The sequence below is a fragment of the Tiliqua scincoides genome, chromosome 1 (assembly GCF_035046505.1).
Source record: "Tiliqua scincoides isolate rTilSci1 chromosome 1, rTilSci1.hap2, whole genome shotgun sequence".
NCBI lineage: Eukaryota > Metazoa > Chordata > Lepidosauria > Squamata > Scincidae > Tiliqua > Tiliqua scincoides.
Genome location: NC_089821.1, coordinates 188,785,534 through 188,857,622, shown reverse-complemented (window position 1 = coordinate 188,857,622; position 72,089 = coordinate 188,785,534).

The window sequence follows — 72,089 nt, the reverse complement described above, 5'->3', positions numbered from 1 at the left end:
GTTTAGAGCTAACCCCTTGTCTTAATGACTGACAGACCAATTCGAACCAGCACAAGCACAGTGAAGCTGCACGGCCCACACTGTATCCCAAGCCGGCTCAGAGCAGGTTGGAGGTCTCTTTGGGGGAAGGGGACATCTGTTCCCTGAGCCTATGCAATGGGGCTACTCAGATCTGCACCAACAAAATCATAGGTGCAAGTCCAAGAAGCCCCGTGTGTGCTTTCAGGCGCCAGAGGGGGAATAGGATGCCATGTGTGCTGCTGCTGTTGCTGATACTGCACCCTCCTGGGCCTGATTCAACCCCTCCTGCCCTCCCACTCTCTTCCTACCCTTCCCCCCCCCCCACTCCTGCACCACTCCTCAGGAGCTTACCTGCTCCATCAAGTGCTCTTTTCAAATCCAGAACGGGTGGGATGGTGCAGGCTTTCCCATCAGTACTCTCTGAGTGCTGCAAACTTGCTTTACCTCACATTTGTGACATCATAGGCCAGCACAGTGCAAGATTAGGATTGCGGTGTAAGGTTGCAATCCTATACACACTGACCAAGGAGTTCTCATTGAACTTAATGGGACTTACTTCCAGGAATGCATTCAGATGGTTGGGCTGCTACTCTAGGGTAAAACACTGAGCAACTCTGTTTTCACGTATGCATGTATTATTTTTAGCAATGCTCTCTGGTCCAGAATGGAGTATCCTCTTACATGTTCTTAGTTAAACTAAGTCCTTTCTGTCAGGAAAAAAATGTACACAGAAAAAGAAAAAAAAAATTTCAAAATGGAGAAAAAAAATAGCCTCAAAAATTATATGGGACAAGGATGGGGGAAGTGTGCTCTTTTCCATGTTTTCAAACACACTTGGGGAATATGTCCTCAGAGAACACACAGTGCTGGTGGGCTCCCACTTTAAAGAACTTCAGATTGCTGAAGGTGGTGTTCCCCTTTGAAGAATGCTGCATTTTTAAAGACATCCTCCTTTGAAGATATGAATATCTGTGGGGTTTCCCTCCAAAATTCTCATTGTTGAAGTACAGTCCTCTCTTGAAGACATTTTCCAGGTCAGGATGAAAAAGTCTGGGAAAAGATTCTCACCCCACTTCTTTTTGCAGATCAAAAGAGCAGAAGTCAAACTGTAGAGTGCTCGCTGTTGGAATGCAAGGATGAACAAACTGTTGTGATCATGGACTATACCTTAACGCAGTTAGAGAGGTGGATCAGAAGGTTAAGAAACCTTACCCATAGGAGGAATCATCATATTTATCAGATAAAATTCCTGTACAGTCTTCATGTTTCCTTCCTCTGATTTCATTTCTTTCCATTTCACCTGGCAATGTGGATGTCAGAAATTGCTTTAACATGATAGGACCACATCAATAAAGGATATGAGGCTAGTTTATTCATTACCTGTGCACTGCAGTGGTCACCATAGGAGAACATAGAAGACCAATTCCATGCTTGGGAAATTAAGAAGGGGCTTGAGTAAATATATATATATATATATATATATATATATATATATATATATATATATATATATATATATATATATATATTATTATTATTATTATTATTATTATTATTATTATTATTATTATACCATTGTACAAATTTATGGTAAGCCCACATTGGGAGTACTGCATCAAGTTCTGGTTGACACATCTCAAACATGACAGTGGAACTAGAAAAGGTGCAGAAAAGAGAGAACAAAATGAATACAGGGCTTGAGCACCTCCCTTATAAGGAAAGGCTATGACATTTGGGGCTCTTTAGTCTAAAGGCTAGCAATAAGGAATAATTGAAACTAGTTGTTCAACCACTGTTGACACACAAGCTACTTACACAAATGTTTGAACACTATGTAGCTGTAGTGCACAATGCATGGCTAAAAAATCAAGACTACAGAAGCAAGCTGCTGCTGGAAACAATGCCATGATCAATATCTTGTATTACAGAAGAAATCCTCATGGGCTTAAAACTTTATTTTCTTGTATTTGGTGAAAAGCCCTAGAGAGCAACCCTGAGGGTGAATTACAGCAAGAGAAACAAACACTGTGTTTCAGTACAAGGTAGTCCCTGTTAAAGACATTAGGAGACATAACATACAGAAAGGGGGGGTACCTTACATTTAGGCAATGCAAAAGCAATACGTTTCCGATTCTGCACACTAAAAATAAGTCTAAGTCTAAACAGATTGATACAATCAAAAGAATTCCCTCCCCCACAAAAAAAGCATTTTCATTTTTTGTGGTATCAGAACTGTTCTGAAATCAACCTAGAAACTGTAACTATACACATGTAATTCAAGGCAGCTTCATTAATACAACAGTCTGAAAATGGGACATTTTATATGTAGTCTTCCAAATAAGCATTGCCAAAACTGCTTCATAATAGTGGCCAGGACTCCAGCCAAGAGTAAGCAAAGACAGAGATGAACCATAATTGAGGGCATTGGACATACCTCTTCACACACTTGAACCAGTTTCAGATTGGCAGGATTGGTGTGATCTGTAGTGGCAGCCAGAAATGTAAGTCTGAAAGCAAGATAGGTTCAAATGTAAGTCTGAAAGCAAGATAGGACATAGGTTCAGCAGAATGGACAATGTGTGAGATTTCTCTCTCCACATTCTTTGAATGGCTGGGATCTCCACTACGTGCCTTCCAGATAACTTTGCTTTTCCCAACACTGCACAGCTGCTCTTTAAAAAAAGGACAACACTGGGAAATCCAGTTACAGGTCTTTCACATCATATCTGGTTGGAGAGCCAGTGTGATGTGCTCAGCATGTTGGGCTAGGCCAGTGATTTTCAACCTTTTTCATCTCATGGCACACTGACAAGGCACTAAAATGGTCAAGGCACACTGCCAGATTTTTGACAATTGCTGCCAGTGGGGGTTCACATCTCCCATTGGCCCTATTCATAAATGACCTTCCACCAACTTCCTGTGGCACACCTGCAGACCATCCATGACACTCCAGTGTGCCACAGCACAGTGGTTGAAAATGGCTACACTATGACTATAAAGTGAAAAAATTCACTTTAGAGTTATCCATTAGAGTGCGTTCTTTTCCTGCCAGTTATTCATACTTTGAAACTGATTATACTGGTGGGGCCTTGGTATCCCAGAGGAATTTGTTCTTCAACCCACTGCACTAAACTCAGCAAATGTGCCTGAGGTAAGCCACTGCTCAGAGCTCAGTACTGGGCTCTAAGGCATCTGGCACCTGGGAGCACAAAAATGTTTTAAATCTCCCCATATTACAAAATTCAGAAATAACTGTAGTGCTTGATAACATAACTGCAATTACTTCCATGTTACTGTATGCTCAGAGCAGTTGTGCACAGCTCTTTGCGACCAGCAGCCTTTTTCACTTTTAAAAAGCACTGGTCATCAAATAAATTAGTAACCAACAAAAAATCAGTGGCCAACTTGATGACACTCACACAACTGAATAGTTCTAGTATTAGCTCTGATTATTATTATTAAAAATATTTATGTACTGCCAGGGCCTCTGAGAGGACTTTTATCAGTGGGTACAAAGTTTCTTTTGGGCCCCTTTGCAAAGGGGGAAGGGTGAAACAGAGCATGGAAGGGTGGTGACAGGGGGGCAGGGAGGGGCAAAACAGGGTGGGGGAAGGGGGAGGGTAGAGCCAGCTGGAAAAGCTGGAAAAGTCTTTGGAGCCCAGGTCTGCCAACCCATGTGTCATCAATAGTGTCCCCAGCATCCCTGGTTGTGGTAGTGTTGCCAGCATCCCGTGTGGGCAACAAGTCTGAGTAGATAGGAAATTGTAAGATCCCAGGAAATTTCTGGGCCCCCTCCTTGGCTCCTGGGCCCCCCTTTTGACCCTGGGCCCAGGTACAAATTACCCCCTTTACCCCCCTCTCCTAGGCCCTGTGTACCGCTATTCAACAAAAAATGTTCACAAAGCGGTTTACAGGCAAAATCAAATAACTAAATGGCTCCCTGTCTTAAAGGGCTCACAATCTAAAAAGATGCAAAAGAACACCAGCAAGCAACCACTAGAAAGGACACTGTGCTGTGCTATGTTTTGGCCCAATGTTTCTTGTTTTTCTGTATATTTACAGGGTATAAAATTTAATACAAACTTAGCCTCAAACTTATCCATGTAATTCTTAACAACTCATCCACATACAACCTCACAGGTTCAGAAAACAAGTTACAGAGGTTTCCCCAGAGAGTGGAGCTCCATTGCCCCTTAAGCTTTGGATACTTTCCCAATTAATTTGCAGTTAATGCATTGGTTTATCTGGCTTTATCAACAGGGTGGAATACAGAATAGCTTCAAACTACTTATCCAAAATGCTTCTGCTTAGTTCAGCCAAGGTTATTGCTCTGCAGCAGAAATAACATGCCACCTTCCAACCTTGCCAGAGCTGCCGAGTCCTCTGTATGATGATAAATCAGTGAAGGTGGCAGTAGATATGGAAATATTACAACATACAGTTAACAAGAGTTGATAAAGCCATTCAAAGGTAATTGAAAAAACATGCCAGATGAAGCAAGATTTGAGGACATTTATAAGTTAAGAATGAACAACCACAACCAGATAAACAGAAAGCAACTGAACCTCCTTCTGTGGCTTTCTCTTTCTAAACATCACCATTTCAGATTGTCTAGGCAGACTTATGTATGCTTTGTGCATAATGATTCTGTCCCTCCACCTCCTACCTGAACAGTTTTGCCTTCTTGACTAGTTACTGTTACCACCATTTAATAAGGCAGCTTTCCTTGGCTTTCTAATCGAAAACTTGCTTTTATCTTTCTTCATAAAAGAATTGAAATGGCTTCTTTCAGGTTTCTGTAGCCTCTGGGGAGATAAGGACCCTGCGGTTAACAGGATGAGAGATTTTTGTTTAGAAATTTTTATTTAGACAATGAAAAATGACCTCTGTAAACTCAAAGCTATCTTATTTTGGGGCTTTAGGCTTCTGGCAGATAAATCAATTGGGCCCTTGGGACAGCAAAGGAAAAACCTTTGCAGTAACCATGTCAGGGCAACGCAATAGATTTGTTGTGAGGATGCAGTTGTGCTGAAGGTGGAATGCACTTAAAAATAAATATCATTTTATTTTCTATTAAATATTCAGGATTTGGGTACTGTGCCTTCCAATGGCTGGAAGTAAATATTTCCTTTTTGTGATACAGATTCAAACTGTGGGGGAGAGGAGGAGAATGTTCCTGTGTAGAAGAGACAGGAAAAAGAGGGCCCAGGTCTAAATGTATTTTCATAGAAGAGAGTCTTACAAATCAGTGCACTCAGGAGCACAGTCTGCATTGGTACATGCACAAGTCTTCAAAACAATTATATAAGTGTGCACAAATGTACATGCACCTATAACTAGCTGTAATGCAGTCCTTTTAGCAATTTGATATTAATACAACTCCAGCATTCACTTAGAAACTTTTCTGCTCCTGGCTGTTCTTTGGATTAAACTGCATCAGATGCACCTTCTTCTTTTTGTCTTCCTAGAGGGAGACTAAGCACCATTTTCAGAAGCTGCTCATTTTTCCACAAATGGTTTTAATTATGGGCCTAGCTAATACAGCAATTGTCTAAAGCATGCTTTCGCAGGATACCACAACAATTTTCACACCTGTGCATAAGCCTAAGAAGCTTTGCGAGTCCTCGCAGCATGAATTTACACTGCATGTTTGCTCTCGGGAAGAACAAGTGTGGCACTTTGCTGTATGTTTTTTCTACCTGCATCATGCAGATTCAAAGTGAAAAGTTATGCAGAAAAAGACTTTGCTGTTTTGACTAGAAAACAAATGAGGAGACAGGCGCCTCACGAAAAGGTACTGATGTACTATTGTGTGTGATACGAACTAGGGAGAAGCACACATTGTTTAAGCCCCAGCAAGGCCTTGTTTCATTACAATTAACATTAAATTACAAATACGATGCAGTTCAGTGGGTGCTTTGCCCTTAACAGTCCCAGGTAGCAAGTCACAATCTTATCAGCAAAGAAGGTAAGACTTATTTTTGTGATCTAGCCATTCTGTGGTCCGGTCTAGTATCTGGAGTGCCCTGGGTTGGCCACAGGCTAATAGTCTATTAATAGTCTAAGAGTGGAGCATAGTAGGTTTCTGGGGCAGAGCGTCAATCTGGAAGAAAGAGGAAGCCAGTTCCATTGCCAGAAAGTGACCCATGATGATAGCCAAGGCACAGGGAGGCTGTTAGCTCAGCACTATGCAGGTACTCAGCTGTTGAGTCATCACACGCACCTAATGCTGACCACTGACACTGTGGCCTTAACTAGGCATTGCCTGTCACTCAGCAGCCTCATGCTTGCACAATGGTGAGCTAACAGCCCATGGGCCTATGTTCCTGTGGCACAACTGGAATAGAGCGGCAGGCTTCTGCAGCTCCCCATGAGTCATACAGCTGCCGGCAGGTTTGGTTCGGCTTAAAGGTAACATGCTTTTTGCAAAACAGAAGGAAAGAAGACTTTGAACATGGAAGAATGGAAGCTGAAGTGGGAAAGACACAAGAGCTATTCCCTTGGACTTCCCAATATTTCACAGGAAATAATGTGGTATTCTGTTCTTTTTTATATATCAATTTTTTTTGTCATTAAAATTCATGTATGCCATCCTTTGGTCTAACAACTTTCACATAAAACAATATTTAACAATAAAATTCAGTTTATAAGAATAAAAGTGCAACAGAGTATTGGAAACAGTTTTGAGTGATGAAAACAACAGAGAACAGTTTTTAAAAACCCACCAAATTAAAACTAGCTGAAATATTTAACACAGTGATTTTCAGTCTTTTACAGCTCATGGCACACTGACAAGGCATTAAAATTCTCAAGGCACACCATCAGGTTTTTGACAATTGACAAGGCACACCATGCTGCTAGTAGGGGGCTCACATCTCCATTGATCCTACTAATAAATGACCTTCTCCCAAATTTTTGTGGCACACTTGTAGACCACTCATGGCACACCAATGACCCACAGTACAGTGGTTGAAAATGGCTGATTTAACATGTATCTAGCACTTGGACGTGCAAAGCACTTCAAGTGTATTATCTTGATGTTGTCCTTACAACAACATTGTGAAACGTATTATTATCCCCCTATTACAGCTGAGAAGCTGAGGCTGAAGGGGAGTGACCTGTCCAAGTCTGCCAGTGACAATTCTGGCACGATGATTTGCATTGGACAGTCCAATCGTAACCTGTACCAGCACAACCAGGCTGCATGGCCTGCGCTGTACCTAGCACAGGTCAAGAAGTGGCTGGAGGTCTCCTAGGAATATATTTTCCCTTACCCTCTCTTTCAGGGAGAGTTTGAGAGCCTGTAAGTTCTTGTGGGGGCAGGGGGGGCAGCAATGCGTTCCCCAGGATCTTGTCACTAAAGGAGTTGCAGGGACTGAGAGGTACTCACCAGTCCCTGCAGCAGCCTCCCTGGGATGCGGGGAGCCCTGCACGCGCATCTGCAGGGCTCCCAGGTCTTCAAAAGTGAAAGCGCAGTGATTGCACTGCACTTGCGGTTTTGCCTCCCCCCCGCCCCGCCCTTAAGGGGTCACAGGCCAGGGCCCTAGGCAGGGGCATCACAGTGCCCCAGTTTGAAAAGCGCTGCCCTAAGTAATGCCCCATCCTACCATATGGGGCTTCAAGTCCTCAGACCCATGCCAGCAATATAGCTGGGGCAAATCTGGGAAGTTCACAGTAAATACCACGTGGCCCAGGAATGGGGTTAGGATATGGTAGAGGAGGCCTCTGCTGATCCTGTCCCCTCCTGGGCCCAATCCACCCCTTTTCTACCCTTCTCCACCCCCAAAATGCCCCCTTCCCACCTCCCCACCACCCTCCCCTTGCCCCATGCTGCCCAGCATCCAGTATTGTCCCTGAATGCAGCACCAGCAGGCCAGTGCAGGCCTTTGCAGCAGTGCTGTTGGCTCACAAGCAGTCTCAAACATGCTTTACAGCGCATTTGCGGCACTCTGAGCCAGCTGTGACAGCTCAGGCAGCCATTTATATTGCACTGTCAGTGGCTTACACACTGTGTTTACTCCAGTTGTTTATAAAAGGCCTCAACAAATTAAAAGGTATTCACCGGATGTAGGAAATGTCAAATTTGGCAAGTATATCTCCTCAGGAAGGACTTTCCTCTTACAGGGCACAATGCCAGAAAACGCACTTTTGCTAGTCCAACCTGCTGGACTTGGGAGATGTTGAGGTGGCCTTGAAGAAGGACCTTGGATGATGAATAGAACATTCAGGCAGGGTGACAAATGTTGCAAGTGGCCCTTGAGAGACTTAGGTCCCTGAATATGGTCCTTAAGCTACCAAGGTCTCTGTTTGGCCTTGGTTTAGTTCCATCTAACAGCCCAATCCTAAGCTGCCTGGGGTGCCCAGGCTTGGCGGGACCAAGAAGGGCTGCCGTCAGATCCTGCGTGCCCCGAGCTACTGTGGGAGGCACCTCAGGAGAAGGGAACTTTTGTTCCCTTCTCCTGGGTAAGAAAAGCAGCCCCGTAATGGGAGATCGCTGAGCCCGGCGGAATGGGAGATCACTGAGACACTGGGCTAGCACGGGCGGGAACCCAGCAATGAGGCTCGCAAACGTTCCTTATGGCACGTTTGGGACAGTGCTCGGCGTCACGGAGCTGTGCCGCCGAGCACAGGATTGGGCTCTAAGTCAGGAGATCCAGTTCTGGCATGGGCAGAGAAGAAGCAGCATAAGTAGTTCAGGATGAGTAGTGGTCAAGTATCCAATAAGGTAGACGAAGGTCAAAGAGCCAGAGCCAAAAGTCGTGGTAAAGGATGGGTTGAAGATCAGATAACAGATGAGGCAAGGTGACATATTACTTCTTCAGATAAAGAACCAAGCCTGTAGTGATAGCTATATAGAACCAGCCAGGAGCCTAGTGGTTCCTCAGATCACTGAAGCTGAACACATGTGACTGGCAGCAACCCTGCCATAGCCCAGCCTTTACCCTCTGTCCCAGATGATTGCTTTAACAGCGGCCTTGACTGTTAGGCAGGAGTCAAGAAGCAGGGGGCTGCTGAAAGGAAGAGAGACACCTCACATGTGAAAATCTGTCCCAACTCCACTTAGCCTCTCTTCATTATAAATGGGATCAGAGATAGTCTTAGGAGCTGCGGGGCCCAATTGGAAACATTTTTGGCAAGGCCCCAGGTTCACAGCCAAGGAGAGATATAAATAAAATTGTTTATAGACTTTATATCTCTATGGCAGAATGAAAAGCAAACAAAATGTGCGCTTAAAAAGTGCATGTGAGTTAATGGACCAAATGGATCTAAGCACATTTTCAAATAAAATTGCATACAAGACTAGATTATCCTAGCACAGGGCCCCCTTAGGTGTGAGACCCAATTGAGAGCAATTAGCTCAACTGGCTTAAATCTGGTCCTGAATGGAATTTGAAATGGTAAGTCTGTCTGAAGTAGAGACAATTGGGCAGTATATGACAAGTCATATAAAATATTCAACAAAATGATTTTATGACTTTGCATTTGCACAAGTACTTTCTGTCATATCATTTCACTCAAATGGCACGCTTTATTTTCTGAGGCATTTCTATTTTATAGTAGCCTATATGAATGTTATTGTTTTGTTGGTTGTAAGTGGTTTACAGGCTCGTAAAGTAAAAAAGCAGCACACATATGCAAATAAAATAAATCTAATATTTTTAATTGCACATGAGGAGGTGATTACAATATCCCCAACTAAGGTCCCAATGCTATCCAACTTTCCTGCGCAGCTGCAGCTGCAATGAAGCCTTGAGATAAGGGAACAAATGTTACTTTACTTTGAGGAGGCCTCCATGACTACTCCCTTACTACAAGCTACAGTGCACGCTCTGTTGGCATGACTGCATCAGCGCTGGAAAGTTGGATAGGATTGGGACCTAAAGCATCTTACAGCACAGTCCTGTTCATGCTTGTTTCAGGGGACGTTTTAACAATCTGAGACAGGGTGAAATTATTCAGAGGGGGGAAACTGGAAGAGAAGTGCTTTCCAGTGTGAGAATAGAATTTTTTTTTAATGGCAGCCACCAGTTTTTCCACAGATTTCCTAGGAATAACACTGCCACATTGTTAGTTAAAAACAAAAAATACACACCAAAGAACTGAGCCACAGCCACTTCAAAGGAAGCCCTTCCCTATTCTTATTTTTTTAAATAGTTTTGCTCTTTTAAAATTGTTCCCAATCATTTTTGTTGCCTCCCCCATGTTATCCACCCCACCCCCCAGTGTTGGCTAAAATTGAAGTTTTGTGAATGGCTTCCAAGACCTAGCCAGCAATAAGTTCTAGTGATACTAGAAGCAAATTTGGGAAGTTCCTCCTAAATCAATACACCTGAAAAGTGTTGGGGGAAATCAGGAGAGTTTTAATAAGATCAATAACATTTATCAAAGGCAATCTGCATATCCTTACTTTTAACCAAGAGAAATGCTCTTAGACTAGTGTAAATTTGTATTTAAAAGAATGCTCTCTCTCTCTCTCTCTCTCTCTCAGGATTTGGAAGACCTATCTCTTTACTTTGAAAGGTTTACAAACCCTCAGAATGCTTGGTTAGAATGAAGATTCTGAGAATGATGGCTGCCAAAAGGAACGAAAGATACCTAATTCATTTCTGCAAGACACTGGATTATAGGTTTCATTAAATAAAAGACAGTCTTACTTGAATAAGCCAAAAGCATATAATTTGTCTAGCATAATTAGCATGTTACATGTTGATATTTATTTTTCTAACACAACCAATCTCTACCCCCCCCCCCCCAATCAATGTTTGGTGTTGGTATAAAATGTTGTATTTGCCTGTAGTGGGCCCATATGCTGGTTCATGTCCACATAACTCATCCTTTAGTCACAGACTGATGTGACATGGGGTAATAGAAAGTGATACATTGCTTGAATTTAAAGGAACATGGACTATTTCTGGATCTGCTGTGCCGTATGAGATCTGTATCAGATTTGAAACAAAGCTAACCAAGCAAACAGAGCAATGAGATATCTACAGCATCCATTAATCAGTATATAGTATGTTTTCTCTTACCATCTACTTCTATTTGCTCTGTGAAATTTGAAGCAAAGACGTACATCCAGGGTAGCCATTCAGAGGGATCTTTACTGCAGTGCTCTTTCATACAGCACCAGGATCCATCTTCCTTCAGTTAGGAATATTCCACTTCAGCTTTCTACTGTTGTTGCTAACATTAACTACACATAAAACATTAAAAGATGCAGGTTGCAATCCTGTACACACTTTTCTGGAAACGCATAGGATTGTGCCCTCAGTGTTTGTAATAACTATTCCCAACTTTGCATTTTTATTAACTTTTGCAAATGGAGAAAACAGGCAACATGAACAACTGTGGACATTTGGTGAATTAATAAGAATTCCATTTTTGGATTTCATAGTAGTTCAGCTTGTTTTCTTACCAGATCATTTCAACTGAAATCAAATAGGCTGCAATCCTATAAACACTGTCTTGGGAATAAGCCCCACTGAATTCAAGGGAACTTATTTCTGAGGCTTGGGGGTCGAGTCTCAAAATACAACATAAGAACATAAGAACATAAGAACAGCCCCACTGGATCAGGCCATAGGCCCATCTAGTCCAGCTTCCTGTATCTCACAGCGGCCCACCAAATGCCCCAGGGAGCACACCAGATCACAAGAGACCTCATCCTGGTGCTCTCCCCTACATCTGGCATTCTGACTTAACCCATTCCTAAAATCAGGAGGTTGCGCATACATCATGGCTTGTACCCCATAATGGATTTTTCCTCCAGAAACTCATCCAATCCCCTTTTAAAGGCGTCTAGGCTAGACGCCAGCACCACATCCTGTGGCAAGGAGTTCCACAGACCGACCACACGCTGAGTAAAGAAATATTTTCTTTTGTCTGTCCTAACCCGCCCAACACTCAATTTTAGTGGATGTCCCCTGGTTCTGGTATTATGTACATACAAAAGAATGTATGTATATACAAAAGAATTCTCTCTCTCTCTCTCTCTCTCTCTCTCTCTCTCTCTCTGTGTGTGTGTGTGTGCGTGTGTGTGTGTGTGTGTGTGTGTGTTGGAAAATATCAGAAGTTTGCAGGTCATCACTGTATTTACATACACCATACTAACAGCCAGGAAACACTGCTGTCCCTTGTGGCAACACTCCCAAAATGGAGTGCATGCTCCATCGGCAGACATTTTGTGACATTGGAACTCAGTTCTGCTGTTATACTGAATGTGCATGACAGCCCAACCATAGGCAGAATTGGCTCTGTCCCTCACAGTTCTAGATCAGTGGTTCCCATACTCTCTAGGAGTTTGCGAACTGGGGTAAGTTGCTGCAGAGGGACAATGACGAAGGCAGCAATGTGATCAACCAGGATCATGCCACTGCCGGGGACCAAGGGGGGCTTTTTTCAACTTACGATAAGTAGTACTGGCCTCTCAGGGGGTGCAAGGAGCCTGTTGATGCCCCTGCAGGACTCCCCAAGGCTTGCAATATCGAAAAATAGCAATCATGACCCACTTCTGGATTGTGATCACTGACAAATGATTTTAACTAAGGGTACAATCCTAATCAACTTTCCAGCACCGATATAAGGGCAATGCAGCTCTGAGGTAAGGGAACAAACATTTCCTTACCTTGAGGAGGCTTCCATGACTGCCCCCCAGCTGCAGGATGCAGCTCATGCCCCATTGGCAGAGCTATGTCAGAGCTGGAAAATTAGTTAGGATTTGAGCCTAAATGTATCGCCAATGCTCTGTGGTATCTAAACAAAAGCCAAGCATGTTGCAAACCATCATCAAACTGAACATTTATGATTTTTACATACATTAGAAGGTAATATCTGTTATAGAAAGAATACGTAAATATGCCCTGCTGCCCTAGAAATAGTGACAAGAAATTACATCTTGGTAGATTTATCCTTGCAAATACCTGGGAACAGGTTACCAAGTACCCAAACCCTAATTTTGTAGTTTTTAAACAAAACCTCTGAAATGACTCTTTCCATATATAAAGTAGTACACCCTCTTATGTGACAAGGACTTAAGAATGTGTATGTCAATTCATACAGTGAAGTATGTAGGAAAACATGAACCCAGTTTCTTAAGCGTGCTACAATGCTCACTAAAGTTAACAAGCAACTCTACATTACAATTATCTTAAGAGTGCTAGTTCTTTACTCAGAAGTATCTCAGTGTCTTTACAATGGAAATATTCTGTGATCTGCATATTAATGGAATTCTTCCATAGTACGATATGTTTTTTTAAAAGAGCTCCTACTATATCTTTCAGGGCGCAATCCTAACCCCTTATGTCAGTGCTTTCCAGCACTGGCATAGCGGTGCCAATGGGATGTGTGCTGCATCCTGCAGTTGGGTGTCACTCACGGACGCCTTCTCAAAGTTAGGGAATGTTTGTTCCCTTACCTCAGAGCTGCATTTCCCTTATGTCAGTGCTGTTAAGCACTGACATAAGGGGTAAGCATTGCGCCCTTAAAATCATATTATTTAATGCCTTCCTGCTCCAGGAGCTGTGCCTTAGAAGCAAGTGAACTATGAAATCTCTGACTATGGCAAGCTCAGGGAAACTCTCTGACAAGGAACCTGAAATCACATGGACTGGGAGAAGAGTATTCTACAACAACAGTGCAATACATTGCATGTCTACTCAGAAATCAGTCCCATTATATTCAATAGGGTTTATTCCCAGGGAGGTGCGTATAGGATTGCAGCCTAACAGTGCAATCCTAAGCGATGGTTCTGCTGGCTCAGTGGCTGCTGTACTGGCCTAGAGTGTTGCAAATGTACCACAAAACACATTTGTGACTGCATGTGAACCAGCAGCATCTGCTGGAAGGCCTGCTCTAGCCCGCCAGTGCTGAATCCAAGCTCCCGGCCACTGACAGAGGTGTATAAAGTGCCGAGTGGCGCAGAGACTGGAAAAGGGTGGGGGGAGGGCCTTCCAGAGTTGGGATGGACTATAATGGGGGTGAGACAAGGCCAGGAAAGATGGGATCAGCAGATTCCTCTGCTGTACGCTAACCCCCTTCCCAGGCCTGCCGGTGTTACACAGGTCTTCCTTGTTTTGCGTCAGAGGTATTGATCTGAGAAGCCCTACTGGACAGTCTGAGGTTTTGCCTGGCATAACGGGACAAATGTCCCCGTAGTCTGTATTAAGAGACAGAAAGAGGAAAAAAAGTCAGTTCATATGCACCTAGTGATGGATGAATTATATTAATGTTTTCCCTGTTTTAAAAAATGAGATTTGGGGATAGTGAATATTAATTATATTGTAATACTGGACAAAATATCACTGTTGTGGCTATTTGACTTTTTAAAAACTATGTAAAACAAACCTCAAAAGTGCAACTAAGGACATCTCTAGTAATCATTTCACATTCTCTAAAAAAAATGCAGAAATCTATACTGTCAAAACAATAAATACAAAATGCAATATGATCTGTGAATGGGAAGTGTGAAAAAGAGATAAACAAAAGAAAGAATGAGTGAAACGCATATCTAGAGACATAGGCATCCAAATATATGTATATCTGGAAGCATATATCTGTCTACATCAAGACAGTCCTGAGAATAATAATGTGCTAGTTTTTCCAGTCCAAGTAGCAACTGAAGAGTGTAATGATTTCAGCCTAAAAGCAAGCTGGAAAGCCATTTAGAGACTGCCAGCTTCCAGAAACACGGCGCTGTTCCCTGCTGGTGTAATGGAGACAGACGAAAGAAATACTTCGAGAGAAGGATGACTCGGTTGTACATTTTGTCCAGAAACCCAGTGTCGGAAAAGGGGAATTGCTCAGAATTTGTCACTAGAAGAAGTTATAGAGAGCATCTCATAGGCAAGTTTGCATAAACATCACCCCAACGTGACATCCATCAGCAGCCCTCTTTAGATGGCCAGGCTGCTGGAGAAATGGGAATGTGCTGGCTAGACATAGATCCTGTGCCAAGTCACTCACTCGCCATGTTCCTCTGTGGGTTCAGTCCCTAACTGATGAGAGGAGCCACATGCAGATAATCACATGCAATTTCTCTGAAGATAACCACCAACTCATTGAGGGTAAGAAGCATGGCCCGAGAATGCATAAGTGGTGGTGGGGAGAGGCATGACTAGCTGGCACACTCCCAATTGTCCCCATTACGCATTGGTGCTCCTGGCAGCCACAGCATTTGAAGAGTGTTAAATGATTTCTCTCCCCTCCTATGTCTTAGATCTTGCAATGATCAACTCTGTTAAGGACTTCTGCAATGGCCCAGGTTCACAGCCTGAACTGTGGAAGATATGTCACCACCTCTTGCTTTTGTCTGCTTTGGCTTCTTTTCTAGAGGCTACAAAAAACGAATCAATCCCCGCCCGCCCCCCCCAAAAAAATCAATCTGGTTTGTTCAAGAGACCACACGCTTGCTAATTATAAACGGAAACTTAACCAGCTATATTGTGTAAATAATAATAATAATAATAATAATAATAATAATAATAATAATAATAATAATAACTTTATTTTTACCCCGCCTTTCTCCCCGAAGGGACTCAAGGCGGCTTACAACATATTAAAAACATAATTTAAAAACAAATAAAAACATATTAACACATCATAAAAAACAGCAGTCAGAGTAAAAAATAGGTAAAAAGAGCATAGAGCAGCAGCAAGTCATAAAAGAATCAGGCCTGTAAAAAATATTAAAAGATGTTAAAAAGATGTTAAAAGGCCGAGAACTCAGAAGGCTAGTTTAAACAGAAGGGTCTTCAGGCCTCGCCGAAAGGTCTCAAGAGAGGGAGCCATTCTTAAGTCAAGGGGAAGGGAGTTCCATAGCGTTGGTGCCACTTCTGAGAAGGCCCTATTTCTTGCAGCCACCCCACGTACCTCCCTAGGCGGCGGCACTTGTAAAAAGGCCTTCTCTGATGACCTAAGAGGACGAGCCGGATTGTATGGGAGTAGGCGATCTCTAAGATACCCTGGTCCAGAGCAGTATAGGGCTTTAAAGGTCAATACCAGCACCTTGAATTGGGCCCGGAAACGAATGGGCAGCCAATGCAGCCGCTGGAGAAGCGGACTGACAGAGTTGAACCGCCTACCTCCAGTAACCACACGGGCCGCCGTATTCTGCAATATACAGAATAATCTGTAAATAAATATTGCAATATACAGAATAATCTGAACGAGATTTATCATTTCTATCTGTACAAAAGTCTAAATATCCATACTAATGTGCTTTACTCAAACTCATACTTTACTCAAAACATGATGAGATCAAAAGACCAAATTATACATTATACATTGTTTGTTCAATGTTTTGAAAATCAGGCACTGAAACAGGCACTGAAAACTACCATCAGGTCTAGAGAAAGGGTGAGTGGAAAGGATGTACAGTATAAGCCAGGGCTTTTCAGACTGGGGCGTCGCAGGGCCCAGCCTGTGGGCCCTGGCCTGTTTCCCCTTAAGGGGTGGGAGCAGCCAGGAGGCAGGAAGGAGGCAGATGTGTGATCCTCAGGATCGCGCCACTCAGGGGGGCTGTAGGGGCTTGGGTACACTTACCAGAGCCTCCTGCAGCCTGCTGAGGGTGCAGGGAGCCCTGCGTAGCTGTCCACAGGGCTCCCCAAAACTTCACAAGTGAAAGTGGAGCGATCACGTTCCACATCCGCTAAACCAGAAGGGGAGTGTGATCACTCCACTTTCACTTTTGAAGCTTTGGGGAGTCCTGCGGACAGCTGCGCAGGGTTCCCCGCACCCCTGGGAAGCTGTAGGAGGCTCGGGTAAGTGTACCTAAGCCCCTGCAGCCCCCCTGAGCAGTGCAAGCCTGGAGATTGTGCCGCTGCCTTCCCCCCACCCCCATGGCCTCCCCCCACCCCTGCAAGAACTTACTGCAGCTTTCAAACTCCTTGGGAGTTTGAAAATTGCAGGTATAACCCTTTAACTGCTTGCTGCTTTCCTATCAAAATCACCCTAAGGTACTTCTCCATCACAGTGCATGGAGGAAAAGACACATTGACTCAGCACTCATCCCCATGCATGCAGACTCAAGTCTGTTTGTGTCTGGGTGTGCTTGCTTACCATTACCTGGGTGTGCAGCGTGAAAGACCTTGTGGGACCATCATGCGAGCAGCAGGGAAGTTCCAGACAGGAGGCAGGGAAGGGTTAATGTTTTGCTTTTGCAACGAATAGAAGGCCGGAGCAGGCACTCTTGCCCATCTCTGAAAGAACTGATGATCGTTGGACAAAGGATGGGCAGTCTCACATTTTCTTTGGCTGAGATAGCACTGAAGGAGGAGCCCAAGGGGGTTCTTTCCTTAGGATTGACTGAAGAAGCCCAGGGAGGATGAGAAGGTGGTTCATAGCGATTATGCTTTCCAAATGCATGGCTCCATTGTTACTGGGGAGGAGGAAGTCTCCTTGAACAACTGGCACAAATGGGACTACTTCTGAGTAGTTCTGCAAAGGATTGGCTTGTCCTAGTAAGCCTCGCAGCTGCTGCTTACCGTGCTGAGTGACCCTCCTCCCTCTTGCCACTTCTCTCCCAGCTCTCCACCCCTCCCATCTTGTTTATAGATTGGTGGGGACATTAGGGGAGTGTTTAAAGAGGACTCTGACACACACATGCATGCACAGACAGACAGACAGACAGACACACACACACACACACAACCCAGTAGCAGCCCAATTTTTTCCATTTCTGGCCTTTTAAAGGTAAGGACTCAAAACTTAAGTCCTTTTGCATTGCGAAAACACTCTGGGCAACTTAGAAAGTGGATTATAATAATGGGATTATGACTTGTTTTTGAGTCCAGTCATGGCAGCAGAGACTTGTGACTTGACTTGAGTCAAGCCACGCTGGACTTGCCCATCCCTGGCTGAAAATCCCCCATGAGATGTGGTGGAAGCTGCACCAGCACCACTGCATCACTGCACAGGGATTTAGGTAGATTGGGTTGTGAGTTATGTATAGGGCAGACCAATCTTATCTGACTCCCCCTGCGCTGATGCAATGGCTCCAATGGGGCATGTACTGTGCTATCAGGAACAGGCAGGGGGTGTACTAAGGAGTCATTACAGTCAGATCTCTGATGGGCCAGGACTCTAGCCAGGACCCAACCTGGCTGATCCTTTATACCACTCTTGCTGTGCCTCTACAGGGATTGGCCCATAGTGACAAACCATGGTTTGACATTGTATGGGAACCAACCCCTGTGATGGATTCCCTACTCTTTACACCACAGGCCTGACTGAAATGAGTGAAATTTCAACAGAAACATGATGAGGCTTTTGTATGGCTCCTGTTTGTTTCCATGAGGTCTGTACAAGACAGGTTACCAGTGGATTGAATCCATGGAGATGGAAGGTGCATACATATAGTGTAGCAATACTAAAAGGACATTACCTATGGAAGAAAAATGTTCTGAAGATAAACTTCCCAAGCAGAGTCTTCAAAAATGCAGGCTAGGTTTGTCTTTGTTTACTCTGTCAGAATTCAAACGGAGGCACAAGGATTATATTTTTATTTTACTACATAAGGGGACTGGAGAACTCTTGATGCTGACAGAACACTTTGTGTATTATTTACCACCAACAAGGGAGACTCTGTCAAACCAGAATCCACAAGAGCAGGAGCTGACTGAATTCATGGCATGGTGTGGGAAAATTACCTCAGCACCGTCGACAGTGCTGATTGTTCCTTCTGTTGACATTTCTGATGCCCTGAAAGTTGCTGCGTTCACATCCTCTGCTCCTAGTGTCAAAAAACACTCTCAATCTTTACATGCCAAGATGAGGGAAACCTCCTGCAATGCCCAAAAGATCCAACTCCTGTCAAATATATTCATTTAACACCAGCAGCCCGGGTTGTGGAACTGGAGGAGCTTTAAAGAGAGTGTGAGGAGGGAAGGACAAGGCAACAGCTTTGGAACAAAAGCCTCAGCTATCACTTTCCAAGCGCTGATTATATTTAAAGAAATTATTTATTTTACTTCTTGCTGAGATTATGACAGTTTTTTTTTAAGGTTTGGTAATAGCACAGAATTAAAATGCTGTGTTTCTGGTGCCAAATAAAAATATGCGCGCTCATACCTTGGATAAACTGCTCATCTTTGCATACAGGCAGCTCTTGAGCAGATCAGTGTCATTTTCAGTTATCCTTCAAGTGTTAATTTGCTGCATTCAAGTTGTTATGTTTTACCAGCATAAGTATAAGAGGCAATATAGACTCGTTTTGAGTCAAGTCCTCTCAGTTCCCTCTCCTTGTACAGTATATGTTTAGACCAGTGCGTGTAGTCATGTTCTATGATCAACAGTAATAGTTTAATATTTTTTCGAGTATAGAAGTACAGCCTGATCTGTTAACTGCTGTGATGGACACAAAGAGCAGTTGTGCTACAACAGCTGAAAGCAGCATCGAAGACTCCAAAAGCCTTTTGTCATAAATGACCGGAGCAAAGAGCACGGGCTTCAGGGGACAAACAACTCCACATGCCAGAAATAGCTTCACATTCTTGACAGAAGTGACTCACAGATTGTGCCAAAAAGAACAAACAAATGCACTGAGGTTGCGAGTGATGCTTCTGTGAAGTTATCAAAAATATCGGATACGTCCAACACTTGCGGTGCAAAGGAAGGAAGGGCTTCAACACCTCTTTCCTTCTTATGGTCTACATGCGGATATTGTGACTGAAATAGTGTACAAATGGTCTCCCAAGCCTTTCTCAAACAAATGCTGTGAAACTTCTTCAGTCAGCTCTTTCTCATCCACTTGACTGAGTATCTTGTCCAGAGCCCAAACATTTTTGATGGAAATGATGGTTTTCATTTTGGAAAGTACTTTTCACATTGCTTTGCAAATGATTTGTAAGTGGCATGAAGGGCACTGTCAGAGCACTTTGGGGCCACTGGAAGCAGAGCCCAGGAGGTGAGCACTGCCTGCCTGCTGGAAGCATTGCTCACCTGTCATGGGTGCGGCTTCCAGTGGTCCCAAAACACTCCAATGGAGCCCTTCATGCCACTTAGAAGAAGCGCAGAAGGCTCCGGCAGGGCCTGGGTTGCCTTCTCCCTTCCCTCTTTTTTTCAAAGCGGGGGCAGCCACACGGAAGTAATTGCAATACTGATAACATCACCACAGCTACTTCTGGGTTGGGGGCAACAAAGACAGAGAAGACCCTGGGCACAGGAAAGTCCAGGACCGCCTCTGGTAAGACCCTGCTAGCCTGCCAGGTCTTCTCAGACCTGCGCCAGTGATATCACTGTCAAAAGTCCACATGGACCCAGGTTGGGAGCCCACCCTCTTTCCAGACCCATCCATTGTCTTATCTGCCCCCATTGCCGCCCCATTCTTATCAACCTGTTCATCCCACCTCCTGACTTCCTCCCACTCCTTGTACTAACTTACCAATGCTGAGGGATGTCCAGGCACCACTATCAGGCCAGCACTGCCACATGTGACTTGTGGAAGCAGTCCAGCTCTTCTTGGTGGTGGGTTGTGTTTGCAACCACCATAAAGTGCCTAATGCTGACAGAACACTAGTTCTGGCAGTGTTAGGTAGCAGGGATTGGGCTATTAGTGGCATTTTTGAATTAGAGTTGAGCAGATCACTGACTGGAGCATTTCCCTGATATGCTCATAGGTTATATGTATAGAAGCAGACTTCTTTATACATATCCCTAGTGACAGAAGACACCACATGTGCAAACTGGTTCAGTACATTGCAGTACTCTCTTCTGTGCAATAGCAGAAGCTTCATGAGTGAAAGCCTTTCTTAAAAAATAAATAAATTACCAGTGATTACCGTTTTCCCCAAAAATAAGACCTGCCCCAAAAATAAGACCTAGTTGTGATCAGGGCCAGGACGGGGGGCAGAAGGGGTCCTCGGGCAGGGGCAGGTGGACAATGTGACCGGAACGCTGCACTCCCGCACCCGCCACCTAGAAAGCGCCTGCTGTGCTGCCTTGGACAGAGGACGCTGAGGAGGAGCTGAGGCAGGAAGCAGCAAGCGAGGCAACCCTGCCTACTGGGCTTTGAGGCTCTCCACACTTTCCAGGGAGTAAGTCCCATTAACTATAAAGGGACTGACTTCTGAGTAGACAGGCAGGCAGGCATCCTCCTGGGCGCTGAGGGGACACCCTCTCCACACCTTCCAGGGAGTAAGTCCCATTAACTGTAAAGGGACCGACTTCTGAGTAGGCAGGCAGGCAGTACATTGTTGTACATTAAAAAAAAAAATTAAGACCTACCCTGAAAATAAGACCTAGTGTTTTTTTTTGAGCCAAATAAGTGTCTTATTTTCAGGGAAACACAGTAGCTCTTCAGAGGAAGAGTAGGTTGGCTGGATTTAGTCCTTCTCCCTTTTCCTTCATCATTAAACAGCTCAACAGAAGGATTACCACTTTGTATAAAAGGCATCCGTCTGGCCCATGTGTACTGTGCTCAGACCAGAATCTTCTGAGACGCATTACACAAGTTGGAATCCTACAATGATTCAAACTTTGTATTTCTTTTTTCTATTTTGTTAACTCAAACTATCCTGATCTGCAGGCGATTGGAGAAACATAGCACATAAATAGAAACACACAGCAACTCTAAAGAGCCATGCTATGACACAGAAATTGCTGTTGAATTACCTCAGCGCACCAATCACACACTAATTTTTTTTCTACCTCATGGAAGTATATGTGGATAAAACTGAAAAACATCCATGTTAACTGGTGTCATTTTTTTTAGATAGGTAAAAATAATCTGGTCCATAACCAAAAGGAAGGCAAGAAACAGGAAGAGTTGAACTGGACGATTGGAACCAGTGATCCCTTTGAAAGGGAAGGAAAAAAAGGTAGCCTGCTGATTATTATTTAAGAAGATAACATGATTTGGAGCATGCAAAAATTAGGGTCGTTGTATATGACAGGATATCACATTGTTTCATTGTGGCTGAAAGTGAAAGTAGCCCATACTGTTAAAAATGCTTCCGATTACGGAGGGAGCTAGTAATTGTCAAAGGGGAGAGCTTTGTGATTCATATTATATTTTTCCTCATGTGTACTCTTACACAAAGTGAAACCACAAACCAAGAAATTGGTTGAATTTGTAAAAGAACAAAAATAGGAGACAACCTATACATATGGAACAGCTTGGTTTATAATAAGACAGTAGCTCTGAGAAATAATTTCTTGGTTGAGAATGTGGCTCCGTAACCTTTGAGGGCTCTTCCAGACTGCACAAATTTGTAGGCTTTTTCCTTAATACGAAAGTAATTCTTGAAGGCAACTAGGCTTGTTGTGCAAAACCAATCACTAAAGCAACAAGGAAGGTTTGACCTTTGTGACATGAGCTACACTGGTGGTGAAGTTGAGCACCTAGCCTCAACAGAAGCTGCAGGTAAGGAGTTCAATTGTAGAGCCATCTCTACAATAGAAGGCTCAATCTCTGGCATTTTCATGACAGCTATGGAGAGCTGCTGCCACTCAGAATAGATAATATTGAATCAGAACAACCAATGATCTGACTTGTTTAAGGCAGTTCAATAAGTTCAGTTGTTTGTTTTTTGAAAAAAAGGGCATTTACCACTGTGGAAGCCTGCTGCCTAAGGTACGGTCCCCGACATCTGCCTTAGAGAGAAGCAGGTGCAAAAAACCTACACTTCAGTAAAAGCCAGGCTGAGAAGAACTTCCTATACATAATAATCCCAAATGAATTGGTTGTGATGGTTTTAGTAGACAGTACAATTCTATTTATTTTACTCATCTGTTTAGTGTCAGGATTCCATCAAGATTAGTGTTTGTGAAGTGCTCTGTACACTCCAAAAACATGATACAAATAATAAGTATTACTAAATATCATCCCAAGATGTGATTTTGCTAATTAGAGAGAGAACTTAGAAAAGTGTATCAAAAGTGAAATACAGCAAAGGTGGAAAAAGATATGTGACTAAGGGCACAATCTTAATCCCTTATGTCAGTGCTTTCCAGCTCTGGCATAGCAGTGCCAATGGGACATGTGCTGCATCCCGCAGGTGGGTGTCACTCACGGAGGCCTCCTCAAAGTAAGGAAATGTTTGTTCCCTTACCTCAGAGCTGCATTGCCCTTATGTCAGTGCTGGAAAGCACTGACATAAGGGGTTAGGATTGTGCCCTAAGCGTGCAACCCAGAGGTGCCCTTGCGCCAGCCATGGACCTCCGCAGCCCTGTGGCCAGGGCAAAGGTCCATGATGGCACCCCCCCCGCGGTCTGTTGCCACCCTCCCTCACTCGAAAAGCCCCCCCTCCACTCACCTGAGGCTCACGGAGCCTCACACCAGCTACATCGGGAAAACCTCTATGAGGTTCCCCAGCGCTTTAAACTGTGCGTCCGGAAAACTGGAAGCACAGTTTCTGCCCACGTCAGGAGCTTATTTCCAGATAAGCATGCATAGGATTCAACCCACATAGATGACTTTTTTTTTCCATCACTGCATCTTCATGAAGGGAAAAATCTTCCTTTCCTGAATTTTTGCCTGTCATTCAGCTATTAGAGGCATGAAGTTCTGCTAAAAAATAGGAGCAGTCCTGTGAACCTGAACAGGCATCCCTGGTGCACCTGTGCTTTGTATTTTTGATAACAATTTTGCCATACCAAAACACTGTGTTAAGAAGAACCTTATAAAAATCACACATAATGCATACAGATTCATCCACAGCACAGTTGGAAAACTAAAGCTTTGTGGGAAAGGGGGGGGGGAAGCAAAGCTGTGTGACAGATGGAAAGGTCTCAATGGATGAATGGTACTACCACAAATAAGTAGTAAGTAGCCAGAGGGAATCAAATAATGATTATGGAAGAAAAATGAGGGTGGGGGAGGAAGAGGTGTTGACTCAGAGTAAAAATTCTAGATGAACAATACTGTGTACAATGATATCCATTTCATTATATATCCTTCCCCCGCCCCAAAAAACATTCACATGAGCACACACAGACATGCACGCGCATGCAAGGAAACAAGTCATGATAAATAACATAGACAGCTGACAAGTGAGCCTGTGTGGACAATATAAAAAGCTCAACATGTCCTTGGAGGGAAGGGAATGTACTCCACAATTTGTACTGGCATGCCCCCAAACCTGAACAGATTACTTTCTGGCGATCAATATCTGTAACCACCAGAGGCCTGTTACAGTCTGAAGAGAAAAAAAAAAAAATCAGTTTCCCAGAGACCAGGTCCCAAGCTTACATTTTATTTTTGCCACTGGGTGCTGAAGTAAGAGTTTTGGACAAGGCTCATTTTTCATCCCTTTATAAGGCTGTGGATTGAATATGAAGTTTGCTGACATGTTCCAAGGGCTTCACTTTGCAGGCTTCCTGTTCCACATGTGAACATGCTGAAATGCTACTCCAATCTGACCGAATCATACATCAGGTCCTTTGCTCTCAGTCTGATAAATAAATCCCTATATGGAGTTTTAGTGTGATGTTTTTTCATTCACCTATAACAGAAAATGTAAGCACACATATGTTCTTCGCATATACTGTACTTAAATTTTCCCTCCCTCTGCTGGACTATTTCAGCCACAAAAGGGCTCTTTATATGAAATACAAGATTAAAACAAGATGTAGATACAGGTTAAATGTTTTACAAGAGATCTACAGATTCCATTCTTGATTATTATAATATACCTTAAGAGAAACTTAATTGAAGGTTTTCCTTAATAAATTATTTCCATAGTACAGAGAATGAAAACCTCCTCTCTGATATTCTTTGCTACTCAGATGTTGTAGTCACAGAACATCCTGTGCAATTTGGTTTCTCTTATTGCAATTCCACTTTCTTTACTTTTCCGTTTTAGTCTAATTTGCTTTTCTGCCTTATTACCATTCATTATTCAATCAGTGAAAACTGGGAAGAGTTTTGAAAATGCACTGATGATTTTTTTTTCCTTCTAGCTGAATTTTCTTTAACCTGCCCATCAGAATGAAGAAAAATAAGATAGAAAGTAACAGCAAATCTAAGCAGCTTTGTAAGGACCCAGGATAAGAAAGAAAAAAAGGAGGAGGGGAGGGAGCCTGTATTATTAATAGGGAACTCTAGGATGATGGATGAAAAGAACAAGAATATCCTTTAATCATAAAGCACTAACATTCCAGCAGTGCTGGTAAGTGAGTGAAGCAGTGAAACCATTTGAGACTTAAACAGATGAATTAGGAAGGGTTCCACTGTGGGTTCCTGGACCAATTTCAAGGCAGTAGCCTGATTAACTAATGCATAAAAAGCAAGTGATTCTTCCAATCAATAAGCTCTTATGTAAGCATATTTGAGTTATAACATTTAAACACAGTAGACAAGTGAAGAATCAGGGATTCCACAAACTGGCTAACAAGGCAGCCACTTTTCCTTGACTCTAGCAATTTTCCCCCTACATTTTTTTTTCTCTCGAAGGCATTGTTAGTAGCATGAAATGTTTTGTCTTTAAGTACTGATATATTAATGGGACCCAAAAATGCATGTAACAGTATTTTTTTTAATTCTGTTTGCGCTCTCTCTCTCTCTCTCTCTCTCTCTCTCTGTGTAAACCAAATAGTAAAGGGACAATGAAAATCATGGATATAAAAATCACTTCTTTCGTTGTTAATAATGAAAAACAATTTTCCATGAAATGAGCAAAAAGCTACTTTCCAGACCCAAACATAGTATTGCCTTGGATATCTCCACACTGCTAGGAAGTAGAAATTACTTTTGATTTCATTCCAGTTTTACAAATGATACTACTTTAAGCAAGGTATAACATTCGTGACTATTGAACCATTTTAGAAACAATGCACAGCCCTGTAAAATAGCTATACTTTTTCTATATCTGTCTCCTGGTATGCCATAATATGTTGCTGTGATCTGATGAATACACTGATCCTAAATATTTGCAGTGGTGAATCTGCCTGTGACTTTATCTGGAAATACTGCATGGACATAACCATTACTAGGCCTCAGCGTAAGCACCTGTATTCTTATGACAGCAGGTGCTATGATCACACTTAAAGTGGTCTATAAACATTTGTATATACCGGGGTCTCCAAACTTTTTGGCCAGAGGGCTGCATCAAACATCTGGCATGGTGTTGAGGGTCGGAAAAAAAATTTAAATATAAAATTTAAATAAATAAATTAGAGATGGAACTTAGATGAGTGAATAAATGAATGAAGGGGCTCATTCATTCAACCTCTCTGGCCCTCAGAACACCCTCCAGACACAATCAGAGCACAGTTCTGGTCATGTTCAGCTGAGTGGGCCAGAGGCTTTCAGGGGACACGAGCTTGGCCGCAGGCCGGAAAGAGGCTTGTTGTGGACCGCATCTTGCCCCCGGGCCAGGGTTTGGAGACCCCAGGTATATATGAACAAATATACAGGATTTGTATCTGGGATAAGTATGGGAGATATATCATAAACCACCTTAGATTAATGATAGACTTTAGCTGCAATCCTATCCACACTTTCCTGGGAGTAAGCCCCATTGAACACACTAGGACTTACTTCTGAGTAGATGTGCATAGGATTGCTCCCTTTATTACTTAAGAAGAAAATTTGATTTGAAATCAATTGGGTATGTATCATGAGAACTGGAAACGAACAGTATTAACAATAATTCTCATAAAGTGACGTGAAAAATTATTTTTAATTACATCTCCTCTTCCTCCTCAACATCTTCCCTCAGAAGATGGGAAGGGATGCTTGGTGGCCTATCCATTAGGCAAGGTGATGCTGATTACATTTGTGGCATTTTGTGAGGGGGTGAGAGGGAGGGAGATTTGGGGTGCCCTTCACCACCACCATGAGAAAAACCATGTGACAGCACTCCAAGTAATGTCTAAAAAGGGTATCTGAAACACATTTTCTATGGTCCCAATTAAAAACTATTAACTCAGGTTTCAGCATAAAGTTCCTGGAAAACCTTGCGTACATAGTCAGGAGTGACCTCAAAAGGTGGCCATGTTTGGCACTGGTTGAGGCCCCATCTCCAGCAGAGACATGGCTGAACTCTAAATCCTCAGTACCAGTGGCAGGAGTAGTATCCAGTCATGACACTATCCCCATCAGGAGGAGATAGGTGATATCATGTTGTTGTCCCCCGCCCCCAGCAACCTGATGCCAGCACTGTACACAGTGGCTTTGACTTTCTTTCTGGAACAAAAGCCATCCTCAAGGCCCATGAGTTTTGCCTTCATCTCCACAAGATAAAGCAAGAGCTTGGGATATGACAGGGGAGTTGCTTTGGGGAAGTGAAAATGAAATTCTCCACTGAATGCACACACGCTTTACCATAAAGAGCCTTCCTTATTAGATTGAGATATTTACTGCGCACTTATTTTCAGAAAAGGAAAATGTCTATTTCATAAATGAAGAGTAACCAAATATACCTTCTTTGCCATAATTCTACATAGCGGCTGAGTTTCTGGTGTTCTGTCATAGGCCTCAAAATCTTTCAACACTGCAGTGGGGCAGTTCCATACCTCAGGCCTGCATTGTGGGAATTAATCTTTTCATTTGCTGACTCTTTAACGATTGTCACAGGAGCCCACCCACCAACAGACAGTCAAGGCAAGCATAGATCAAATAACTCTTCCCTATGGGAAACTGCTTTGAGGAAGTAAAATACTGAAAGTCACACACAAAAAAACACACTCTTCTTTCTCTGTTTTGAAATACCTTATCCTTCAGAAGAGTTTGGTTTCTTTTCTCCTTGATCCAAATATATCATATGTATAAGGATGAATACAGCATTTAATTTTGAAATTATCAGCATATTCCAATACTTAGTGAGGATCAAGTTACCAAATCATCACAATCTGTTGCGTTCTTACATTCTCTCTCTAATTCTAGGTATAGGAGGGTTCAGAAATCTAATGTAATTTGGGGACATGCACAGAGGATTGCTTGTCACCCAACAGAGGCAGAACCAACCAGTAGGAAGTAAATGCTAATGAGCCTGGGGAACACCTCATGAGTCTCACCAAATACAGTATGTTGACAGTGCCTATATCATGTACGGCTTCCAATAGGTATTCCTGCACTCAAATGCAAATATTACTGTGCTAATATTTCTGTCTTTGTTTTTGAGATTGTACCCCAATACTGCTTTTCCCATTCTTTTGTTCACTATAAGGGTTACTCGATTTCTTCTATGGATTTCTTGTCCACAGTAGTAAATACAGGGCTTTTTTGTAATGGAACACACAGCACCTTTTTTTTCCCCTCCTCCTTGCCCCCACCTTTTTTCCCCCTGCCTGCACCACCCTGCCCCCTTTTTTCCCTTCTCCTTGCCCCCACCTTTTTTTCCCCTGCCTGCACCACCCCGCTCTGCACTGCTGGCTAGGGAGGGATTTGAACCTCCAACCTTGTGCTCCATAGCCCAGCACTCTCTCCATTAGGCTATAGGAAAGCCTGTTGTCAAAGTGTTCAGAACTAATATATAAGGTCTTCAGCCCAGCTGGTGGCTATCAGTGCCTCAAGTATTAGTTCCAAACACTTTCAATCTAAGACCTCTGGTGGCTCAGTGGTTAAATTTTAGGTCTTTGGAGCCAGAGGCTTGGGGTTCAAATCATACTGAGGAATAATTTTTTATTTTTTTTTAAGGTAGGAAGGTGCTCCATGGCTGCAAAATATAAAGGTTGGTTGCTAGTTGCCAAAAGGGGGGCCAGTTGAGGCTGCAAAACTCCTCAAAGTTCAGTCCCAGGCAGGCTCTTTTTTGACCTTTTTTTTTTTTTTTTTTTAAAGTTCCAGTTAGGACTTAACCCACAGTTAAGCTCCTGGAGTGAGCCCCCTGCTGGAGGCTGTGGGTTAAGTCCTACCTGGGACTTAAAAAAAAAAAGTTAAAAAAAGAGCCTGCCTGGGACTGAACTTTGAGGAGTTTTGCAGCCTCAACTGGCCCCCCTTTTGGCAACTAGCAACCAACCTTTATATTTTGCAGCCATGGAGCACCTTCCCACCTTAAAAAAAAAAAAATTATTCCTCAGTGGGATTTGAACCCCAGACCTCCAGCTCCACTGATCTATAATTTAACCACTGAGCCACAAGAGGTCTTAAGTTCAAGGTGTTTGGAACTAACACTTGAGGCACTGATGGCCACCAGCTGGGATGAAGACCTTATATATTTGTTCTGAACACTTTAACTACTGTATAGGCTTTCCTATAGCCCAATGGAGCACCTCCCCACCTAAAAAAAAATGGGGTGATTCAGTCCAGCTGTGGCAGGAGTGCTTTTGCTACCAGGGATCTCACACAGGATGGACGTGTGTGTGCGCGTGCGCGCATGTATAAAAAATGGTTTAAAAATAAATAAATAAATAAATAAAAAGTTGTGAGTTCCTGCACCTATTTTTTTACAAAAAAAGCACTGAGTAAATATAATGTTCATCTGAGTTAAATTTGCCCATTCCTGTCCATTTTAGTTCATTAATTCCCAAGATGTCGAGGTTCAATCTTGCCATCTCAGATTTGATCACATCCAGCTTACCTTGATTCATAGATCACTTCCAGACACATCTACAGCTGAGCAACCTTTCGGTTTTGACCCAGCTCCTTCATTCCTTCTGGGGCTACTTATAATTACCCTCCACTCTTCCCTAGTAGCATATTGGATGCCTTCTGACCTGAAGAAGGCTCATCTTCTGGCGTCATATCTTTTAGCCTTTTGATACTCAAGTCCATAAGGTTTTCTTGGCAAGGATACTGGAGTGGGTTACCATTTCCTTCTCCAGTGGGTCATGTTTAGTCAGAGCTCTCCACTATGACCTGTCCATCTTTGGTGTCCCTACACAGCATAGCTCATAGCCTTATTGAGTTACTCAAGCCCCTTCACCACGACAAGGCAGTGATCCATGAAGGGGATCTGTCTTACAATAGCACCCGGTAACAACAGGGCTGCCTGCCCATGAAGTAAAGTGAAGTGACTTGTTTGAGCATCAGGTTGGAGGAGGCAGCCAAGTAGCACAGGGTGACCTGCACCCCCATGCCTGCCTGCCAATTCCCCAGCCCATTGCCTGCCCAGTGACTCCAGCCTACCATGGCTCCATTCTCTTGTCACTTATTCTCCTTGGTTGGAATGGCTTGTCTCCTCCTCAACCACTGCTTGGTGAGGGAGCCGGAGGAGGAGGCAGGTATCATTTACTGCAATCCTGTTTTCAGTCACTCTCCTTCTAGGATAGCAAATCTCCACTTCCTCTTCTCCGCCACCATTTGTCACTGCTAAATGGACATTGCAGGTCAGTTCAGTCATGGATGCAGAAGAGGTTGGGAAGAGTGGAAGTGACAGAGGGCTGTGGAGGTGGAGGAGGAAAAAGAAATGGGGGCAGTCTGGTATACCTGGTATGCTGATATACCAAAAAGAGAGGGGGTAGAATTTGGGCACTGGTTCAGCTTGGATTGTGTCTGGATAAAAGATTGGTCCAAAATTTCCTGCCACCTGAAGTGGCATGCCAAATACTGCCTCTCATCCTTTCATCTCCTGGAGTGGAACAGGAGAAGGGGCAGAGTGGAAGAGGTAGTGTGGAGAAGCAGAGAACAGTAGACTAGAGCATCAGATGAAGTGTGGAAGAGGGTGTCTCCAATGTTCTAGCACATGATTCTCCTCTTCTTCACACTTCCTCTTTTGCTCTATTCTCCTTTTTTCAGTCCAGGGAGCTGGAAGAGGATGAGGAGTTGTGGAAGTGACTGGGGAGAGAGCAGTAGCCACCCCCTGCCCATCTGCTGCCTGACCAACCACCTCAGTGATGTGCATGGATTTGTAATACAAACAGGTATGCTCCATATCCATTATACATTCTACATGCAGAAGGCCTGCTGTTTGGCTTATTGTAAAATTGGACTCCTTGGTCTTCCAGCATCTACATTAAAACATGTTCACCCTATCTTATATGTAGCTATTTTTGCCTCAACTTTCAGATCATATTTTTTTCCTTCAATGGTCCTGTCTCTTCACTCTAGCTTTCTTGTACTTACTTTCTGATATCTCCATGACATCTTGTTCTTTTGTATCTGTCCTGTCTACTTTCCATATATACTTCTTCATAGAACCTTTACAATGTTCACCATATGTGCCCCTTTTATCTTGCAGTTCACTACTACTAAAATGCCCTTGCACCTGACATCAAATTATCTTTCTCTGTTTGTACAGACACATATTATATACTCACTCTGGATTTTTCTGACTGACTCACCTTCCCTTTACGTTTTTATCCTGGCATTAATAATCTTGCAGACTTGAGTCCAGAATACTGCAGAAACAGAGCCCTAGAATGCTGCAGCAACAGAGAAAGAGTGGGCTTTGGAATCATTAAAGACCAAGAATGCCTGGAAAACTACATTTCCCTGTGGTTTTAGTACCCAAAATGCAACAGCAATGTTCCAAGTTCTAAAGATGTTCCAAGGTCTAAACTTCAATGTTCTAAGGACAGTGGAGTATTCTCCTTGCCACTGCCAGATAAACTTTACCAGAAAAGGGAAAGGAAGGTTGCAGAAAGGGCAGGTACTGAAGTTAATGATGAGTGGGGCATGAACTTCAGAGGTGTTTGGATGACCCTGAACTTTTGGTGGCCTCACTAAGGATGATACTTTATAATTTTCCTTTTGACAGCATATCAAAGTACAGTAACTTTCCATCTTGCTGAGCAATCTTGGTTAGACTCAGAGAACATATCATGGCTAGCAGTTTGATACTGCTGTCTATTTTATAATTTTAACTATTAGCATTTATGATTATTATTATTAGTAGTAGTAGTATTTACTTGCTTGTTTTCACTATGTTCTTTAATGTTGTCCTTGATGTTTTGTTGGATCTGTAACAAACATTGCCCTTGGGGTAGGGAAGGACCAGGGGAGACCCCCAACCCAGCCAGGACTCAACCCTCATCCACCACCTTCCACAACCCCCAAGAGCAATGCTTATTTATTTTTGCTCACTCCAAGCCCCAGGTCCCATCATACATATCCCTGGTCAATCACTGCACCCAATGTTTTATAAAAGATTTTTATTAAAGCTTAAGGGAGCTTCAGTTGCTCCAAAAAGACATAACTACATGCATCACAATAGCTTTAAAAACAAGAAAGATCTTACTTAAATAGAGGCTAAAACTACCATCTTACAGGTCTCAGTATTACTTCCAATATAAAAGCTGTTAGCACCCTTCCCCTTGCTCTCTGTTTTCAGGCAGCCCAAGCCCAGGTTTTATTCTTTAAGTTATTAATACCCTACACCTGGTTAACCAACACCCAGCCTAAACCATCTTAAAGGGAAAGGGACTTGCCCCACCCCGTGACAGGATCTTATTTAGTTTTTCTTTTACATTTGTGTAGAAAAGTGGATTCAAAACATCTAACTAAACTAGGAGTTGCTGTGGAGCAATATAAAATTGCTCCCTACCATTTAGTCCAGCAATGAAATCCACTCCTTCTGTTGGGAGAATCCATTGCTTTCTTGTAGAACATAAAGGCAGGAAAGGTTAATTGGAAGCATTAAACTGAGAAGGTTCCTTAATTAAGGCATGACTGTCTTTGCAACTGGATATTAGAGAAGAAGAGCTGGAGGTTTGGGTGGTTGTTTAAAAAATGATATTTAAGGAACTTGGTACTTCAGATAAATCTACTCAGAGGAAAATGGGTCACACACCACACACGCTGAAAGGTTCTGAACAAGAAAAATGAAACCTGTCCAATGTTCTAAAGTCTCTCAAACTGACATGCAGCTTTAATATGAGCAAGTATAAGATGATTTATTTTCAAATCTAATACACAAAGTTCTGGATGTAATTCTGTTAAGCAGTTTTACATTTTGCCGCTAGGAATTTTTTCCCCCTACGTTAAGCTTTAATATCCTTTCAAATGCATTAATGTATCCCTGGAACAGACACTTTAGAGACTCCTGCATGCTTTGAATATTCCAGGATAAAAACAGCTTTCGGTTCTCAGTAGGGTTTTATGTACCACCTTGTTGGCACTAAACCTTGTAAAACACTGAAAGGAATGGCTCTTCGCCTTCAAAAATATTCAGGGAGAAAAATCATTTTTTTAGGCCATCCTACATGGGATGTAGAATAGCACTCCTACACACACAGTCCCAGTGCAGTCAACCAGTCTTATTTCTCAGTAAACATGGTTAAGGGCAGGCTGCAAGTGGAAATGAGAAGCAACGTCCTCTCCATGGCAGAGGTGTTCAAAAACAATGGGTGGAGTACAAAAAATAAACTACAAATTTGCTTCAGTGTGCATGTAACCATTTGGTATGCTGGTTGCCCATATCATCTTAGACATATAAGCAACAACGCATTGGAGGAACATGTCCCCCTCAATCAAATAGCTTGCCTCTTTTGCCTATTCCCCAATTATTGGGCCTGTGTGGTAATTTGAAAGAAAGACTGTATTCAAAGTGCTTTTCTATGTTAGCATCAATCTAAATGTGACAAATAAATGAATGAATACATTTATTATATTATTAATTTATATATAAAAGGAGCATATATAAAATGAGCATTTCCCCATGAGTTTATTTCCATTTATATGTAAGCTAAGGTTAGGTTACATCAGGTGCAATACACTGATTTTTCTTTCAAAAATCTAACGTGTGATAAAATTCACACATACCCAAAATGCAATTTGCCCACCTATGTATTATTTTCTTGTTCTGCCAGTGGACAGGACTGCCAATGCTACAGTAGATCTACTTTACAATCTACTCTAGGCAAGTATCAAAAGGCCTAGCAAAGAGCTCTTTTCGTCCAGTCCCAAAGACGTCAAATTCCATGCTGGAGGTCTTTGGAAGATATCTAGGCCATGCTAGGATACCACTTCACATCCAAATACCTGGAATGGTCAAGGGGCATTTTTGCTTGGCTACTGCCTCATGTACCTCAGGTTTCTGATATGGCAAGGAGGTTGGTACAGACTGTCTTGCTACAAATCTGTCTGGAACTGGGACTGAAACCTAACACAATGTGGAACATTCTGCTTCTGTCTGTTTACACTTCAGATGACACATTTCCACCTCAGATGACATAGAATCCAGCTGGGATTAAATTCGGGAGTATCCTTAGTATCATCCACACATCTGCATCTGATGAAAAACTGGAGAAAGAAGAGGCTGGTAAAATGTTCATCTCTTAGAACAGGGCTTTTCAAACTGGGGCGTCGCGATGCCCCCGCCTGTGGGTCCTGGCCTCTGCCCCCTTAAAGGGCGGGGGCAGCCTGGAGGCAGGGAGGAGGCAGCAGCATGATCCCCAGGATCGCGCCGCTCAGGGGGGCTGCCGGGGGCTTGGGTACACTTACCCAAGCCCCTGCAGCCTCCCAGGGGTGCAGGGAGCCCGGCGCGACCTGCAGCAGGGCTCCCCTCAGCAGTGAAAGTAAATGCAGAGAGATCATGCTCCACTTCCGCTTTAGCGGAAGTGGGAAGCGATTGCATTTACTTTTTATAAAGTTTCTGGCAGGAATTGTTCTTTGCCATACATGATGATGCAGGGAATTTAACCTGGAACTTCCTGCATGCAACAAACATTACCTATCACTGAGCCACTGTCCCTCCCCAAATTTCTTAGGAGGCCTAGATGGCAACTTTACCACATATCTGCCCCAGCTATATGATAAAATCATCACACAATGTGAGTTGGTGCAGATGGTCAAGGTTCCCAGGGTGAGAGTGCTCTCCCAAGGTAGTCTCTATAGGCTCAGATGAAAAGCTTACCAGTAATTACATGCACACTATTGTTGTCTGTATTAATATCTGGTCCTCTCTTTGCCTTATGCATATTCATTGCAGCTTAGCTGCATACTGATTTAAATATCTCAAAATTATTCTGAGTCAAATCTAGGAAATTTAATATGGTTGCACACACAGTGGAAGTTCAGGTGGGAAACTGAACCAGTTTGGCACAAAGTGTGACAAGTTTCACACATGTAGTTACATTTCATAAATGTTCCAGTCAGAGTTTTGTTCCCTGTTTCATGCAACCAAACATGAAGTACTCAATTTAGTTAATAAATAAATAAATAAATAAATAAATAAATAAATAATACAGGCATTTATATACCACCTTTCTTGGTCATCAGATTTCTCCTCAGACTTTAATTCAAGGCGGTTTACATAGGCAGGTTGTTCTAAATCCCCATAGAGATTTTTATAATTGAAGAAAGGTTCTATCTTTCAAGAACCACACAACATATCAGATGGATCTTTTATGGTCTGTTATCACTTTCTGGCCTCCAGATTCCTCCCACGCAGGCTGACAAGCAGCTCCTTCATCTCTCCAAGAGCAGGTGGAATAACTCGGCTGGGCTTGTCAGCTGCTTCAAGGTCTCGCCATTCACGGTGCAGGTGGCCTCGAACTGGCGACCTGCGGATGTTATCTTCAGGCAAATGGAGGCTCAAGCCTCTAGACCAGACCTCCTGCCTTTAAGTTATAAAGATTTAATATTTGCTATACCAGACTTCAACAGAAAATTCCTTCTTTCTTCTACTGAAGTGAAAACTGAGTGATGGGTCTGAGGTGGTTGAACTTTAGAAGTTCCTACCAGTCCTCAATAACTACTTAGGAGAGTTCAACACAATTCTTGGAAAGCAAAGACATTTAGGGTCTAGTTCTATCCTTGGCCGGCCTGTGAGATGCAACACTACTGACGTGGCCTCCACTGCATCCTGCAGGCCAGCTGGGAACTAGTCTGGCAGGAAAAGGCAAGTAAAGAAAATTCTCCAAGTCCCTGGTTCCCAACGGGACTATTCAGATCTAAACCAGCTTTTTTTTTTTTTAGTCAATCTGTTAAGCTGAAGTGGGTGTGTTGAACCCAGGATGGGTGCATGGGATTTTGCAGATGCCGCTGCCACCAAGATCTGCCCTGGCCTGGCCCAATCCTCACCCTGATCTGCCCCTTCTTTCACCTTACCTGCTCTGGCAGCTGGTCTTCTGAACCATTGGCAGTGAGTCACCTGCTTTCAGAGCAGCTGCACTGATGGAGTCACTTGAGATCCACCAGAATATCTTATAGATAATATTGGGCCATCTGTGTCAGTTTGGCTTATAGTTGACCATCCGTTTCTCTGTGTCAGTTTGGCTTATAGTTGACACACTTGAATTTTAGATTCAAGAATTGAATTGAATTTTAGGCTAGCTTGGGGATTTTAGATTCCTTGGCTTGACCTTTTATATGCAATAGTCAGAACTATTTGGTTAGTATTAATAATGTATTCACCTATATACATCATGTCACTTCCACCTCTGTGATATTGGCTTGCTACCAACTTTGTGCACATTAAAACAGTCTTTGAGAATTATTTCTAGTGTCTTTCCTGCAGGTAGTATTACAAATCAACTGAAACAAGGTTTTCTTAGTACGGTGACCAGGCTTTTGTTGTTCCCATTTTATATGGTTGAATGAGTATTTGCTTTACTACCAGACCAGAATAAACACCTTTTCCTTCTCAGAAATCTATAACTTTCAGGTAAAGACTGGTTTTCTATGTCCCTGACCAACCTACACCAAATGCTTTATTTGTTATTGCCTGTATTCTTTTTCTCTTGCTCTCTTTTTTTCCACCATCCCCCAAAAACCTGAATCTATGTGACTGGCAGCTCAATCCTAAGCTGCACTGCAAAGTTGGGCTGCATGGCCTCTGCTGCATCCAATGCAGTTTTGGGGCAGGCTGGAGGTCAATTTGGGGTAAGGGGATTTTTTCTCCTTTACCCTGAGTAATGCCCCAGCTTGCCCAATGGGACAATTTGGATCTGTAGAAGTTGTTTAGGCGGTGCAAGTCCAAGGAGCCCAGAGTAAAGAAACTACATAACTCAGAGTGCAATCCTAACTATGCACTTGGCCAGCACAAGTCCTTTGAGCCAGTCTGGGAGTGTTGCAAATGTTCCGTAAAGCATATTTGCTACTAAATCTGGAGTTGGGGAGGCCGGAACATGGATCAGATCCAGGCCTGGCACCGGCTTAGGAAGGCTAACATGGGGGGTTGGAGAGGATGGTGGGATGGCAGAACGGGGCATTCTTGGGTGGGAGGAGGGCAGGCTGGTGGTTGGATTGGGCCTGGGAGGAGGATGCAACTGGCCTGGGCAACTTAGGCTGGATCCTAACCCTCCTCCCAGCCAGCCCGGCATTACATGAAGTTGCTTGGATTTGCGCCAGTGATTTTGCAGACATAGATCTAAGTAACCCATGGATGGCTGAGGCATTACTCAGGATAAGGGGATAAATATCCGAGTTCCACAGTAGCCACCTCTTACCCAGTGCAAGCCACTGGGTACAGTGCAAGACACTCAGCCTGCCTGTTCCGGCATAGGTTATTGGACTGCCTTCATGAATCCATGTGAATCCATGTAAGCAGATTGGACTGCCTTCATGAATCCATGTGAATGTGTGCCAAAAATATCACTTGCACAGGTCCAGGTTGACCCATGGGGCAACAAGGGCTTGTCCTGGGGGAAGTGAACAAATGGCCTCTGGAGGACAAAACTTCCCCACAGGACACAGCGGACACCACGTTGGCGCCACTGGATCACCAAGTGAGGAGTTAGGTAGGATTAGGCTACTAATTAACAAAAGATGGACAGGTACATATCTGTACAAAAAGAGATATTTTTCATAGCGTATGTTTGCATTCATGTTTTCTTGATATTTTTCTTTTTAAAAATAGTTTCCTGTGAAAGATTTATAATTCCCTAAATTTGCCTATGGTGATTAGACCATGCAATTCACCACTATTTTATTAAAGTAAGATTAAACAGAATACTTCATTGGTAAAAGTAATGGCAGCATTAACCTCTATTTACCTTGACATAATTACACTTTAATAAAACACAAGCAAGTTTCACTGAAAGGGATAATTATTCTAACATAAAATTTAAATGGACATTAATTCCTTATGCTGCATGTTTAATGCTTTAAGATTAGTCATTAATGTCTTTTTATTTCCTTTGCCTCTTTAGGCACATATGTAAAAATATCCCAATGCAGTCACAGTCCGTTTGCTTATTAAATACTATCTAATGTAAAAATTGGGACTAAATAAGGAAAAAAATCTGGTTTGCACAGGAACCTTTCCCCTTCTTCTGTCTGCTGCCACTATTTGCCAGCCCCTTCCGCTCCCAAATCATGTCCAAATTTTTTGACTACTGGATTACAGAAGATTCTTGTTTGTTTTATATCCTGTGGTTTTATTACATCAGACAAGCATCAAAGAGGCAGAACACATAGGACTGAAAAATAATACAGCTGCACTTTGCTATAGAGTGTTCCATATCTGCCTTTGCTTTGTTGTTCATGTAATACTTTTCAATAAACAAAGATGTCAATCAACTTTCTGTGCAGCGCATCACATTTCAGATTTAAACCACTTCAGACACATAGCTGCCCCAAGCTCACACGTTTAACAGATAAAAATTCAGCTTTCTGTCAAGGCAGAATGCAGTATTGATTGTCGACTGTATTTAGGCTACTGTGCCTGTTGGAGGCTATATCATCTTCAAACTCGCATGGCGTCCACTGCAGAGGTGTAACATGAAGTGCATTTTGTTTCTAGTGTAAATTCTCTTTCTTTTAACAGCTTTGTGTCACTGATGGAATCATGACTTCCAAAGGAGACTTGGGTATTCTGCATGCAGCCAAGACTGCCGGAAGGTGGGGGGGAGGGAGGAGAGAGGGATTCAGAAGTCGTGTACAACAAGTTATCATCAAAACTTTGATCACTTGCTTTGAATCTAGTTTGCTGTACATTATCATAATTATTCAAACATGCTTCATTAAAAACCATGACTGTACAAGTCCTTCAGTTTAATGATCCAAGAGTAAACTATACCCCATGAACAGCACTTTAAATAAATACATTGCTGTGTACTTAGCCTGAGTATTTAGAGACTGTAGGTTTCTTTTTGTGCAAATGTTATAATTCCACCATGAAGAAAGAACTCTGCTCTTTTTTTCCTAAACAGCTCACTGGACTACTACCCAATATAGCTTACTATATCTACGCATCTACCTGAGCCTCTCCTGGGAATGCCAAAGGTTAGAGTCTATGTCACTTCTAAGCTACTGGGAGATTGGCATACAATCCCAGTAAATCTCCAACTAATTACATTTGAATTTTAGGTGTCACATCTGGTTTTGACCTTTGAAGGTTGACAGGAAAAGTTTGACAGGCCTTAAAGTGACTCCTGACTTCAAAAACCACTTGTTTTAACAAAACAAACTGTTCCCAGTGCAGCCTCCATGAAGTCCACAGGCAAAGGACTTTTGTCTGTGCTTGTTCCCTGGCTGTCCAGTTGTCCCGGCTGACACCTGACAAGAGGGAATTCTAGGGCCAGTGGGGAATGTGCAGCCTACTGATGTAATGAGCTTTAATATAGGGCCATCAGGTGGGACAGGCTTTTGACGCTTTTCTATGAGACACAACACCAGGTGAATGGCACAAATCAAACATGCAAGCATAGGGTTGCCAATTCCAGCAGAAGCTATTTCTGGAGCTTTCTGTTTCTAACATGGTGTAACACAGCAGTTCTCAAACTTTGGGCCACAACCCAATTTTTGGAGGGTTGCTAGCATTGAATAGAGCTGCCACAAACCCCAAGGTTATTCAAAAATCAGATAGCTGTTAATTGCCCGGCAAAGAGCTCAGCTACTGCAGTTTGCAAGACAGCTGCTAGTTGCCCTGCAAAGAGCTCAGCAGATATCTTGCAAACTTGCAAAGTAAACTGCGGTCTACGGCCCTTTGCTCATTAACAAAAAGTTCTCTGCAAAGCTGGTTGCCTGTGGCATTTTAGAGAAGTAGCCTTACTCATTTGGTAAATTATTTTTGCCAACATTTCTTCTTCCATTCACCTTCTTCCAGGAGAGCCCCTGTTGAAGCTCTTCCCCAGCTGACAAGTTGCAGTTTTTACTGTTTGCTCAAGTACAAATGATCTAGCATTGTGGCACAGCCAGAATTTCTTACAAGGGAGTTTCTACTTCTTTCCTTTGATCTTCGTTAGAAATAAAAGGTTCACCTTGCAATTCTAGCTTGTGGAAACTGGGGTCTCTCTGAACTTCCCTGTAGTTAGTGGGAGTTTGAGAGCCACTAAGTACTTGCGTGGACGGGGGGAAAGCAGCGGGAGCAGGGGAAGGCAGCAGCGCCCAGGGGGACTGCAGGGGCTTGGGTGCACTTACCCAAGCCTCCTGCAGCCTCCCCAGGCTGCAGGGAGCCCAGCGTGACCTGCAGCAGGGCTCCCTGCAGCAGTGAAAGTAAATGCAGAGCAATCGTGCCCAGTGTGATCACTCCGCATTTACTTTCACTGCTGTGGCGAGCCCTGCTGCTGGTCATGCCGGGATCCCCGCAGCCTGGGGAGGCTGCAGGAGGCTTGGGTAAGTGCACCCAAGCCCCTGCAGCCCCCCTGGGCGGCACGATCCTGGGGATCGCACCGCTGCCTCCTCTCTGCCTCCAGGATGCCCCCGCCCCTTAAGGGGGCAGAGGCCAGGGCTCACAGGTTGGGGTGTCGCGATGCCCCAGTTTGAAAAGCCCTGCTGTAGTCCATTGCTAAGCACTGGGAGTCTCAGACCAAACCAAATGTTAACTTAAGCATGATACCTCCCCTGCCCTGTGTGTATGTATGTCTTAGAAAAACAGTGCCATACAGTACTTTTTGTGATGACTTGTACAGGCTTTTAGCAACACACTGCACATTGTACATTCTACCAACACCTATTTGATCCCATTCCAGCATAAATGGAGGCCCTAAGGCCGGCCATTCCTGCTGGAGAAAGAAATTCAACAATACTGTAAATATTTTGCCAGGCCATAATGGGTGTTTAAGGAAAGAACAAGATACTCAACTGGATAAAAACTTAAGAAGAAACCTGCTGGATCGGGCCAAGGGCTCCTACCCCAAGGAGACATCCAGAAGGCCAGAACTTTCCTGTGGCAGAAGCCGCACCAGCACCATTGCATCTCCATGCAGAGAGTTAGGTAGGATTGGGCTATCCAGGTGCATCTGCTTCCAAAAAAAATGCAGTCATGTGTCTTGCTTCCTTCCCTCCTGTAGCATCTACCTGTGCCCTGACTTACCTGTGTCTTGATATCACAACATTCTGTATTTGTCTGGACTCATTCTACATCATTATCTGTTGTTGGCAAAGGTGAAGAATATTCTGATGCTAGAACACAAGTAAATTTACTGATGAAAGGGAAAGTAAGATCCTACTGTTTGTTGATGTCTGACAATTGTTGGATCAAAGCTACACTACAGTCTACTGTTTAGTATGGAGGATGCAGATTAGGAATAGACAGATAGATCCTCTTGATAAAGCTGTACATGGTTTATCAAGAGGATCCATTTATCAATACCACAGAACATTCAGGAAGCCACAACATATTTTGCTAGTACTACAATCTTCCACGGGTCGACCACTCCAAAGGTTATATCTGTACTAGTTCAGGGAGTCAACAGCTTCATTTTTATTCTTTTGAGAATGCCCCCTCATTTCTAAAGTTTCATGCCTTTCTGAGATCATGGATGACTTGCAGAATTTGCATTTCCATTATAATGCAAAACCAATATGTCTTTAAAAACTCTTGCTTCAGGGGTTTCCCATCTCTGATTTCTTACCATTACCCTCTGCCCCACCCTACCTTCTAGCAACAAATCAGGGAAAGAGTCATAATCTGTAGGCAAAAACAGAGCAGTCCTTCCCCTTTAGTTGCATAGAAGAGAATCCCCTCCTAACCCCAAACTGCTGGTCTAATCACATCACTGATTAGCTGAGAAGGAGGAAATGTGAGCACCTGCAGACAACATAAAATATACAATTGTGCTTCACAGAAAATATTTTGTTGCTTCAGTTCAATAGGAGTGTGTATGTATGTATGTATATGAGTAAATGTATATATGCATACGTATGTGTGTATGTGATGTTCTGTTTCAGTCACAATGGTGATGGGAATTACGGAGGAAAAAAAGTAACCCTGTGGGCCATTGGTTTTATACAACCCTGTAAAAAATACAACCCTGTGGGCCATTCACAGTCCCTTAAAGGAAGAGGAATGACATACATACATGTTGTTGGCATCCTTCAGTCTCAGAAGACTATGGTATCGCGCTCTGAATGGTGGTTCATACACACACACACACACACACACCCCTCCTTTCTCCTCCCACAGAGAAGCACCCAAGGTGCTAATAGTAAACAACATAACATTACAACCCAAAACCAATTAAACATAATAAAAACATAAACAGCATACATGCAAAGTAACACACTATGGAGGCAGACAGCAAGCAGAATCAAAACAATGCAGCCAAACTAAGCCCCCAAATTCTAATGAAAATAAATGGGTTTTCAGCTGCAGCCAAAACACAGGCAGAGAGAATGTCAATCAGTGGCAGGGATCCCACATACAAAGTGGTACTCAACTACAACATGTTGCAGAAGACCATCTCCAGTGTTGCTGCCAGCCAAGTATCTGAAGGCAGGAGCACCCGCAGGAGAGGCTTCCCTGCTGATCCCAGGAGATGGACCATGTCATAAGAGGGGGAGACAATCCTTGGATCCAAACCAGTAGAGGGCTTTAAAGGTAAATGACCAGCACTTTGAATTATACCTGAAAATGAATTTCAAGCAATGCTTCTTTAATAAGTTTAACAAGAGCCCAATCCTGAAAACGGCAGTGCCCTGGGTTCCAGCAACACCAAAATGGCAACCACAGGATCCTATGGGAACCACAGCTACTGCCGGTGTCTCCATGGCTTGGGGGAAGGGAGCATTCACTCCCCTCCTCCAGGTAGACAGCAGCTGGTGGCAATGGGTCTCCACAGCTCTGTGCCTGTGTTTTAATGGGTACAGAGGAGGCCTGTGTAGGGTCACCCGGTTCATGGGGGGGTTACAGATGCAGAGGCAGACACCTCACAGGCGTGATCTTCCCCTCTCCCTGCCCAGTTCCACCCACTTCTTCTTCTACCCTCCTTGCCCCAAAAAGCTACACCGCCACCCTGCGGTCTCACTTACCTCTGGCAGCAGCACAATATTCTCTTTGTGGCACTGAGGCTCAGTACCGACTGGTGCTGGCCCAGTGCCAGCACTCACTCCTTACAGGACACTGCGATTGTACTTTACAGCATGTTTATGACGCACAGAGCCATCACTGAGACTCAGCGCCAGCTTCAGGATTGGGCTGCCCGGTGGTATTTATTCCACAAAGCCTGAGATCTTAGAATTCTGTTTTTTTTCCATGTTGTTGTGGTCTTGTCCTTCACTTTCACAACAAGATCTATACATAAGCACCCACCTCATTTGCCTGTAAGTTAAAGCTTTGCTGGGTTCTACTTTGCACACAAAACTCCATGTGAGCAGCTGCTTTCCAAGTCATTTCAAAGTCAGGGCAGACTGAACATCTGTGGACCTGCAGTATGAACAATCTCCTTGTGTTTTTGTTTTGTTTTTGGTACTGAAGTGAATGGGTAACACTTTGCTTGCATCGAGTGCCACATGTGCACAGGAATTCCCAAGTTCACACCTGCATCATGCAAGATGGGCTAAAACGCTGTCAGTAGTTCAGCATCCAAAGAGGAGGCGCTGCCTTTTTGGTGATGGAGAAAAATGTTCCGGTCAGGTGCTCTGAACCTTGGGCCATTACATCAAGAGATAAGTTCTGGTTCATTGTGATACTGAGAAGGAAAGCAGCAAATGAATTTATGGAGTTCCTATTGGCCTTAAGAGCAGAAAACATCAGGAGTAGCTTGTTAGATGAATTTAGCAGCAGGGAAGCCTGTAGCTCATCAGCTTTCTCTTCCTCAAAAGCAGGTACTTATTGCAGTAAAGAGGAATGATGGTTTAGGATCACTGGGCATGGAAATGGTTTTTTGTTACAGTAGTAGGGGGAAGGGAAACATGAAAGGCAATCCATATCTGTCTTGCTCTTTATTTTCAAGACTGGAATGTAACATTTTCTTACAGTGCACATCCTTCATTTTTATGTGCCTGCGTTGCTGTATCTATAAAACAAACACAACCATTTTCTTATTTGCCTATAGAACAAATTAAAGCTGATACTGAACTCAGAGAAGGGATGGATTTTTATTACTATTACTATTCACGCCATTCAATGAATGCGTGACAGCCATTTGCTTTAGCAGGAACTATAGCACTGTATCTAAACTGAAACATAGATTATCTTTGTTTCTTTCCATTCTCTAAATATCGGATTTAAAAACAAACAAAACAAACTTCACTCAGCCCCATCTAAAGGCTTCTTCTGCATGCAGAACTTCCAAGGCTAGTGTCATTGGACAGCACTGTTGGACAGCTACTGAGAGACCAGGGCCCTCAGAAGGTCCACAATGAATCCCTGAGACCACTTCTGGGCCCATAGCTCTTGTGTGGTGGTGGCAGAATGACTGTCTTAGCTGATGGAGTGTGATTTTGGGCACTTTTCAATAATACTTGAGCAATAGTAATAGAGTTCAGGCTGTTACATGGCTATTACACACACACACACACACACACACAAAGTTTAGAAAACTTGGCATTTCTAAAAGCATGGCTTCATTGGGAACAGTGTGTGGTTAAGTAAAGTGAACAATCATTTTCTGCAAAACTAGGTTTTAAAATATATACAAATACAAGGCATTTGAAGTATAGGGCCCCAATGCTTAGGTCATATGAGCGACCAGAGAATGGAGACAGGTGCCTAAGGGCTTCAGTCATGGCAAACAACATTGTGGAGGCCCCATTCCTTTGCCCAGTGTGGTGGCCATTGTTGTGCCCAGGGGCTGGTAAGTCCCAAACTTTAGTGGGTGAAGTGTGGGGGAAAACACAAAAGGAAAGAAGAACATAGAATGCTTCCTGGCTTCAAGTTTCAGCTTGAAGTGAAGTGAAGACTGAAGTTATATCCAGGCTGCTATTCAGTGTTTAGGTATGGGAGATTGCAAACATGCTTCTCAGACATCTACAAGGTCTTCTCTAGTCACTTTTATCATGCATATGAGGACAAAACAATAGCGTGAGCTGCCTTTGCCACTGAAGAGAATAGCAGGGTCTGTGTATGCTCTACATATGAAATAAGGTTGATAAGGAAGTAGGAGCAAACAAATAATCAGTACAATGAATGCTTTTATACTTGTTTTCCCCCTTGCAGAAAATATTAACTCCTCCTCCTCCCTCCAGTGGGGAAAATATATGCCACTTAGCTTTCAAAACAGAGACAACTGTACATGTTCAATTGCACACTGAATAATAACAAAAATTGTTTTAAAATGCAACAAGTAAAAGCACAAACCAAAAAAGCAGCAAAGTCTATCTTGGAAGTCCCACCGTTGTTTCTTTGATGACTTATTGTCTTGAATTCACATTATCAAATGCAGTCCAGAAGTGTTACAGTTAAGGGTAACAATGTGACATACCTGAACATTTTAAAAACAGGACATCTCCCCAATGTGCAGATTGCGACATTGTTCACTTAAGAGATTACAGAGGTGTTTAAATCTGTTACAAGGGTGCAGTTCTACTGCTAACTTCAAAAGGGGAATATTACAGAAGATGCTGAGAATTCCACAAGTACCCAGATATGTTCTCTTTCTTTGCCTTTCTCCCTCTCCCTCCTCCCCACCCTTCCTTTTCATTTAGCAATTGCTGGCTTGCCAGAGATCTTGAACTTGAGAAAGGTTAGACTTCACAATGCTGGAGCAGTTTGTGAGCATCAGCAGATTTAGCTTGTAATTTCATTGATCTATGTGGGCTGGCTGTTTGCAAACCAGCTGCTGCACTGTTTCCCCACAGCTACTGATCTGAGTAGCATTGATTTTTTCCCTTACATTAACATAGCATTACTTCTTTAATGGGCAATAAATGACTGAATGTAAATACAAACAGCACTGCAACAACAAAAGATGGGGGAGGGAGACCAGTTCAGCCCTGTTTTTATTTAGAGGGCTCTATTAATATTTGCCATTAAAATTAAAAGCAAGAAATATTGACCAAGATAATTCAATTTTGATTTTAGAGCAGGTCTTTTCAGAAATGCTGCTTCTCCCTGGAGACCTTTTTTTAGCTGTATTTGCTAACAGTCCTATATTGTGCTGCATATGGAGATTGCTGTTGAAACACACAGGTTCTCATAAAGCTGAAGACGAGAAGGACTATAAAAGTGCACTGGCCTTCCTCCCTTTATGACTAGACTGTTAGGTCAGGAATTCTGACTACTTGCAGCTATACCAATCACACCAAATAATGTTATCTCTTGCTTTAGTAATCATTAGAAAAACCTAAATTGGATTTGGCTTCCACAGAATAGGGATAAGCTAGGCATACCATATATTTGTTCAATAGAAATTAAAACAGTCCATTTTTATGCAAAGCATACAAGTTTAATCCTTGACCACGAAACATGCTAAGAACTCTCACATTTGCCCTGTTCACTAGGTGTGATATTCACCCTCACATTGACAATAGGCAGAAGGCACCATTCAGTCTCTTGGCTTCTTCATCTACACAGAAGTGAATTTTACCATGTGTACTGGGACCAAATCTAATGACATTTTAAACCATCTATTTTAACATTCACAGATCTTCCACTGGAAATTGTTTTGGGGATGCATAAGGAATACTGGATACAAGAGTGTTTTCTGCCTTTTGACTTTGTTCGACAACATATAGAATTTGTTGTGTATGTATTTCCTTTCCCATAGTGTGTCTAGATGAATGTTGCCCTTACCTGCTTTTTCTCACTCTCCCATCAAATTTCTAACAAGAACCAAAATCTGGATACTGAATTAAAACATATAACATAATCAAACTATGTGCTAGTTTCCAAACAACCATACCTAATCATGCTCAGTTCTCAGCTGATTAACGCCCCCACCCAAAATAAATTTCATAATATGGCTACATAAATTCTGGCATGGTGATGTTTCCCCTTTGAAAAATAATTTGGACTGATAGCCATGTCATGATTATATTGACTGTTATTTCAAAATGTATAGTTCATGAAAGCAGTACACTGCTTCAAAAACATAAGAATTGAATCCAAAAGATACAGTACATTCTGTTTATCATGCAATGGGTCTTTCTTTTGTGTATTAGATGTGTGGAGTTTAGCACTTCCTAGTACCAACATATCTATAGCAGTGGTCTTCAACTTTTTTTGTGTCACAACCCCAATCAGTCAGTCAGTCAGTCAGTCAAGAAAGTAAGAAACTAGTAACCTTATTGTCAATCCTGTCCCCCTCCCAGAACCCACCCCGCCCACCCCACTCTGTCACTGCCCACTCCCCACCCCGTTATGCTCTCCCAGCACTGTTCACTGTAGTCAAATAAAAAAGAAATAAAATAAAAAATAAAAATAAAAAATAAAATTAAAAGACAATAAAAAGAGAGGGCAGAAAAAGTTACTGTGAAGCCTGGCACTAGTTAAAGCTATTTTAGCACCAGGTTTGGGAACTCAAGTCAGTGACTCAGACGCAAGTTGTGAAAATGTGTGATTTTGGGTGACTTGTGAGTCATGCACGTGGAAGACTCTAAAAGAGACTCAAGTCAGGTTCCCCCTGACTCAGCAGTCATCCCCATGCATGCTGATTCGAGTCTGCCTGTATATGGATGTGCTTGCTCACTGTTTTCGCAGCGTTAGAAACCTCGTGGGGCCAGCATCCCAAGCGGACAAGCATTAGGAAGGTTCCAGCTGGGACGCAGGAAAGGGTTAATGCTTTCTTCTTGTAATGAATGGGGGGGATGTGGGTCTGGGCTCTCTTTTTCTGTCTCTGATAGGAAGGAAGGAATGGATGATCACTGCACAAAGGATGGGGATTCTGATATTTTCATTGACTGAAGGAGAGCAGGAGGAGGAGCCCAAGTGGGTTCTTTCCTTATGTTTGGCTTGAGAAGCCCAGTGAGGGGGAGGAGGCAGGAAGGCAGTTCATATCGATCACACTTTGCACCATGGCTAGTGGGAAGGAGGGAGCCTCTTCAAATGACTGGCTGTAGTGGGACTACTTCTGAATAGGGCTGCAAAGGATTGGGCAGTCCTGGTAAGCCTTGCAGCTGCTTGTGACTCTTCTTCATCTTGCCGCTTCCATCCCCGCTCTCACGCCATCTCTCCCACCCCTCCTGTCCTGTTTACAGATGGGCAGGGACATCAGGGGAATGAGTAAAGAGAACTCCGACACACACACACCCCTTCAGCAGCAGCCCCGTTTTTCCCATGGTGGGCTTTTTAAAGAGGGAGGGGTGACAACTTGAGTGCTTTAGAGTCACTAAAGCGTAACTTGGCAACTCAGAAAGTGCCCGTCAAGTAGCGGGGGGGGGGGGTTGACTCAGCAACTCAACTTGAGTCAAGCCCTGCTGGATTTTTCCATCTCTGTTTAGCAGAATTGCTAAGAACCTAAGCAGGACTGGGGCTCAATCTTCTGGTTCCTGAAGGGGTATACCAGATGTATCGTCCCTACCTGGTGGTGCTCTAGCCCAATGGTTTTCAACATTTCCCATAAGTTGCCGTGACCCCACAACTGAGGCTTCGTGACCCATTGGGGTCCCAACCCCAAGGTTGAAGAACACTGATCTATAGTGCAGGGTAGGCTTTTCATATTTAACTAGAAATAATGAAGGTTTCCTGGCAGGTGCTATGGATCTCTTTCCTAACCATGTAGATTCTTTTCTTTCTTCCTCCGAGCTCATGGTTTCCTCAGGCGTATAGATGCCATCGGTATCTCTAAAATAATCTTATTCTTTTTGGGGGGGGGGGGACGGGGGAACTTAAAATTATTTTCTTGATTAATTTATTGCTCTAATCAAAAAGCATGTTGGTCAACTAAAATGCTCCCTTCTAACTGGGCAGCATATGTTAACTTATATTTTAATACAACTAGTTGTAAAATGGCATACAGCAAAGAGTGGATATGCTCCCTGAAAGTTGGGTGCTGTGTGAAAAAGCACTATGATAAAAAGCATCATCTACCTAATAGGCAGGAAATGGGTGCTAAATGGCCCAGAATGCACGGATCCCATTGGTTAGAATGGCTGTCAGTCATGACAGGACAAAGAGCACTGTAACAAATTAGCACTAAAAGAAGCATCATTATGGAAGATATGACTGTGATTCCTTTCTTTTTATATGTTGTACACATGCATCATAGCAAGATGATGAACCATTCCTTTCTGTGTGACAAAGAAGGGGAAATGCTTCTTCCAAGACAATGCTTTTTGGAACACGTGCATAATCTAAAAATAAAGTATATCCTTCGCTTCAGACTTTTGTTTCACTTATATGAAGAAAAAGTTAATGTAATCAACTACTTCCTTACGTGACTAACAGTGAAATCTTACAAAAAGTTACTCAGAAGTAAGTTCCACTGTGTTCAGTATGGCTTACACCCACGTAAGTGTGTATATGATTGAAGACTAAACTTCAAGTGAGTAATTACCTAAAATTTCTTTAATCACTTGACAATCCTAAATTTGTATGATTCTGAGGTTAACTCTTATGATCTCAGTTTAGGTGTGTAATATTTTCTATAATCCATTGAAATCCTTATGTTCAGTTCATAAATCAGATTTTTAAAGAATATGTTTTGCTGCCTCAAGTGTCTTCATAACCAAAGCTCAATTATCATTGGAAAGTTTTAATCAGGAAATTTGAGCACCATCAAGGAGAGATGACCAATATGTACTTGAAGCCTGTTATGTCTGTCTCTGTGATCTTCATTATGAATCAAGAAATGAGTGCAGTACGGTAGACATCACCTCAAATAAATAGGCATAACTTACCCATGGTTTTAGAATAGCAACTTGTAGCCCAGTTCTATTTGGGTTTTACATTTAAGGCCCTGTACTGCATGCCGTTCACCTTAGCCTGGCTTTTGTTGCAAGCGGCAAGTGGCCAGGTCTGCATACCAGCAGCTCAAGGGCACCAGCACTGGGAAGTCAGCACAGGGGGTGGGAGGGAGGCAGAGAAGGGGTAGAACAGGGTGGAGAGGAAGCAGTTTGGGGCCAAAAAGGGTAGACTCAATGGCATGCACTGATATCTCCTCTTCCAGTTTCAATCCCCTGACCCAGGTCCATGCAGACTTGTGCCATAAGTTGCGCAGGTCTGACTAACCCACGGGGTAGTGCAGTTTTATACTGTGGCAAGGGAACAAATGTTCTCTTAGAGGAGGCCTCCAGAGGCCAAAACCAACCCAAGGGGTAGTGCAGATGCCACAATGGTAAAACTGCATCACTGCACGGGGCGTTAAGTAGAATTGGGCCGTAGGTCTTTTTTTCTAGCAAGTTTAACCATGGGACTGATTAAATATAATTTACCTATGAGGCACAAAATGTGCACTGGAAAAAAAAAATGTCTGCAATACTAGATTAATTCTTTATTCTTTAAATTAAGTGTTGCATTTTATGTCCCAATCTTTTCCCAACATTTCAATCTATTTATACTGACATCATCTCAGTCAACTGACAGAACTGATTTTGGTTCATTCGAAAGCTTTGCACTATGATAGATATTTATGTAGGGTCGTATCCAGAGTAACAGTTTCGTCAATGGAAGCGCACACCATGAACACAAACTCCATTCATCATTTCTAAGCACTGGACTGTGATTTTTCGGGTCTTAAAATAAGTTGCTGCACCAGCCTTTCCAATATGGACTGGGATAGGACTATACATTTGGTAAGAAGAGTGGCAACATGGTTGGCAACATGATTGCCAATTGCCCAACCTCCTGCACTGCTTGCTCTTCATTTTGTGAGAGTACTGCCATGATTACGTCCTGCCAGACAGACACTTTCCCCCATAGCCACAATGTTGCCATTTTCTTCTTTAAAATTTCATGGTAGTTTGCATTAAAATGTAAAAATCAAATTTTAAAACTGAATCAACACCTGGTTAAATTACTTTGACTGCAAAGAGAAAACAAGCAATTAAAGGACTGGTAGCCAAGAGGGAACAAGAAAAAACTGATTAAAGGATTGATTCCAGGAATGCCTTGTGACCATGAGAAAACAAGAAATTAAGAACCAATTTCAGTATTTCCAGTGGTTGAAAAAACCAGGAGCTACTTTAAACCACACCAAATCAGGATGGGAGACCTTTGCTGACTAAAAGATGTAAGCCTAAACATGTTTCTTGAACCAAATGGGACTCACTTCCAAGTAAGCATATTTATGATCTTGCCCATAGGGATGTATATTGTAAGATTGAAAGGTAGGATAACCAGTTTTCCAGTTAACGGCAAAAAAAATCCCTTCACAACATTACAGGGCCCTAGTGTGGAAAAGCGCACAGGCACCATGCATACAAAATGTCCATTTAATGGTATAGATCCATCCCTAAGGATTCCACTATACATGACCTGTTTCAGTTGAGTAAATATGGTTGCCGGTATCTTAAAGAGCAGCAGCTTTCATTCTGGATTCCTTTAACACCCACATACCAGCTGTATCTGTGCTTAAGAGGTGAATCCCATGTTCTATTTTAAAGTCATGGGCTATGCTTGCAAGTCACATTCACATCTAGCAATACCACCCAGGAAGTTTTTATATATTCATCTGTTTCCAAGAACGCCATGGATACTTCCAATCAGTGACTGATGGAGTGTTTATTTGCTAAGTGATTTATCTGCTGTACTTTTAAGTGAAGAGTTCAATTTAAATGATATTTCTATCAGCTTCAAAACAGAGTGCATTATCACATTCAGATTGAATGCTATTTTTTTTCCTTGCAAGAAATCTCTGGTAAATAGTAATTGTCTAAAACATGTTTTACAATGAAACAAAATGAAAATAAGAGAAAATAGGCTGTAAGAGCAGCTCCTCTAATCACGTTAATAGTAGTTCAGTTATGTTTCTCCTAAATAATCTTGTATTACAGAAGAGGGGGCAGGAAAACCTGCACTCATAGCTATGCATTATACTGGAGGAGATGGAAATTATCATTATTTTCATTCTCTGCTCTCTTCCTGTAAAGAGCTTTCCAATCAGCTTAAGGAAATGCAACTGGATAATGGATAAATACTGTTTTATTGTTATGACAATTACCTTTTATTCAACATTGTTTCTTTTCTTTCTTTTTCTTTTCTTTTCTTTTTTTTTATTTTTGGTAATAAATAGATCCTGCAAAAATTCCAATACAATTTAGGTGCAAGTTCAATTTCAACACTTGGGATTTATTTCAGGGCATATAAATTATGTCAGAAAGAAATGCACTTGCAGCAATTAAATGATGCCAGAGATACTGACAGATTGTAGTCAGAGCATGCGGCAAGTCTTATTCTAACACCAGCCTGTTTCAACTTTGACGCCATCAATACAGCAAGCTTGCCTGCTTTTCTTGTGTAGCACGGCAACGATTAGAGTAACATAAATCAGAGCCTTCTTCAAATGAACTTAAGAAGACTAAACCAAGAGAGGAACTAAACTTTCAGAGGCACAAGCACAATACAGTTTGGGAGTTAATAAGAAGTCAGTTTATGGAAACCAAGAACAATATATTCTATAGCTTGAGAGCTGTAGCTTGGTAATATTGTGCACAACTGACACATACACTGTCTGTACACAGAGCCTGGAGCTCCACCAATGAGCTTGCATTGCCCCCTATAGTTGCAATGTGTCACTTCTGAGGAGCAGTGGGGGAGAAAAAATGTGCTGAAAGAACTGTCCTTTGAGCTTTCACTTATTCCTTGGAAATGCTATATTAGAATAAGGTAAGAGGGAAATGAATCTGGTTACTCTTCATGTGTCTGTGCATGCATGAGTGAGCTGGGGATGATGGTATAAATCCCAAAGCACGTAATCTGAATAACAACTTCTCGTTTTATTAATGGTAGATGCACTAACAGAGCTTCCTCAATTTATAAATGAATTGGATCAGGGGCAGTTCTGTTATTTGTGAGGTATCAAAGATCTCATGAGATAGCACTCTGTTTATGTAAAAAAAACTTACACACACACACACTCACACACAAATTATCTCAAAAAAATGTACACACATTTTAATGCGCTCTAATTCATATATACACTGTAAAAAAATCTGCAACACATCTCAGGGAACCAATTGCAGAGATGTGTAGACTCATCCCAGCACACACATTGGCAGATGTCTGCAGATCCCTTAGCCAACAATGTCAGCAGTGTATAGATGCCGATGGGGAACATTTCAAGCACTTTGTTTAATTCATTAACCAGTTAATTAATTAGAGCCCAATCCTGTGGTCCGCGCCACACTTCCGTGGTGCGAACCACAGCTGCAAATGTGCCTTAAGGCACATTTGCGGGGCTTACCGTTGGGCTCGCACTGGAGCTGGCTCAGCTCCGGCCGACGCTGAGCCACAGCCCGGCGGGCACCCACGTTCCACAGCTCGGCAGTGCCAGCAACCGCCAGGCTGCGGAACGGGGAATGGGGACGTGGTCGGGGGCATGCAGGAGGTGTTCCAGGCAGGGGGGAGGTGTGGTCGGGGGTGTTCTGGGGCGGGGGGAGGTGGATCCACGGAGCCAAGCTTCGTAGGATTCCAGGCACTCGTGGAGGGCTGCGCGCCCTACATGAGCGCCTTCACTTTAGCAGCGACCAAACAGTCACCACTAAAGTGAATAGCCCCATTGCAGGGCTGCTTCCCTTACCTGGGGGAAGGGGACAAATGTCCCCTTCTCCCGAGGAGCCTCCTGTGGTAGCGTGGGAAGCTCTGGATCCTGCGGGAGCCTGCCAGGGAGCCGCCGGGTCCCGCAGCTCCGGGCAGCTCAGGATTGGGCTGTAATTAACAAGGTAAAATAACTGCACCAGTGTACAGCATATGTAGTAAATGTGTGAATTATAGTATCATTGTATATTATGTGTGACTTACAGCATAATAAATTTGGCAGTGTAATGTTGGTGTACATTTTCTTGAGCTGCCCAGTGTATATATTTATATAAAACAAATCAGTTTGATTTTTATTACATCCAGGATATAAGATAAAGCACTGGAAGTCTTGTCCCTTCTTCTTGTTCCAAACACGACAGTTGCTACTGAAAGATGCTTCAGCATGGATGCAACTCAGTTTGGCTACTGTAGGCAAGCAGCCCCATTTTGGCCTCCCTTCTGGCATGCATGGACTGCCACAATACAGTTTGGTACAGCCGAGTTACACTTTGGCCAAGTCAATGCCTGGAGGAAGTTATAGGAAGGAAATCAAAGCCTTCCCACCTTAGATGCAAATAGCTTTCTTTACCAGCCATGAGACTGATGAAAGTGCTTGTCTTGGTTGCAGGGCTGAGGGAGATGGCAATTGGCTGGAGGTTGCCTTTCTGCTTAGGTCCACCTGCCACTTCCCCCAGCCCACCACTTGCCCAACTGTGCCACCCAACCACTGACCCACCTCTTCTTCCTTGGAAAGTAAGTGAGAAGGGAGGGACTTATCTTCTCCTCTGGCACTGCTGCCAAGAATTGTAGCCATAGATTTGGAAGAGAAGGAAGGAACTACTGAGATCCTGTTCCCAAGGCTGTTCCTTCCAGAAGGAGATTGACTACCTCTTACTTCCTCTCCTGCTAGTGTGTCTAAAACAGGCCAGTACAGGGAGTGATGGAGTGAGTATAGGGGAGTAGTGGTGCAAGGCAGAGCATACAAAAAAGGCATGAAGGACTGGTAGAAGTGGGATGCTTCAGGTAGCCTCCACTGTTTGGTCAGGTCTGTTCTTTACCCTCAGCCCATAGCCAGATTACGCATTCATGATTCCCTTGAGTGCCTTACAACAAAGAATGAATTTGTGCCTCCTGCCCCATCCTGAAGTGTGTGACTTAGCATCTCGATTTTAACCCAATCAAGGTGCTTCCACCAAAGAGCTACAGCTCTTTTGTTTTGTAACCAATATATATGCTTATATTTGCCTAGTGCTCAGGAAAATGTCCCAAAGCAGCTCTCTTTTCAGTGTCTGTAACCCATTCTCTAACCTGATCACACTCTTTCGTTTTGTCTGGAAAAAAGCATGGAGGCAATCCTGGACTGAGAATTGGTCAATCATGAATGTTCCCTTCATTTCTGCTGTCCTTCCTGCTTGCTCCAAGCCGCAGGACTGCAGGAAGAGGCGGGTCAACCAGTACACTGAGTCTATTCTGGTTTGTTCTCAAACGACTCCAGAAAGGATTATATCAAGAAAATACATGTGGAATGCTTTACACTCTCCAGGAGTGCTATACGAATTCCAAAAAGCATTATTGCTGCTGCACCCATGACCAGAATACTAACATTTTGTTTCTAACTTAACTTGTTACATTTTAGGAGGATAAAGTTGATTTGCCAGATAAAGGCCAAGAGAATGATGCAATAAAGTATCTCATTTCCCTCTAATTACAGTATAATCATTATCAATATTATTATGAGAGGAAGACAATTAAGCCATTTCTGCCCAACGTTGCATATATGCAACAGGGATCAAATGTGTACACCTGTGGGCCAGGCAAAAATTGGTTAATTATTAAACTGAAACCACCTGTAGACTTCAGTAATAATATTAAAGCTATAGTCAATTATGATGAATTGTTACCTGTCATTTTTTCTAACTAGCAAAACGACACAAAGTCCACTATAACTTACTGTTATCATATCTGAAGCTACAAGGAAATTTGAGTTCAAGAAATGTGTTTAAATTATTTACAAATAATTTAAATTGTGGTACACAGTAAGAGAGCCTGATTAAAACAAAATGCTCCTCCCCAATTTGTCAATATTCTCTTAAATTCAAAGCACCAGTTTATTCTTGCAGCTAAGTGTGATGTTAACTTGGGTACAGAGGTGGTGGTGCTACAGTCTACAGGAGATTTTAAATCATTTTACAACTAATTAAGATACAATCCTAACGAAATGAAATCACATTTTAATTTACATCTGCCTATAAACTTATATCAGTATTCAGCCAATTTAACATTTATGATTTACCCCAAGGAACCTCACTGTAGTACTTTGAGCAGAGGTGAAAATTATCTGTTCGGTATTCTCAGCCCTTCTCACAGAAAGAAGTCCCATCATTTTATAAATCATTCTATAAATCATACGAAACTATCAGCCCATTGGTTCATACTTTAGAACAGTGATTTTCAACCTTTTTCATCTCATGGTACACTGACAAAATGCTAAAATTGTCAAGACTCACAATTAGTTTTTGGCAATTGACAAAGTACACCACACTGCCATCAGGGGGCTCACATCACCCAATGGCCCTACTAATAAAGGACCCCCCCCCCAAATTCCTGTGGCACACCTATGAATCATTCATGGCACACCAATGTGCCGTAACACACTGGTTGAAAATTGCTGCTTTAGAGTGTCACATTCTGCCCAACCACTACAACTCCATTTTGTATCCCAAGCCAGAGAGTAAGAAAGATGCTTTCTCCTGTTTCACTTCTAAGTCTTAAGGACAGTGACAATTTAACTCACAGTGTGGTAGCCTCCCATTTTTATTAATGTAAAAGTTGTACTGTTTCCAGGCCTGATCAAAATCAACAGAGTTTCTGCCTCCAAAAACAATGGGGACTTCTTTCATTCTTCGCCTCCTACATCTTATCGCAGAAATAAGATTGAAAAATAATTTTCTACATGTGTTTTTCTTCTGATTGCAAAATGGTGAGCTATATGTTTTACAGTATTCATTGCAATGTTCACAGATATCTACTCTCCTGGGATCCAGTTTAATTTCTTATATATCCATGTCATTTTTCTTTCCTATTAATATTCCCACATGGCAAGCACATTACTTCATGCTGCTGAATTGATTTTCAAGAAGAATCTTCTTTCATATAAATTGTTACTTTTCATAAAACCCGTGAAAATTTCAGACAAAATTACAAAACTCCGTCTTACAAGAAACCAATAGCAAAGTAGGCCCTAAGTGAGCCAAATTGTAGAAATGCACTGTCTGAGGTATTCTTCTCACAAGTATTTGTGAACAAATTAAAGCTGGCTACTAAAGAACCAGGTCAAAATATCACCTGCTGTCATACATAACATAAAGGATATGTTAAATTTGGGAACAAACCCAAACAAATACAAGTTATTTTAATGAGACAACACTGGTACAAAAGTGTATGCATAATGGGATGTGCATAGAATGAAGAATTCAGGAACAAGAGATGGGCAGCCCAGTCTAAACATGGCTCAGGACCTCTGTGTCAGCTCTCAAATGTCATAAATGTGCTGTAAGGCATATTTATGCCAACACTAGAGCTGGCAGCACTGGCTACAATTGCCGTGCAGACCAGTGCAGGTGAGTATTATTATGGACAGTGCAGGGTATGAGAGAGGGTGGCAAGAGGGTGTTTTGAGGGTGGGGTGGGGGCATTTTTGGGCAGAGAAGAGCAGAGGAGGGAGGGTCAAGTCCATACTGTCATCCCAGGAGTGGGTGGAATCGGGGGGGGGCAGTGCATGCCATATCCTAACCGCCCCTCCCAGGCTTGAAAACCCTACAAGGGCTGTTCAGATTTGCTCTATTTAAACAGCTGGTGCAGATTCAATAGCCCATACAGTAGGCTGGAAAAATAGGCTGGAAAAATTTAAGCTGTAATCCTATGTACCCTTACCTGAGAGTAAGTTCCATTGACCACAAAGAAACCTACCTCTGAGTAGATATGCACAGGATTGGGCTCTTGCACTATGACAACATTTTATTGGTACAAAATTTATTTTGGGCCCCTTTTCAAAGGGGAAGGGGAGGGGTGAAACAGAGCAAGGGGAGAGTGGCAAAAGCTAGAAAAGTCTTTTGAGCCCAGGTCTACCAGCTTCCCAATATGGAGGCCAGGTTTACCTACATGTGTGGCGCTGGCAGCTAGATACAGTAATATGGAAAACCAAACACCCTCCTAAGTCTCTCTAAAACCTTTTAATTATAGAAAATAATTGCAGAAAATTAGCAATATGGTATTTAGGCTCACACTAGAACGGAACTGTCCTATTTGCACCAAAACATACTTCTGCAGCAGCTGTAGTCCCACAGCTGTGTCCCTGAGCTCCTATACATTCCTTCATGGTAAACAGATCCACAAGCCAAAGACATAATATAGCAGGCCAATTTCCTCCCAGATTTGACATTGTGTAAGGGAGTGTCATGTATGTATTCCTTGGCCCGATGCATATGGCTTGTGGCAGTAGCCACCTTCAGCGGTAACAGAGCACCAGCACCTCCAACATCCTGGGCAGACAGTAGATTCGGGTTAGATTAAAAAATGTAAGATCCCAGGAAATTTCAGGGGGCCCTCCTTTGGCTCCTATGCCCCCTTTTGACCTTGACCCAGGTACAAATTACCCCCTAGTGCCTCTCTCATGGGCCCTGCAGGGTCCCAAGAATGTTACATATGCACCTATACTCTGTCACCACCAATGGGAAGCAGCCTCATCACACACCCATGCTATGTTATGTAGGCTGCAATTGCAGCCCCACTTACTCCAGAGTAAGCCCATTGACTATAATGGACTCGCTTCTGAGTAGGCATGCTTTGGATTGGGTTGTAAGTTTCTTTCCTTCATTTTGGTAAACTCTGCAATACAACTCAGATATAAATGCAGAGTTTATTGAAAAGAACCAACATACAAATAAGTATTTTTGAGGCAATGTTTATCTAAGAAAAAGTCAATATGTAACCAACACATACCAAGAAAGTTAATGAACAAGAAATCAAAATTAAGATAATATATAAGAAATCCAAGAGGTTCAATGAGTGAGGATATAAGGGTGGTAGGATACAATAATTTAAAAAACGAAGCAGCATAATGACTGATAATTAAAAAACAAACGGGACCTGCAGCAAAATGTTGTCTCTCTACAACCCTATTGCCTAACTCCCAGATAGGATAGTCTGTTAGCAAGGCAATTCCTCCCCATTCTATGTGTTGTTTTTTTCCAACTGAAATCTTCAGCCTTTCATAGTTTTTGCATGTCATAGAGCATGCCCGGTCAAAGGCTTCATCCAACCCTAATGCCTCAATCCAGGTTCAAGTGGGTCAATTTCAATTCCTTTTCCCAACTTGGTCTCCCCCTCCTTGGCCTCCCCTCCCACCCCATGGTCTATAGCAGTGATAAAAACAGATTTTTAAGTACTGATCATATCAAAACATCAAAAGGCCTATAAAATAAAATTATTTTTCAAGTATTTAATGGGAAGAAGGAAGCATTACTTCCCGAGGAAAGGTGTTCCAAAGGAACAGGGCCAACATTGAAAAGGGCCTGTCCCAGCCACACTTCTGATTAATCCACAAGTAAGTGCTCTGTGGTTGATCTTAAACACTGGGTAGCTGCATACTGGAGTTATTCGCATATAATAATAATAATAATAATAATAATAATAATAATAATAATAATAATAATACAGGTATTTATATACCGCCTTTCTTGGTCTTTATGCAAGACTTTATTCAAGCCGGTTTACATAGGCAGGCTATTTAAATCCCCGTAGGGATTTTTACAATTGAAAGAAGGCTCTATCTTTCAAGAGCCACAACAATTCAGATGTTTCGTTCTGATCTGGCCTCCATCCTGGCCTCCATCCTCCCACACTCAGAGCAGATGGAATAGCTGGGCTTCAGCTTGTCAGCTGCTTCAAGGTCGCACGGTGCCGGTGGCCTCAAACTGGCGACCTTGTGGATGTTATCTTCAGGCAAATGGAGGCTCTACCCTCTAGACCAGACCTTCTGCCCATATAAGATCTAGGATTAGCATATGAGACTTATGATATGATATGATGACAAAATGACAAAGGAGCACAGTGCCACGGATACAGAAAAAGGGAGAAAGTGAAGAACTGACCCAACAAAGCATTTAGTATGTTTCACTGGGATGCAGAGAAGGTCTCAGCATGGCAAAAAGGAGAGTTGAAGCAAAGAATTCTTTTTAGTCACTGCATCTCAAGTAATTCTCATCACTTTATCACATCTAACACTTTGCTCACTGGGCCAAAGAAAGAAACTTTAAGTGGCTACTGATCGGATACACTATAAAAATCTCTTCTAATTAATATTCACATATCTTTTCATGTGACATTTATCTCCATCACCCCACTTGAGCGATCTGTGACCAACAGAAACCTTCAGGAAAGAAATAAATTAGGGAAAAGTTACCATTTTGTAACTGCTAAAAAACCCTATTGGGGAAATTGGGGGGGAAAGATGATTATCTTATCAGTTTTCTCTTTTTGAACAACAGAACACCCAAAAGATATGAAATGGTTCTTTCTCTTCTGTTCCAATAAAACTTATTGCAACTTATTGTAATGTGTATATTTTGATGTTACAAACTCCCACAGGAACAACAGTACAATACTTCATGTGATAAGAACCAACTGCTTATTTTTCAAGATAACTGCAACAGTGGACATCAGTGCCACTACCTGCAACAACAACCTTGCAAGTCCCTTCAGAGCAGCTTCTTGTTCCCACACTGTCCTAGGAAGTAAATGGCTCCATCCTGAACTTGTTCATGCTCCTCACCACATGCACAAGGTTATTTACTACATACAAAAGAACAAGCAAAGTTCTCTAGACTATAATGCTACAATATGGAAGTGAAAAATACCAAGCTACAGTACTTTGACTACAGGTCCTGTTAACACGGCCCTACCAGTATCACCTCAGCTGTTTTGCTGTTGCAGCTTCTGCTGCTCTATTGTCACAGTAGACCTTAGGCCAGGCAGCCACCCTTGCAGAAACAATGGGAAAGTTTTTGATTGACATTGCTGAGGTATATAAGCAAGTCTTGGACCAAAGTAAATTAAATTACAAGTTATTTCCTGTACACTGAATAAGTGATATCCTGAAGGTTCAGATCAACTGGTGAATCTTGGAGCCTTGCATCAGAAATGGACAGATAATACAAGCTCCTTTTTAGGTAGGACAGAGACAGCTGCTCTAGGCTATTAGCATGGTAGAAAAGGATTTGTCAACTGAGAACAATGTAAGTAGAACATTCCAGAACAGTCTCAATAAGTGCAAGTTCTAATACTGTATAATGTATTTAACCAGCCTAATCACCATCATCATTAGCATTTGTACAGCACTTTTTGAGTGTGCAAAACACTTCACAAGTATTAATGTGATAAAATCCTTCCAATAAACCTACAGGTAAATAAGCATTATTATTTCTCTCTGCACCAGTCTCCCTCCCTACCTCATTCCACCCACCCCACCCCTCCTCCCCTGTACTGACTTAACCGGAACAGGGGTCATTGACAGGCCATTGAATGGCGTGTCAAGTTTTGCAAAGCCATACAGAACCTTGAGAAGCCAGAACACTCGTTCTTACAGCGCTAGGCCCTCATAGGTTTGGACCGTTAATAGTCACTGCACTACACCAACTCTTATAAGGAAATAAACACCTTGCCTTAAGCCACTCACAATTGCAAAAGATGAACCAATTTTCAGTTATTTCCACACCCAGTTCTGATAGTAAAGATACACAGAGAAGGCTGTGTTCATAGTGACGGTTTTCCTGGAAAGACATAAAGGCCAAGCATGTTTTGAAGTATTTGTTGAATTCAAACAACCAATTTGTTTGTTACCAAGGTGGCAGCAGCTAGCATCTGCAGTACTGCCCAAATAGTGAAAAATCTTTTACTATACATCTGCCTGAAATCCTCTACAGATGACCCCATATATTTGTAAACCAACTATAGTATTTTAGCACTTAATAAGGGGCCATTTGAATTTTTGAGATTCTTTTAATTGGTTCCTAGCAGGAAAGCTGGATTTTAAAATTTATCATACTTTCATCAGTTTTCGTCTCATTTTAATTGACTTTTAAACTTTTTTTTTTTTTTTTGCTGATCCCCCATCTTGCACTTTTTGAGATGGGGTTACATTAGACATTTAAGTAAATAGTTTCTCTAGACTGGACGTATGAAAGGACAACATCTACTTATATTTCAGAGAATACGTTTACAATGGAATGAAGTTATCCCAGAGTGATTCTGTTTTTTAGAAAGGAGAATCATCAAATGGTATAATTTGACCGTGATCATGGTAGCTCAAGCTACTTGGACGGACAGTCCAGTCCTAACTTGTGCTGGCAGAACTGTGCTGTATCCAGTACAAGTTTCAGGCTGTCATGGGCCAGCCTATCTCCCCTTATGTCAGCACGCAAGTGCTTTACGACACTTTCGCAATGATGTTGGGCTGGCAGAAGGGACTTGCATTGACCCAAGGGCGCCTCTGGATTGTGCCCTCAGTTTAGCAACACTCTTCTCCAACAACTCTCCACAGTACCTTTGTGCTAGTTTTGTGATATCAAAAATGATGGTCTGTGGAACTCCTTGCCACAGGATGTGGTGATGGCATCGGGCCTAGATGCCTTTACAAGGGAATTGGACAAATTCCTGGAGGAAAAGTCCATCATGGGTTACAAGCCATGATGTATACGTGCAACCTCCTGATTTTAGAAATGGGTTATGTCAGAATGCCAGATGCAAGGGAGGACACCAGGATACAGGTCTCTTGCTGTCTTGTGTGCTCCCTGGGGCATTTGGTGGGCCACTGTGAGATATAGGAAGCTGGACTAGATGGGCCTATGGCCTGATCCAGCAGGGCTGTTCTTACGTTCTTATGATGTATGGAGTGGTGAAATGGGGAGGACAGGATATGTTAAAAAGTCTGGTCTCATGGAAACCATTAACTACCCTTCTTGTCAACTCGCCTCCCATAGTTCTTTAAATACCACCATGAGAGGGCTCAAAAAACCCACCTGTTTTAATCACAAGTAAGGAAATTCCTTCTTAATGGTAATGGAGGACCTCTACCTTTTCTTCCCCAATATGGACTCCTTTACTAATCATCTGCTGCCCCCATACATTAAAATCTTCTGCCCCAGTAAGGCATAGGTATAAGAGTGATCACACAACCCAGTATTAAACATCAAACAAACAAGTACAAACTTTATTTAAAAATGTAATAAACATGTGTATAGATGTTGTTACTTATGAAGTTACTTATGTGGTTACCTTAATACCAGCTCTCAAGAATGACTAGACCACATGACTAGTTCAATTTCCTAAATAACTTAGGGCACAATTCTACCCTGCACTGGAACAGGCAAGCCAAGAGGCTTGCGCTGTATCCAGCGCAGGATAGGAGCCAAAAGTGGTTCAGCCAGAGGCATGGGGAAACTCTTCTCCTTACCTCTGGGAAAGGCGCTCTTTCCCCTATGGGTCTCCTCGGACTTATGCCACATCTTGAGGTAGAGAAAGTCTGAGGAGAGCGGAGGGGCTTGGAGCTGCTCTGTTCTCCCCGGGAAAGGGGGTTGGGATCCAGAATAACTACTGGATCCCAGCCCCGTCTCCTGCTCCCCGCCAGCCCACCTCCAGGGCCGCCCACAGCCCGCCCTCCCCTTGCCCAGGAACACCTCCCTCCTGCCCACCCCAGAGGCTTGTGTCAGCCCACTCAGGCTGACGCAAGCCTCAGTGAGGAAGTTGGCATGGAGGCTTATGTTAGCTTCTGCAGGCTGGCGCTACTCTGAGCCCTGGCCCGGCTTCCTCCCGATGTGCCTTACGCATTGTTTGCGACCCTCCTGGACTGGTGCAAAGGACTTGAGCACCTCTGGATTGTGCCCTTAGAGGTCAGGCAGGAGATCTGGCTCAGTTGGTAGAGCTGCCGCTTTGTATGCCTGAAGATCTGACTGCCAGTTCAAAACAACCGGAAGTACCTGAGAACTGACGACACGCTGATATACATATGAGCTGACCCTCAGTGGCAGAGAGGAGTTGCCGTCAAGTGGAGCATGGGAGGCGAAGGGCCAGAGAGAGGCCAGACCGGGAAGGAATCCAGCTGGAACAAGGAGTTCTATGAAAGACTAGAACTGTTCTATTGCAAAAATCCCTAAGGGGGTTTAGAACAGCCTGCCTATGTAAACTGCCTTGGATTAAAGTCTAAGGAGAAATCTGATGACCAAAGAAAGGCGGTATATAAATACCTGTAAAAATAAATAAATAAATAAATTACCTCTTCCTATCACCACCCCATTCACACTCACAAAATGGAGGGCTTTTTTTGGGAAGACATACTTCTTCCAGGGCTTCTTTGGTTGCACACTTCAGATAGTCTCAGGAATTCGGAAGATCCTTCAAAAGTCTTCCTTTTTCACACCATTCAAAGCACCCAAGCTTCTAGTGAATCACCACCCAAAGATGCCACCCAATAGTTAGTTCTTGGCTCTTAGCTCAGAAACAGCACCTGAGATGGACTCCTTAAGATCTCTCCCCAACTTCTTCATCAATTTTCAGCCGCAAGTTCTTCTTTGGTCTTTGTGTGCCTCACTTCCTCCTTTCTCTTTCAACACTGCCTGTCAAAGCCATAATCAACATTTCTCTCTGGTTCTACTGTCCCTTTTATTTTGTCCATCTCAGCCTCTGTGTGTCATTGCATGACACATACTCTCAGTTCTACTGAACACTGGTACACAGTTATAAGCTAATGAGAACTCTCTGAAGGAATTTTGAAAAATCAATTGGAAGTTATCACCTGCTGACCAGTCAGGTTTATGATGCCTTCTGGACCATTTTGATAATTCTGGCACAGTCAAGCCTCCACAGTTCTGCCATCTTTGAGTAGCTGGTGTACATTACTGTGCCTGATAAAACTCTACCTTTTCTCTCCCTCAGCACAGCCTGTCAAGAGAAAGGCCCATACAATGTATGCATGTTCTCACAGACTCCACTCACTGAACCTGAAGTTTTGTTGACCTCTGAAACTTGTTTCTTTGCAACTTGTGTACCCTGTCACTCTACAAATCAACTGTTTAAAGCCACCAGCACTTAATATTTCACAATGACTATGTTCACATAACAAAAATGACATTTCTTATCATTTCTAAAGAATCATATGTCTTCTTTTTTTTTAAGATCATACCAATTCCTATTGCACAGGCCAATAAGGGTCATTAAGCACCAATGGGTCTCAGAGTCTTTCTTCAGAGTCAATCACACTATAGACTTCACTAGGGATCTCATTTTCCTTCCACACAAGATCTGCAGGGCAAAGAAGGCAAATGAACTATGAAAAATATAATCACTGCTTTTTACTGTTGCTTTTTTGTCATAAAAATTCCATTTATTTAAATTCCATTAAAAAGCACATTTGGCTGCCGAGAGCATAAATATACATTTTTTTTGAAATATTTACAATTTTTCATCCCCCTTCACAAAAAAAGTCTTTGATATTTCTTTCAATCAACATATTTAAAAAATAATCTGCATGCACAAGTTTATGGTATTTTTTCATGTGCACATATACTGATGAACTACAGCAGGTGATTAGACTTACGAACCCCACACAGGTAGGTTATCAGACAAGATCTATATCTGACACAAAAACAGAATATTTTACACTTTTCTGGAACAGAGATGGGTGCAAATAGCAAAAAGTGTGTGTGTGTGTGTGTGTGTGTGTGTGTGTGTGTGTGTAATAGTCCACATTGTATTTTGCTCTTTCAGTGCACAAAGCACTTCATGTGTATTATCTTGATGTCCTTCTCACAGTAGACCTGTGAGGTACTACAATCCCAGTACTGCAGCTGGAGAGCTGAGAGGGATTAGCTTGCTACTGATGAGTTCATGGCAGAGGCAAGACTGCAACAACCAGGGAAATCTTTCAGCCACTACACTACATGAAAAGCCAGACAGAAACATACTTGGCAACTAAAGGGGTTGTGCTGGTATGTTGTCATATTTCTTCTTCCAGTAAGAAAGAATATTTCATGTTAGACCTGATACATATGGAGAGAAGAGGCTAGGGTTCATCAGATAATTCTCCTGTTCCAAAGTGTCATGCTGAGATTTCAATGCACATAGTGTCTGGGTGTCCCACTTTAGGATATTCCTCTATAATACCTGCACAGAGCAGCTCCCTCCTCTACAACTCACAGGAAACAACTGCAGACACTGAGCTCAGTATGTGCACAAAAGCCCTGACACACAATCAGAATGACCTACTTTAAACCTTCATAATTTGGAGTAGGTCTGGCATCAGATATAATAGATGCTGTTGCAGCAGCGCATATTTTAAAAGGATTTTCCACATTATCAGGCCTACCCAACATGTGACTCATCAACAAAACGCAGTCTAGCTGCCCATTAGGAGCTTGATAGACCTTCCCTGCTGAGCACCGGAGGGATCAAAGCAAAGGAATTGTCAAGTATGTCAGGCCCACAATACTTGGCTGGTGGGCTGCGTTCACAAGCACCTTTCACCAACTTGGTGCAACACCTGAGGCCTTCCTTGGAAAAACATGTTCTATTTTAAGTGGCTGTCTTTTATTTAGCAGGAGGGAGCAGATGTTTCTGTTCACCCCAACGTTGTGCCTTTTCTGGTGGCTGTTTGCTGGCTTCTCTTTTGCGTCTTTGTTAGATTGTCTCTCAGGGACAGAGAAGCATCTTTTCATTTATTTTCCTAGGTCCTTCTTTGTGAAACTTTTTTGTTGAAAAGTGGCCTCTAAATATTTTATTCTTCATCATCACCCCCATCATCTCGTTGCCACAGTTATCTTTCCCTTGGTAATGTGCAGGTTAGATTAGTGGAATATTTTGCACGTGAAGGTTGCAAGTCAAGGGTGTTAAAACACTGCAACTGGTTCAGTATACAGCAGCTAGGATGCCTCAACTATCAATATATTTAAAAAATCTACACTGGCTGCCAGTGGTTTCCTGGGCACAGTTCAAAGTGCTCATTCTGATCTATGGCACTTTAAATGGTCTAAGGCCAGGGTACCTGGAGGACTGAGCTCCCAATGAGTTTGGCACAATCTTCGGCTGACACCCTGCCTACTTGACAAACCTCCACCTTCAGAAGTGAGCTGGGTTTGGTTTTCAATTGTAGTATTGCACTGCTGCTTTTATAATGGCTGTTTGAGTTATTTTTATTCTATACTACTACAATCTATAATTATAAGCCACTTGGGAGGCTTTGGCTGAACAGCAGCCAAGAACATTTAAACATAATAAACACACATGTCCAGGACAAGATCTGCTTCGGTCCATCAGTGGAATTCTCTCCACATTCATTTATTATCTATTTTACTGACAATTAGATGCAGCTGAAATCATGTTTCTTTACCCAAGTTTTTAGTGACACAAGTCCTGTTTGCTCATTAGGCCTTGTGTGGGCAGAATCCACACACTGAAGAAGGTGACAAACACATTACTTAGCCCCTGCTCCCATGTTGATACATTTCCCCAGCCCCAGCCCCAAATCGACTTATGATCAGCATGTTTTTGCCATAACAAACTCAGAACAGTTGGTTGCCACCTTGGAATGTTCCACCTGCCAATGAGGAGAAATGCTGATCACTGGATGGTTAAGGACTGGGGCAAAGAGCACATGTTATTGACATGCTGTAGTCGAGAAAAAGCCCTTAAACATTTGTTTCTGCAGGGAGATAAATAACTCAATAGAGTATTCGTGCAACAGTGTCCTGGAGCCAGTAACATAGCTAATGATTGTGTAGCCCGATGCCAAGCTCAAAATGTTGCCCCAGAAGTGATGTCACAAGCGGAAGTGATGTCACAACTGGGATTTTTAAAAAAGTGAAAATTGGGAAGAACCCACCTCCTCCCCCCAGCAGCTCGCCACCCACTTGCTCTGCTGCCTTTCCCCCCCCCCCCAGTCAGTGGCACAGCTAAGGCATCTATCTGCTACCTGGGATCAAAGAACATTTGTATCCCCCCCCCAACAAAATCAAATTTAATAAATTAAATAAATAAAAAGTGTTCCCCTTGGTGAAGAGGGATGGTTATTCTCCCCCTGCTAAATATAAGAGGCCCACCACTTGAAAAAGTCCCTTTTTACCCAGTTAGCGGGGGTAACTGTATTATGATACACGGAAATAATAATAATAATAATAATAATAATAATAATAATAATAATACAGGTATTTCTATACCACCTTTCTCGGTCCTTAGATTTCTCCTCAGACTTTATTCAAGGCGGTTTACATAGGCAGGCTGATTCTTATTAACTCCTTATTGGTTTCATGCTGTATCATGATAATATGTCAATAACCTGTCAATAACATAATAACATGTCATTGGCTCTCAGAATAATCAGTCTCATAGGTCAGTTTTGAGTTAAGAAAATCCACTTTTTGTTGTGTTTTCATTTTCTGGTTAATTGGCCATAACTTTTGATAGAATACAGATATTCCAATGCAGTTTCTTTCATTGCATTCAGCATTAAATTACCTTTCCAATGATATATAACATGATGGTATTATTCTTACATCCCAAGATTTTCACAATTTTGGTCACTAGTGTCAAGTTTAGCTTATTGCCCCCCTAAGGCTTGAGGGTGCAACTGCTACCCTCTGCACCCCCTTAGCTACACCAGTGCCTGGAGCCTCCTGGCACCTCGGGTCAGACGACATAGTGATGTGGAAATGTCACCCCTGGGCATTATTGCATCGCCTCTGCGCCTGTGCACTACACCCTCTCCTGCTTCCATATTAGAGCCAAATGAAAAAGTGGAACGGTGGGTGGGTCCAAAATCACAGCACTCACCACTTTAAGTGAAGAGCGCTACACACACACACACACACACACACACACACACTGAGAGCCCAGGAAACACCCAGGGCACTGCAGAGGGGAGTGCATCATCCCAGCCAACTCCCATGCACCACTGGCCCCAACCAGCTACTTCATCTGCCACTACATTCATGTAGATGTTTTACTTATTATTTTCTGTTTCCACTGCTAGGATTCATTCTTCACTGAGAAATGAGATTTTGATTGTTCTGAAGTATTTAAAACATACTGTTTAAAGTAATTACTGTAAACTGCCTTGAGAACCAATTTGTCAAAAGGTAGAATATTACACTGCATTATAAATAAAGGTGCGCAGGCCAATACCATAGAGTAATGGAGTGTTCTAGCTTTTCCCTTGATTAGAATTTCCTGCCAATGATATCTTCTCTGCCTTTTGGTATGCCGCTTCACGTAGCTACTCTAAAACCAGGAGCAACAAAGACAATTTAAGTAGGCCTTAAGACTACTTGAAGTTATCTTAGGGGCCCAACAAAAAACCACAGACTTCTCTGTTTCGCAAATCCTCAGTTACATAAATAGCAGCTGAAGTCCACACTACAGAAGCAATTACATTTTAAATTCACAATATCCTCTTTCCTTCAAGTACAATGTGAAATCAGTCAGCAACAAACAGACAAAGCCCAATGAACAAAACAAAAAAAGTTGGATGTATTCCACTGAATAAAATATCCTTAGAGGAAAACCTTCTAGTTCTCCACTTTTAAATTTTTTTAAAAACCAAAGTCTATTGGAGAATATTTCTAGACTACATATAGTTTTGGCTTGGTTCCACAAAATGAACTGTAGAATTGCCTCAATTTAATTACTACCCCATGAAGCATTCTGACAGCCCCAATGCAATGCTTAGCAAGCATTTTACCTCAGACAGCTTCAAGATGTATTGCAGCACTGAAATTACAATACGTACCATGACTTGTTCTGTCATCCCACTCAGAGAAAGCAGCAAGCTTGTCTCTTTAATAAGCTGTCTGATATACCACCCATTTCACCTGTAAAAACAAAGGTAAAATGTAAGTAACCATAAGTTCACATTCTAACTGCAAGCAGAAAGTTTAACTTTGTGATATATACATGTATTTTCACCCACACGTTAACAGGCCCAATCCAAAACTCCAGATACCTCAGTGTAGCTCCACATACATGCTGGCACAATGACAGCCCCACCAACGTAGAAGTCCACCTACCCATAGATGTACCACACACCACAGATGCTGATGCAACATCATAAAAACATGGAACTCAGATGCTGGTACAGGGCCCAATCCTATGCAATTTTACAGTGCAGCTGCAGCTGCAATGCAGCCCCAAGGTAATGAAACAATTGTTCCCTGACCTAGAGGAGGCCTCCATGACTGCCACCACCACCACAGGATGTAGCACACGTCCCATTGGCATGGCCTCATCAGCACTAGAAAGTTGGATAGGATTGGACCTACAATTCCACTAAAGGAGAAGCCAAACTGAGGATGAGATCAGACAAAACATAGGTGGAACAAGGAGGTGTTGATGTACGCCGTATCCCAAGTATCCCTCAGGCAACCAACATGCCCCCAATACTGGAAAAATGCCACATCAGTGACACTACTGGCATAGGAAGAAGTAACCCTTCAGGAACAATGGGGAAGGGAAGAATTACAGAAAATTTCATCTCTGACTGGCCCACACCAACTCCCTTCCCTGACAGGGAGATTACCACTCAGATAAAAGAAGTGTGGCAGAGGCCTATAGATCTTTGGTCTTTCAAAGGAGAAGTTTGATGACGGATGGTGAAAGAGCACCTGGTGCACAGAGGGAACCTTCTGCACAAAAAACCTCTTGTCCCTCACAACTCTTGTCTTCTCAGAATTTTTATTGCAAGCGTTCTCCCCCATGAGGAGTCCATGCTCAAATACCCAACTGGAACCTCACCAACCCAACAGGGAAAGCAAGGAAAATGCACCCCATACAGGTAAGCAAAGAAGAGAATTCCATCCACCACACATAGATGTTGCATCCCATGTCACCCCTCCCTTTCTGACCCTCTTGGATTATCACATAGATCTCTAGTATCAATTCTGCTGCCTAACTACCCCTTTTTCAACAGCTAAAAGCAAAGAGTGTCTGCTCCCCTTGGTGAATGTTTGGTGAACTCCAAACATTGTTGCTGGGCATGGAGGTGAGTAGAAGAAGTTGTTTCTACAAGGAGTGGCTGCCTCATCTGTTCCCTTGTTCACCTGCACCGTTCCTTTGGGCAGTGAGGACTGGGCGCAATGAAACACTCTCCCTTCTAATGCACCTGGAGAGATGCAAGCAGCCATGGCTCCTCTTTACTCTGCCAACTCTGCCAGAGCTTACTCTGCCAATGAGCAGGAACTGATTTGAAGTCCAGAAGCCATGTGGAGACAGCAGGTACTCCTGCAAGAAGCAGCTACCCCAGGATTTGCTTGCCTGCAGTCTTTCTCTGGGGTGGCTCAGCAGAATCCCAGCTGTGCCCATGTGTCCCATGCTTGAATGTTCCTTCATGCAATGTTTTTCCTTCACATAGAAAACTACATGTCAGGCATAACACCTGAGAGACAAGGCCTATGACTGCTGCATTGTTTTCTTTTGGTTGAATTAACTTTTTTAGTTCTTTTTTCTATGGAGGAACATATAACCACATACCAGTTTGCCTCCTCACCAAGGTTTAAAAATGCAGTAAATATGATGATACAACCATCTCCAAGGAACAGAGTTCCAAGAGTAGAACAGATCTCCCCTCACTGACGGGGTTATCAAAACAAGGCCTTTCAAGAATCGCAAAAGGATTCCCCAAGTTCCTACCTGAAAGCAAGAATTTCTGCTCTCCTAAATTATAGTGCCAATAAAGAAGAAAAAACACCCTGAACAAAGATAAAGAATTAGAGATCACTTTTAGAGATTATTATGCTGTGGTGGACACAATATCCCAAGCCTAAGCTAAGCTCTTTTTTTGGGGGGGGGGGGGGACATATTTCCCTTTTATATGAAGATAAAAAGCAAAGAACTGAGGTCAGGGGCTAGACAAGGGAAGAGCTTTCGCCTTTGTGTGCTTTGAAGTTCATTACTGCAGCTTATTAAAGCTGGTGGTAAACTGAACCTGCATATTTAGTGACTGCTGTCAGTATGGGTGGTACATGTGTTCGCCTCCACACACCACAGCGAGGCGAGTTTATTAGCATTGTATGTGACAAACCTTTATTTTTGCATGTTAACACTCCGTTAAAATATGGCATAACTAAGAAGTAATATATGATTTATGGATCCCTCAGGAAGACCTCTGTTTATAAATGTATCTTAAATAACGATAGACAGCAAGCTAGGATTAAGTGCTCCTCTTGCAGTAAAACAGAAACACACATAATGGTTTTTGTACTCGTGTGTTCTGTCTGACAAAAGCAAATTTTGGTCTATTGAGTGCTCAACCTAACAGTGATGATTAATAACATGTGGTGTCATTGCTCATTTTAAAATTGCTTCCATAGGAGCCAATCGAAAGAAATATGGTTTAATTCAGTGGTCTTTTACAAACTAGGTCTCGGGAATGAAAAATGAGGGATTCAATCCACTAACATGAATTTGCATGGTAACTGGCCTTTTGCAACACTTTAC